General features: G+C 47.8%; 1 protein-coding gene across 2 annotated transcripts; it reads left to right on the top strand.

The window, feature by feature from the left end:
• Positions 1-17,720: 17,720 nt before the first annotated feature.
• LOC141058417 (neutral alpha-glucosidase AB-like) lies at positions 17,721-66,245 on the top strand. Of its 2 annotated transcripts, XM_073554665.1 has the most exons (24): positions 17,721-17,843; positions 19,006-19,114; positions 19,714-19,841; positions 19,921-20,100; positions 20,295-20,360; positions 36,507-36,594; positions 36,925-36,991; positions 40,398-40,494; positions 40,769-40,949; positions 41,031-41,184; positions 42,497-42,732; positions 43,536-43,662; positions 43,734-43,813; positions 43,883-44,026; positions 44,104-44,200; positions 44,284-44,385; positions 48,538-48,781; positions 49,100-49,164; positions 49,683-49,759; positions 49,840-49,914; positions 57,580-57,693; positions 57,814-57,923; positions 58,184-58,284; positions 65,391-66,245. In XM_073554665.1, the coding sequence occupies exons 3-24, from the start codon at positions 19,753-19,755 to the stop codon at positions 65,498-65,500; spliced, it is 2,604 nt and encodes an 867-aa protein (XP_073410766.1). In that variant the 5' UTR covers positions 17,721-17,843; positions 19,006-19,114; positions 19,714-19,752; the 3' UTR covers positions 65,501-66,245. The 2 variants fall into 2 exon arrangements, with proteins under 2 accessions (XP_073410766.1, XP_073410767.1); XM_073554666.1 differs by lacking the exon at positions 20,295-20,360.
• The last annotated feature ends 5,844 nt before the right edge of the window (positions 66,246-72,089 follow it).

Below are 72,089 nucleotides of genomic sequence, written 5' to 3'. Positions count from 1 at the left end.
GAGGATGTTCTTCCTGTGTCAGCTGAAAAGATATGGTTTGTCTAAGAATTTGCTGATCTTATTCTTTAATGCTGTCATCAGATCTGTGATTTGTTCCTCTCTGATAGTCTGGTATGGGGGAGCCACTGCGCATGACAAACTCCGCTTACAAAGGACTTTCAGAACAGCAGAGAGAATTATAGGTCCCCCCTGCCTAAAATCCAGGATCTTTATGATAAGAGTATTCGATCCCACGCATTGAAAATGTCATCCGATCCCTCTCACCCGGGACACTCCTCATTCCAACTACTCCCTTCAGGACGTCGCTTCAGAGTCCCCAAATGCAGCACCAACCGCCATATGAACAGCTTCTATCCACTCTCTGTTCAACAATTAAATCGTCATGTGTAGACTATATACTGTATCTGTCTTGTTAGATGTTACTTGTTGTATCTGTTGTTATATATTATGTTGCCTCTTTGCCACAAAGAATTCCTTGTATATATGTAATATGTACTTGGCGATAATAAATAAATTTGATTGAATTTGATTTGATTTGATTGTTTTGTGATGACAACTGTATGGACTTGTTTTTAATGATTTTATTTTTGAATTTATGCTTTTAAAAGAACTTAGAAAAAGTTTGCTTTGTGGTGTAATTTGCTGGACTCCATTTTTTTATATTTCTGCAGATACACCTACAATTGTACTCAAAAGTTTACATACCCCAGCAGAATTTTTGCTTTCTTGTCCTTTTTTCAGAGAATATGAATGTTAAGACCAAAACTTTTTCTCCACCCATGGTTAGTGGATAGGTGATGCCATTTATTGTCAAACTTCTGTGTTTTCTCTTTTAAAATCATAATGACAACCCAAGACATACAAATGACCCTGTTCAAAAGTTTACATACCCCATTCCTTAATACCGTGTATTGCCCCCTCTAACATCAATGACAGCTTGAAGTCTTTTGTGGTAGTTGTGGACAAGGTTCTTTATTTTCTCAGATGGTAAAGCTGTCCACTCTTCTTAGCAAAAAGCCTCCAGTTCCTGTAAATTCCTGGGCTGTCTAGCTTGAACTGCGTGCTTGAGATCTTCCCAGAGTGGCTCAATTGATACTTAGGTCAGGAAACTGAGAAGGCCACTCCAGAACCTTCTATCACGATCCATTTTTGGATCTGTGTCGGTTTGGGCTGCCCACATAAAAACTTTTTTCCTTTCAGGCCATTGGGGGTTAATATTATTTTTTCCCCCGGTGGCCACTGGTGTTACTACATGTTTAGTTAGTCTGTGTGTGCTGGTGGTGACCAATCCCACCTTCCTATATCTTCCTATATAAGGTCACCTGGTGCATCAGCTGACTGTTGGTTATGACAGGTCCTTTAGGGATACCAACCGTGGTGAAGACTGGAACTACCTGGTGCAGTGGTGGTTCAGCTTATCTGGAGCAGTGGTGATACTGCTGAAAGCTGAGTTCAGGAGCCTTACTCTGCTGCTTGGAGCATTGGCAGCAGAGAAAGCTAAATGTTTTTTTTAGCCCTGTCTGTATCTTCCCTTGGTGTTTATTAGTGCAGTGGTGGGACCAGTGTCTGCACTTACCAATTCCTTAGTGAGGGATAGGTGCAGGTTAAGTGAGGGACAAGGTATCCTGCTTGGCGACAGGTTAAAAGAACCTGTATAGGGATGCTAGTAAGAACAGGGCACATGCTCAGGAGATTGCAGGTGTCAATTTCCCCATTTCGTATCGCAGGGCCCACCATTGTAATTGTTTCCCCAGTGTCCCCTTGTTTGTCCAGTTGTTTTGGTGACTGACCGATCTTTGGGTCGCGTCACGCAGGGCCAGTCACATATCGTGACATTATATCCAAACGCCCATTTTTTCTGGTGAGCCATGGCCCAAATGCAGACCTTTGTCCAATTGCTTCAGACCCTCACTGAGGCTGATGCCCCCAGCATCCACCATGTACAGTGTGATAGTGATGGATCACTACCCCCAGCATCCACCATGTACTGTGTGATAGTGATGGATCACTGCCCCCAGCATCCACCATGTACTGTGTGATAGTGATGGATCACTGCCCCCAGCATCCACCATGTACAGTGTGATAGTGATGGATCATTACCCCCAGCATCCACCATGTACAGTGTGATAGCGATGGATCACTGCCCCCATCATCCACCATGTACTGTGTGATAGTGATGGATCACTACCCCCAGCATCCACCATGTACTGTGTGATAGTGATGGATCACTGCCCCCATCATCCACCATGTACAGTGTGATAGTGATGGATCACTACCCCCAGCATCCACCATGTACTGTGTGATAGTGAGGGATCACTACCCCCAGCATCCACCATGTACTTTGTGATAGTGATGGATCACTGCCCCCAGCATCCACCATGTACAGTGTGATAGTGATGGATCACTGCCCCCAGCATCCACCATGTACAGTGTGATAGTGATGGATCACTGCCCCCAGCATCCACCATGTACAGTGTGATAGTGATGGATCACTGCCCCCAGCATCCACCATGTACAGTGTGATAGTGATGGATCACTGCCCCCAGCATCCACCATGTACAGTGTGATAGTGATGGATCACTGTCCCCAGCATCCACCATGTACAGTGTGATAGTGATGGATCATTACCCCCAGCATCCACCATGTACAGTGTGATAGTGATGGATCACTGCCCCCAGCATCCAACATGTACAGTGTGATAGTGATGGATCACTACCCCCAGCATCCACCATGTACTGTGTGATAGTGATGGATCACTGCCCCCAGCATCCACCATGTACTGTGTGATAGTGAGGGATCACTGCCCCCAGCATCCACCATGTACAGTGATAGTGATGGATCACTGCCCCCAGCATCCACCATGCACAGTGTGATAGTGATGGATCACGGCACCCAGCATCCACCATGCACAGTGTGATAGTGATGGATCACGGCCCCCAGCATCCACCATGTACAGTGTGATAGTGATGGATCACTGCCCCCAGCATCCACCATGTACAGTGTGATAGTGATGGATCACTGCCCCCAGCATCCACCATGTACAGTGTGATAGTGATGGATCATTACCCCCAGCATCCACCATGTACAGTGTGATAGCGATGGATCACTGCCCCCATCATCCACCATGTACTGTGTGATAGTGATGGATCACTACCCCCAGCATCCACCATGTACTGTGTGATAGTGATGGATCACTGCCCCCATCATCCACCATGTACAGTGTGATAGTGATGGATCACTACCCCCAGCATCCACCATGTACTGTGTGATAGTGAGGGATCACTACCCCCAGCATCCACCATGTACTTTGTGATAGTGATGGATCACTGCCCCCAGCATCCACCATGTACAGTGTGATAGTGATGGATCACTGCCCCCAGCATCCACCATGTACAGTGTGATAGTGATGGATCACTGCCCCCAGCATCCACCATGTACAGTGTGATAGTGATGGATCACTGCCCCCAGCATCCACCATGTACAGTGTGATAGTGATGGATCACTGCCCCCAGCATCCACCATGTACAGTGTGATAGTGATGGATCACTGTCCCCAGCATCCACCATGTACAGTGTGATAGTGATGGATCATTACCCCCAGCATCCACCATGTACAGTGTGATAGTGATGGATCACTGCCCCCAGCATCCAACATGTACAGTGTGATAGTGATGGATCACTACCCCCAGCATCCACCATGTACTGTGTGATAGTGATGGATCACTGCCCCCAGCATCCACCATGTACTGTGTGATAGTGATGGATCACTGCCCCCAGCATCCACCATATACAGTGATAGTGATGGATCACTGCCCCCAGCATCCACCATGCACAGTGTGATAGTGATGGATCACGGCACCCAGCATCCACCATGCACAGTGTGATAGTGATGGATCACGGCCCCCAGCATCCACCATGCACAGTGTGATAGTGATGGATCACTGCCCCCAGCATCCACCATGTACAGTGTGATAGTGATGGATCACTGCCCCCAGCATCCACCATGTACAGTGTGATAGTGATGGATCACTGCCCCCAGCATCCACCATGTACAGTGTGATAGTGATGGATCACTGCCCCCAGCATCCACCATGTACAGTGTGATAGTGATGGATCACTGTCCCCAGCATCCACCATGTACAGTGTGATAGTGATGGATCACTGCCCCCAGCATCCACCATGTACAGTGTGATAGTGATGGATCACTGCCCCCAGCATCCACCATGTACAGTGTGATAGTGATGGATCACTGCCCCCAGCATCCACCATGTACAGTGTGATAGTGATGGATCATTACCCCCAGCATCCACCATGTACAGTGTGATAGTGATGGATCACTGCCCCCAGCATCCACCATGTACAGTGTGATAGTGATGGATCACTGCCCCCAGCATCCACCATGTACAGTGTGATAGTGATGGATCACTGCCCCCAGCATCCACCATGTACAGTGTGATAGTGATGGATCACTGCCCCCAGCATCCACCATGTACAGTGTGATAGTGATGGATCACTTCCCCCAGCATCCACCATGTACTGTGTGATAGTGATGGATCACTGCCCCCAGCATCCACCATGTACAGTGTGATAGCGATGGAACACTGCCCCCAGCATCCACCATGTACAGTGTGATAGTGATGGATCACTGCCCCCAGCATCCACCATGTACAGTGTGATAGTGATGGATCACTACCCCCAGCATCCACCATGTACTGTGTGATAGTGATGGATCACTGCCCCCAGCATCCACCATGTACTGTGTGATAGTGATGGATCACTGCCCCCAGCATCCACCATGTACAGTGTGATAGTGATGGATCATTACCCCCAGCATCCACCATGTACAGTGTGATAGCGATGGATCACTGACCCCAGCATCCACCATGTACTGTGTGATAGTGATGGATCACTACCCCCAGCATCCACCATGTACAGTGTGATAGTGATGGATCACTGCCCCCATCATCCACCATGTACAGTGTGATAGTGATGGATCACTACCCCCAGCATCCACCATGTACAGTGTGATAGTGATGGATCACTGCCCCCAGCATCCACCATGTACAGTGTGATAGTGATGGATCACTGCCCCCATCATCCACCATGTACAGTGTGATAGTGATGGATCACTGACCCCAGCATCCACCATGTACAGTGTGATAGTGATGGATCACTGACCCCAGCATCCACCATGTACAGTGTGACAGTGATGGATCACTGCCCCCATCATCCACCATGTACAGTGTGACAGTGATGGATCACTGCCCCCATCATCCACCATGTACAGTGTGATAGTGATGTATCACTGACCCCTGCATCCACCATGTACAGTGTGATAGTGAGGGATCACTACCCCCAGCATCCACCATGTACAGTGTGATAGTGATGGATCACTACCCCCAGCATCCACCATGTATAGTGTGATAGTGATGGATCACTGCCCCCAGCATCCACCATGTACAGTGTGATAGTGATGGATCACTGCCCCCAGCATCCACCATGTACAGTGTGATAGCGATGGATCACTGCCCCCAGCATCCACCATGTACTGTGTGATAGCGATGGATTACTGCCCCCAGCATCCACCATGTACTGTGTGATAGTGATGGATCATTACCCCCAGCATTCACCATGTACAGTGTGATAGTGATGGATTACTGCCCCCAGCATCCACCATGTACAGTGTGATAGTGATGGATCACTGCCCCCAGCATCCACCATGTACTGTGTGATAGTGATGGATCATTACCCCCAGCATCCACCATGTACTGTGTGATAGATCACTGCCCCCAGCATCCACCATGTACAGTGTGATAGTGATGGATCACTGCCCCCAGCATCCACCATGTACAGTGTGATAGTGATGGATCACTGCCCCCAGCATCCACCATGTACAGTGTGATAGTGATGGATCACTGTCCCCAGCATCCACCATGTACAGTGTGATAGTGATGGATCATTACCCCCAGCATCCACCATGTACAGTGTGATAGTGATGGATCACTGCCCCCAGCATCCAACCTGTACAGTGTGATAGTGATGGATCACTACCCCCAGCATCCACCATGTACTGTGTGATAGTGATGGATCACTGCCCCCAGCATCCACCATGTACTGTGTGATAGTGATGGATCACTGCCCCCAGCATCCACCATGTACAGTGTGATAGTGATGGATCACTGCCCCCAGCATCCACCATGCACAGTGTGATAGTGATGGATCACGGCCCGCAGCATCCACCATGTACAGTGTGATAGTGATGGATCACTGCCCCCAGCATCCACCATGTACAGTGTGATAGTGATGGATCACTGCCCCCAGCATCCACCATGTACAGTGTGATAGTGATGGATCACTGCCCCCAGCATCCACCATGTACAGTGTGATAGTGATAGATCACTGCCCCCAGCATCCACCATGTACAGTGTGATAGTGATGGATCACTGCCCCCAGCATCCACCATGTACAGTGTGATAGTGATGGATCACTGCCCCCAGCATCCACCATGTACAGTGTGATAGTGATGGATCACTGCCCCCAGCATCCACCATGTACAGTGTGATAGTGATGGATCACTGCCCCCAGCATCCACCATGTACAGTGTGATAGTGATGGATCACTGCCCCCAGCATCCACCATGTACAGTGTGATAGTGATGGATCACTGCCCCCAGCATCCACCATGTACAGTGTGATAGTGATGGATCACTGCCCCCAGCATCCACCATGTACAGTGTGATAGTGATGGATCACTGTCCCCAGCATCCACCATGTACAGTGTGATAGTGATGGATCATTACCCCCAGCATCCAACATGTACAGTGTGATAGTGATGGATCACTACCCCCAGCATCCACCATGTACAGTGTGATAGTGATGGATCACTGCCCCCAGCATCCACCATGTACAGTGTGATAGTGATGGATCACTGCCCCCAGCATCCACCATGTACAGTGTGATAGTGATGGATCACTGCCCCCAGCATCCACCATGTACAGTGTGATAGTGATGGATCACTGCCCCCAGCATCCACCATGTACAGTGTGATAGTGATGGATCACTGCCCCCAGCATCCACCATGTACAGTGTGATAGTGATGGATCACTGTCCCCAGCATCCACCATGTACAGTGTGATAGTGATGGATCATTACCCCCAGCATCCACCATGTACAGTGTGATAGTGATGGATCACTGCCCCCAGCATCCAACATGTACAGTGTGATAGTGATGGATCACTACCCCCAGCATCCACCATGTACTGTGTGATAGTGATGGATCACTGCCCCCAGCATCCACCATGTACTGTGTGATAGTGATGGATCACTGCCCCCAGCATCCACCATGTACAGTGTGATAGTGATGGATCACTGCCCCCAGCATCCACCATGCACAGTGTGATAGTGATGGATCACGGCCCCCAGCATCCACCATGTACAGTGTGATAGTGATGGATCACTGCCCCCAGCATCCACCATGTACAGTGTGATAGTGATGGATCACTGCCCCCAGCATCCACCATGTACAGTGTGATAGTGATGGATCACTGCCCCCAGCATCCACCATGTACAGTGTGATAGTGATAGATCACTGCCCCCAGCATCCACCATGTACAGTGTGATAGTGATGGATCACTGCCCCCAGCATCCACCATGTACAGTGTGATAGTGATGGATCACTGCCCCCAGCATCCACCATGTACAGTGTGATAGTGATGGATCACTGCCCCCAGCATCCACCATGTACAGTGTAATAGTGATGGATCACTGCCCCCAGCATCCACCATGTACAGTGTGATAGTGATGGATCACTGCCCCCAGCATCCACCATGTACAGTGTGATAGTGATGGATCACTGCCCCCAGCATCCACCATGTACAGTGTGATAGTGATGGATCACTGCCCCCAGCATCCACCATGTACAGTGTGATAGTGATGGATCACTGTCCCCAGCATCCACCATGTACAGTGTGATAGTGATGGATCATTACCCCCAGCATCCAACATGTACAGTGTGATAGTGATGGATCACTACCCCCAGCATCCACCATGTACAGTGTGATAGTGATGGATCACTGCCCCCAGCATCCACCATGTACAGTGTGATAGTGATGGATCACTGCCCCCAGCATCCACCATGTACAGTGTGATAGTGATGGATCACTGCCCCCAGCATCCACCATGTACAGTGTGATAGTGATGGATCACTGCCCCCAGCATCCACCATGTACAGTGTGATAGTGATGGATCACTGCCCCCAGCATCCACCATGTACAGTGTGATAGTGATGGATCACTGCCCCCAGCATCCACCATGTACAGTGTGATAGTGATGGATCACTTCCCCCAGCATCCACCATGTACAGTGTGATAGTGATGGATCACTGCCCCCAGCATCCACCATGTACAGTGTGATAGTGATGGATCACTGCCCCCAGCATCCACCATGTACAGTGTGATAGTGATGGATCACTGTCCCCAGCATCCACCATGTACAGTGTGATAGTGATGGATCATTACCCCCAGCATCCAACATGTACAGTGTGATAGTGATGGATCACTACCCCCAGCATCCACCATGTACAGTGTGATACTGATGGATCACTGCCCCCAGCATCCACCATGTACAGTGTGATAGTGATGGATCACTGCCCCCAGCATCCACCATGTACAGTGTGATAGTGATGGATCACTGCCCCCAGCATCCACCATGTACAGTGTGATAGTGATGGATCACTGCCCCCAGCATCCACCATGTACAGTGTGATAGTGATGGATCACTACCCCCAGCATCCACCATGTACAGTGTGATAGTGATGGATCACTACCCCCAGCATCCACCATGTACAGTGTGATAGTGATGGATCTCTACCCCCAGCATCCACCATGTACAGTGTGATAGTGATGGATCTCTGCCCCCAGCATCCACCATGTACAGTGTGATAGTGATGGATCACTGCCCCCAGCATCCACCATGTACAGTGTGATAGTGATGGATCTCTACCCCCAGCATCCACCATGTACAGTGTGATAGTGATGGATCTCTACCCCCAGCATCCACCATGTACAGTGTGATAGTAATGGATCTCTACCCCCAGCATCCACCATGTACTGTGTGATAGTGATGGATCTCTACCCCCAGCATCCACCATGTACAGTGTGATAGTGATGGATCACTGCCCCCAGCATCCACCATGTACAGTGTGATAGTGATGGATCACTGCCCCCAGCATCCACCATGTACAGTGTGATAGTGATGGATCACTGCCCCCAGCATCCACCATGTACAGTGTGATAGTGATGGAACACTGCCCCCAGCATCCACCATGTACAGTGTGATAGTGATGGATCACTGCCCCCAGCATCCACCATGTACAGTGTGATAGTGATGGATCACTGCCCCCAACATCCACCATGTACAGTGTGATAGTGATGGATCACTGCCCCCAGCATCCACCATGTACAGTGTGATAGTGATGGATCACTGCCCCCAGCATCCACCATGTACAGTGTGATAGTGATGGATCACTGCCCCCAGCATCCACCATGTACAGTGTGATAGTGATGGATCACTGCCGCCAGCATCCACCATGTACAGTGTGATAGTGATGGATCACTGCCCCCAGCATCCACCATGTACAGTGTGATAGTGATGGATCACTGCCCCCAGCATCCACCATGTACAGTGTGATAGTGATGGATCACTGTCCCCAGCATCCACCATGTACAGTGTGATAGTGATGGATCATTACCCCCAGCATCCAACATGTACAGTGTGATAGTGATGGATCACTACCCCCAGCATCCACCATGTACAGTGTGATAGTGATGGATCACTGCCCCCAGCATCCACCATGTACAGTGTGATAGTGATGGATCACTGCCCCCAGCATCCACCATGTACAGTGTGATAGTGATGGATCACTGCCCCCAGCATCCACCATGTACAGTGTGATAGTGATGGATCACTGCCCCCAGCATCCACCATGTACAGTGTGATAGTGATGGATCACTGCCCCCAGCATCCACCATGTACAGTGTGATAGTGATGGATCACTGCCCCCAGCATCCACCATGTACAGTGTGATAGTGATGGATCACTACCCCCAGCATCCACCATGTACAGTGTGATAGTGATGGATCACTACCCCCAGCATCCACCATGTACAGTGTGATAGTGATGGATCACTACCCCCAGCATCCACCATGTACAGTGTGATAGTGATGGATCTCTACCCCCAGCATCCACCATGTACAGTGTGATAGTGATGGATCTCTGCCCCCAGCATCCACCATGTACAGTGTGATAGTGATGGATCACTGCCCCCAGCATCCACCATGTACAGTGTGATAGTGATGGATCTCTACCCCCAGCATCCACCATGTACAGTGTGATAGTGATGGATCTCTACCCCCAGCATCCACCATGTACAGTGTGATAGTAATGGATCTCTACCACCAGCATCCACCATGTACTGTGTGATAGTGATGGATCTCTACCCCCAGCATCCACCATGTACAGTGTGATAGTGATGGATCTCTACCCCCAGCATCCACCATGTACAGTGTGATAGTAATGGATCTCTACCACCAGCATCCACCATGTACAGTGTGATAGTGATGGATCTCTACCCCCAGCAACCACCATGTACAGTGTGATAGTGATGGATCTCTACCCCCAGCAACCACCATGTACAGTGTGATAGTGATGGATCTCTACCCCCAGCATCCACCATGTACAGTGTGATAGTGATGGATCATTACCCCCAGCATCCACCATGTACAGTGTGATAGTGATGGATCTCTACCCCCAGCATCCACCATGTACAGTGTGATAGTGATGGATCTCTACCCCCAGCATCCACCATGTACAGTGTGATAGCGATGGATCAGTACCCCCAGCATCCACCATGTACAGTGTGATAGCGATGGATCATTACCCCCAGCATCTACCATGTACAGTGTGATAGCAATGGATCACTACCCCCAGCATCCACCATGTACTGTGTGATAGCGATGGATCACTACCCCCAGCATCCACCATGTACAGTGTGATAGCGATGGATCTCTACCCCCAGCATCCACCATGTACAGTGTGATAGCGATGGATCATTACCCCCAGCATCCACCATGTACAGTGTGATAGCGATGGATCATTACCCCCAGCATCCACCATGTACTGTGTGATAGCGATGGATCACTACCCCCAGCATCCACCATGTACTGTGTGATAGCGATGGATCACTACCCCCAGCATCCACCATGTACAGTGTGATAGCGATGGATCTCTACCCCCAGCATCCACCATGTACAGTGTGATAGCGATGGATCTCTACCCCCAGCATCCACCATGTACAGTGTGATAGTGATGGATCTCTACCCCCAGCATCCACCATGTACAGTGTGATAGTGATGGATCACTACCCCCAGCATCCACCATGTACAGTGTGATAGTGATGGATCTCTACCCCCAGCATCCACCATGTACAGTGTGATAGTGATGGATCACTACCCCCAGCATCCACCATGTACAGTGTGATAGTGATGGATCACTGCCCCCAGCATCCACCATGTACAGTGTGATGGATCACTGCCCCCAGCATCCACCATGTACAGTGTGATGGATCACTGCCCCCAGCATCCACCATGTACAGTGTGATGGATCACTACCCCCAGCATCCACCATGTACAGTGTGATGGATCACTACCCCCTGCATCCACCATGTAGTGTGATGGATCACTACCCCCAGCATCCACCATGTACAGTGTGATGGATCACTACCCCCAGCATCCACCATGTACAGTGTGATGGATCACTACCCCCAGCATCCACCATGTACAGTGTGATGGATCACTACCCCAAGCATCCACCATGTACAGTGTGATGGATCACTACCCCCAGCATCCACCATGTACAGTGTGATAGTGGTAGATCACTGCCCCCAGCATCCACCATGTACTGTGTGATAGTGATGGATCACTGCCCCCAGCATCCACCATGTACAGTGTGATAGTGATGGATCACTGCCCCCAGCATCCACCATGTACAGTGTGATAGTGATGGATCACTGCCCCCAGCATCCACCATGTACAGTGTGATAGTGATGGATCACTGCCCCCAACATCCACCATGTACAGTGTGATAGTGATGGATCACTGCCCCCAGCATCCACCATGTACAGTGTGATAGTGATGGATCACTGCCCCCAGCATCCACCATGTACAGTGTGATAGTGATGGATCACTGCCCCCAGCATCCACCATGTACAGTGTGATAGTGATGGATCACTGCCGCCAGCATCCACCATGTACAGTGTGATAGTGATGGATCACTGCCCCCAGCATCCACCATGTACAGTGTGATAGTGATGGATCACTGCCCCCAGCATCCACCATGTACAGTGTGATAGTGATGGATCACTGTCCCCAGCATCCACCATGTACAGTGTGATAGTGATGGATCATTACCCCCAGCATCCAACATGTACAGTGTGATAGTGATGGATCACTACCCCCAGCATCCACCATGTACAGTGTGATAGTGATGGATCACTGCCCCCAGCATCCACCATGTACAGTGTGATAGTGATGGATCACTGCCCCCAGCATCCACCATGTACAGTGTGATAGTGATGGATCACTGCCCCCAGCATCCACCATGTACAGTGTGATAGTGATGGATCACTGCCCCCAGCATCCACCATGTACAGTGTGATAGTGATGGATCACTGCCCCCAGCATCCACCATGTACAGTGTGATAGTGATGGATCACTGCCCCCAGCATCCACCATGTACAGTGTGATAGTGATGGATCACTACCCCCAGCATCCACCATGTACAGTGTGATAGTGATGGATCACTACCCCCAGCATCCACCATGTACAGTGTGATAGTGATGGATCACTACCCCCAGCATCCACCATGTACAGTGTGATAGTGATGGATCTCTACCCCCAGCATCCACCATGTACAGTGTGATAGTGATGGATCTCTGCCCCCAGCATCCACCATGTACAGTGTGATAGTGATGGATCACTGCCCCCAGCATCCACCATGTACAGTGTGATAGTGATGGATCTCTACCCCCAGCATCCACCATGTACAGTGTGATAGTGATGGATCTCTGCCCCCAGCATCCACCATGTACAGTGTGATAGTGATGGATCACTGCCCCCAGCATCCACCATGTACAGTGTGATAGTGATGGATCTCTACCCCCAGCATCCACCATGTACAGTGTGATAGTGATGGATCTCTACCCCCAGCATCCACCATGTACAGTGTGATAGTAATGGATCTCTACCACCAGCATCCACCATGTACTGTGTGATAGTGATGGATCTCTACCCCCAGCATCCACCATGTACAGTGTGATAGTGATGGATCTCTACCCCCAGCATCCACCATGTACAGTGTGATAGTAATGGATCTCTACCACCAGCATCCACCATGTACTGTGTGATAGTGATGGATCTCTACCCCCAGCAACCACCATGTACAGTGTGATAGTGATGGATCTCTACCCCCAGCAACCACCATGTACAGTGTGATAGTGATGGATCTCTACCCCCAGCATCCACCATGTACAGTGTGATAGTGATGGATCATTACCCCCAGCATCCACCATGTACAGTGTGATAGTGATGGATCTCTACCCCCAGCATCCACCATGTACAGTGTGATAGTGATGGATCTCTACCCCCAGCATCCACCATGTACAGTGTGATAGCGATGGATCAGTACCCCCAGCATCCACCATGTACAGTGTGATAGCGATGGATCATTACCCCCAGCATCTACCATGTACAGTGTGATAGCGATGGATCACTACCCCCAGCATCCACCATGTACTGTGTGATAGCGATGGATCACTACCCCCAGCATCCACCATGTACAGTGTGATAGCGATGGATCTCTACCCCCAGCATCCACAATGTACAGTGTGATAGCGATGGATCATTACCCCCAGCATCCACCATGTACAGTGTGATAGCGATGGATCATTACCCCCAGCATCCACCATGTACTGTGTGATAGCGATGGATCACTACCCCCAGCATCCACCATGTACTGTGTGATAGCGATGGATCACTACCCCCAGCATCCACCATGTACAGTGTGATAGCGATGGATCTCTACCCCCAGCATCCACCATGTACAGTGTGATAGCGATGGATCTCTACCCCCAGCATCCACCATGTACAGTGTGATAGTGATGGATCTCTACCCCCAGCATCCACCATGTACAGTGTGATAGTGATGGATCACTACCCCCAGCATCCACCATGTACAGTGTGATAGTGATGGATCACTGCCCCCAGCATCCACCATGTACAGTGTGATAGTGATGGATCTCTACCCCCAGCATCCACCATGTACAGTGTGATAGTGATGGATCACTACCCCCAGCATCCACCATGTACAGTGTGATAGTGATGGATCACTGCCCCCAGCATCCACCATGTACAGTGTGATGGATCACTGCCCCCAGCATCCACCATGTACAGTGTGATGGATCACTGCCCCCAGCATCCACCATGTACAGTGTGATGGATCACTACCCCCAGCATCCACCATGTACAGTGTGATGGATCACTACCCCCAGCATCCACCATGTAGTGTGATGGATCACTACCCCCAGCATCCACCATGTACAGTGTGATGGATCACTACCCCCAGCATCCACCATGTACAGTGTGATGGATCACTACCCCCAGCATCCACCATGTACAGTGTGATGGATCACTACCCCAAGCATCCACCATGTACAGTGTGATGGATCACTACCCCCAGCATCCACCATGTACAGTGTGATAGTGGTAGATCACTGCCCCCAGCATCCACCATGTACTGTGTGATAGTGATGGATCACTGCCCCCAGCATCCACCATGTACAGTGTGATAGTGATGGATCACTGCCCCCAGCATCCACCATGCACAGTGTGATAGTGATGGATCACTGACCCCAGCATCCACCATGTACAGTGTGATAGTGATGGATCACTGACCCCAGCATCCACCATGTACAGTGTGATAGTGATGGATCACTACCCCCAGCATCCACCATGTACAGTGTGATAGTGATGGATCACTACCCCCAGCATCCACCATGTACTGTGTGATAGTGATGGATCATTACCCCCAGCATCCACCATGTACAGTGTGATAGTGATGGATCACTGCCCCCAGCATCCACCATGTACAGTGTGATAGCGATGGAACACTGCCCCCAGCATCCACCATGTACAGTGTGATAGCGATGGAACACTGCCCTCAGCATCCACCATGTACAGTGTGATAGTGAGCGATCACTACCCCCAGCATCCACCATGTACAGTGTGATAGCGATGGATCACTGCCCCCAGCATCCACCATGTACAGTGTGATAGTGATGGATCACTACCCCCAGCATTCACCATGTACTGTGTGATAGTGATGGATCACTACCCCCAGCATCCACCATGTACTGTGTGATAGTGATGGATCATTACCCCCAGCATCCACCATGTACAGTGTGATAGTGATGGATCACTGCCCCCAGCATCCACCATGTACAGTGTGATAGCGATGGAACACTGCCCCCAGCATCCACCATGTACAGTGTGATAGCGATGGAACACTGCCCTCAGCATCCACCATGTACAGTGTGATAGTGAGCGATCACTACCCCCAGCATCCACCATGTACAGTGTGATAGCGATGGAACACTGCCCTCAGCATCCACCATGTACAGTGTGATAGTGAGCGATCACTACCCCCAGCATCCACCATGTACAGTGTGATAGCGATGGAACACTGCCCTCAGCATCCACCATGTACAGTGTGATAGTGAGCGATCACTACCCCCAGCATCCACCATGTACAGTGTGATAGCGATGGAACACTGCCCTCAGCATCCACCATGTACAGTGTGATAGTGAGCGATCACTACCCCCAGCATCCACCATGTACAGTGTGATAGCGATGGAACACTGCCCCCAGCATCCACCATGTACAGTGTGATAGTGAGGGATCACTACCCCCAGCATTCACCATGTACTGTGTGATAGTAATGGATCACTACCCCCCAGCATCCACCATGTACAGTGTGATAGTGATGGATCACTGACCCCAGCATCCACCATGTACAGTGTGATAGTGAGGGATCACTACCCCCAGCATTCACCATGTACTGTGTGATAGTGAGGGATCACTACCCCCAGCATTCACCATGTACAGTGTGATAGTGAGGGATCACTACCCCCAGCATCCACCATGTACAGTGTGATAGTGAGGGATCACTACCCCCAGCATTCACCATGTACTGTGTGATAGTGATGGATCATTACCCCCAGCATCCACCATGTACTGTGTGATAGTGATGGATCATTACCCCCAGCATCCACCATGTACTGTGTGATAGGGATTGATCACTACCCCCAGCTTCCACCATGTACTGTAGGATATTACTGTATCAGGGTGGGCAGAGCTCTTTAGCAGTCGTGCCTCAGTTCTAGGCCTCCCCTCTCCCGTGGCATGTCACCATAGTACATAACGTGCCGGCAGTTCTTTGTTCATGACTTTTCCAGTTACAGATCAGCGATTCCCTTCTGTGTTTCTCATTTTTCTTTTATTTATTAAACGTTTTTGGTTTAGTGACTTATTGTGGCGGAATCGTGAGCTCCAGTGCATCGAATTATGAGGAAAGTGAAGCGAGCGCAAAATTTCCACTGGTTGGGTCCACAGCTCCTTTGCTGACCCATGCGTTTCCATGGTAACAAATGGCACACAAGCCCCGTGTTCTCTCATTCTGAGAGCGCACTACTTATGTCTAACCTGCCCAATATACAGGGGACGGAGGGAAGTTTGCAGAGATGTTCGGCTTTTCCAACATTCTTACTCCATTGGCTTGTATATGCTCGGAGTTGATCTTTGTGGGGGCTCAAATGGTTAACTTAACGTTATATTATCAGAACTATGCTGTTTGGTCCCCTTTTTAAAGGGATTGTCCCGTACTCTACAGGTTGTGCCTAATCGTCCCTGGGTGGTCCCAGACCACAACGCCCCCTCTGCTACTGATTCTCACCCACCAGCCTACTATCTTCTCGGGGGGCTTAAACCTCCGCTTTGGGATGACAGTTTTAGTGATCAGTGGAGGTCTCTGCAATGGGGCGAGCCCATGAATTGTACACTGGATGGTTAATAATTGATCTCCCAGGATTTGGCAGTTTTACTCAATGATTGTCTTCCCCATTCCTTTCTTAGAACCGAGATCGATCTCCTTTTCCTCTGTTATCCCTCCTTGAAGTTTCAGCTGGCCGTCACTATTTAGGGGCGCCTCCATTTCCAGGGGGAATAACGGGGGACCCACCTTCTGCAGATTTATAAGAGCTATTAATAAGATATTTGTTTACAGACGTCAGGAGTGATGACAGATCCTCTTTCCATACCCGGAAGGTGTCTGCATGTTGTCCCTCTGTGTGTCTTGGCAGCACATTACATTTATTTTCTTACTTTTGTGAAGGTTTATAAGGGAAGATCTGTTTGTGATGTTGTCAGAAAAACTCCTCCTGGCCACGGGAAATACTGGTCAACCATATTGGATATGATTGGCTGCACCTTGCCATATTTCAGGACTGAGATAGTCTTGGGGGGGTGATAAACGTGAACCCCTCACCGATCCCCCGTTCTGATCCTTCCAGTTTCTTTCTTTGTATAATTTCCCCCTTTGTCACCGTCTCCTGTCTGATCTCGTCCTGCTCTCTTCTAGGCTCCTTGGGCTCGCTCTCGTGTTTTCGGTCTGTCTTACTCCCGGCCTGAGTGTCGATAGGAGCAACTTCAAGACATGTGAACAGAGCTCGTTCTGCAAGTAAGTGACCCGAATATTTCATAGGTCTGTGCACCTTCTCCTACAAAATCACAATGACTGCACCCACTGGAGGACGCGTGGCGCTGGCAGTGCCCGGAGTGCTGTTGCATTGTGCAAGACTCGCTCTGCCACGCGGCTGCTTAGATCTTTCTATGGAAAGTACAGGGGGGTCGCCGGACCCCTTTTCCACAGAGAGCATAAGAAATCTCGTCTCTGGATTCCGGGGAATCTGCTGTTTTAAGTGACGAGTTACCTAATCCCAAAACCACAGGATGGAGCCGCAGGGCTGGTGAGCGGCAGACTGCAGTTATGGCCTCCATTGGTAGCCGCCGCTGACTGATGAGGTCGGGAGTGCAGCCATTCTCGAAGCGGGCGTATTAATAATTGCTCTAATACAGATCTCACGCTGCAGGCTTTCCCTCAGCGGTCACACACAGTCCACACGACTGCACTTAAGTAAAAGGTCCGCTAATAATTAGTTGGTGTTAGAAATTAAAAAGGGCCGTTTGCCTTTCATTAATCTATTTCTTGCAAGGCTACGCCATCAATTTATGATGTCTGGGATTCCTCTCTCTGATTCTGAGTGAGATGCAAATTGAAGTTCAGACGTTCCTAGAAATCCCTATAGACGCTGAATAAGCAGGGGAGGCCAACTCCAGTGTCAGTATCGAGGAGTTAGAGACACTGGGGGGTAAATTGATTTTTTTTTCTTTTTTTTTTTTTTTTAACTCCTCTGATCCCCACACCTTCTATACTCCAGCTCAATAGGTAGAAGGAAATAAGCCCAAAATGGGGTTCTGCACAGCACCTTGTTGAAGAGAGCTCACGTTTAACCTCCATTCATTGTCTGTGAAAGTCCAGCACTCGGCTATTTCCGGCAGTCCCATAGACATTGAATAGAGCGGAGCCTTAATGTGACCACCTCCCAAATCTTTCCAGAAGGTCTCTGCAGAATTTGGTTCTAGGGGTTGCAGTCCCTGGTCTCAATTATTAAGGAAGGGATCCTGTGATCAGCAAGATCTCCTATAATCTTTTATAGTTGAGGAGACCTGTTATAGCCAGGATGGAAAGCAGAGCAGATTTTTATTTACAGCCCCCCATAGTCTGTTCTTTGCTTTCAGTTGGGATAAATATTTGTCTTTTATCACCGATGTTCTTGTAGACGTCAGCGCAAGCTGGAGCCGGGACCCTCTCAATACCGGGCTTTGCTGGGAAGCGCAAAACTGACTGCGGATAAACTTGAAATCCAGCTGATTAACGACAAGACCCAGGTAAGATTTCGGCAGGATCGATTATCCTTTCCCCAGTGTATGCACTGCAAGTCCTCACAGCCCCTGGGTAATTTTTAGGTCTGTATTAAGCCTCATTCACACATCTGTTTTTCATGGATAGAAGGCTTAAGGCTGGGATCACACTACCGTGTGTGATGAAACTCGCACGAGTCTCTTGCATCAGGACCAGAGTTGCGGCTACATGTATCTTTATGAGTGCCGCCGGGTGTTGATACGAGTTTCTCACATCAGACACGGTAGTGTGATCCCGGCCTAACCAGTAAAGTCTACGGGGCTTTTCACATGTCTATATGTCTGGCAGACCCTCCCCCCCCCCCAAAAAAAAAAAAAAACATTTTTTTTTTTTCTATCGAAGATGCAGATCAATCTCCCCCATTCAAACTTATAGGTCCGCGAAGGTCTCTCACAGCCTACTGATGTCTTCTGAGTTGCATCCTTGTGCTATAACTTTTCAATCTTTTATTTTTTATAATACTGATGGAAATGGATCCATTTTTGGGATGCAATAAAAATGACGTCCGAGTGAGGCCTACGTCTTAGTTTATTTCCTGAGCGGTTCTTGATTTAATCCCTCCTAGGTTTCCCTCCTTCTGGAAGTCTTTGGGCTCCATGGGAACATGACCCGTATTAAGATCAATGAGATCAAGCCTTTAAGACCCCGTTATGAGGTTCCCGATGTGCTGCTCGGGACACCCACCCCTGATAAGTAAGTGAACCCACGTTGGTGTACGTTACGTCCTTACAGCTCTCTTCGCGTACATGTGTACTCACGAATGTTCCGACAGTCTGCAGGTAACCGGACAGGACGATAATACCCTGGAGCTGTCCCTGGGGAGCGAGGAGCACAAGCTTCTGGTGACCGGATCACCTTTCCGCCTGGACATCCTGGCCGGGCGAGATCTGGTCCTGAGCGTCAACTCTCGTGGCTTGCTTTACTTTGAGGAGTACAGAGAAAGGAAAGACACGTAAGTAATGGAGGGCGCTCACGAGTGATTGGGACGTAATTTTGGGAATAAATCGTTGAATTATTGGGGTTATGGGTTGGGCTTATTTTGACCTGGGAATTGAAACTGAAATGTGTTTTTCTTTCTTTTTTGCTCTATGCCCCATCCCTTTTTTTTCTTTCTGCCCTCTCCTCTCGTGCCCCATCACCTCCCAGTCTCTCGGCTAAAGTTAGTAGCGCTGTCGGTAACATGTGGCATAAAGTGAAGAATCTTTTCTCTAGGTAATCATTGATCCCGCTTGCAAACTTGACTTGACATACATGACTGACATACTCGAGCTTTGACGTAAGAATAACGCAGGTGAGGCTTAACGGGGAACTAAAGGCGGCAGGTAGAACTCTAGTAGAGGACCAACTGCTACTTTTTCTATGGTGCTTTCCATTTTCAAGTGAGACACTGGTTAGAAAGGGTATTCTGATTTCAAAAGACCTATTTTCCCCCAGTGACATGCTTTACTCACCCTCCCCAGGTCCACATCAGAGTTTCCATTGCTGCTCCCAGTATCTGTTGTCTGCAGCGCTGACGTTACTTTGAACTCAGTTGTGAGCTTGGGCACAAGTCGCTGAGATTTACTGATGGGACGTCAGTGCATGGAGAGACTGGTGGACCTGGGGAGGATGAGTAGAGCGGATTTTTTTGCAGCAGTTGCCTTAAGTTAAGGTGCCCATACACTGCAGGCTTGGATTGCCAGCTTTGTAATGTGTTTTGGGGTCTCCCATTTCTCCTCTTATCCATTCCCCAGTGAAGATGAGCCTCATCCAGAAGGGTCTAGCCATTATGGAGCAGAGATTTGTCCTACAGCAATCCACTGCTAGGTGTATGGCCACTGTTGTGAAGGGACACGTATAACATGCAGGGAAAAAAATCATTTACATATGTCTAGGATTTCATTGCAGTAGAGAAGCGGAGAATATTACAAATTATTTTCTGCATTTCATGTACATTTTCTGTTTGGCGGCTCGGTAGGAGAGTGCTGGAGAGGTGCCGGCTCCAGTCCTACTGAATGTAATATGGTGGTTGATCACCGGAGACGGCAGTCGGTCCGTGCCGCTAATGAAAGCAGATTAGAGACATGGTTACTCCAGTAGTATCAGTCATTTTCCCCAGAACAGGAGATACTTTAACTTGTTCCTTGGCTGCCATTTTTGTACATTTTCCTGGGATGACAGCAGTACGGGCCATGTCCGGGTTTCCAGTCTAAGACTACCGATAGAGACCACCCCCGGGTTAGCCCCCCCTTAGTGAGAATTTGGGTAAAAAATGACTACATTCGTTAGATCTTTGTTAGATCCGGTTTGATCAACCAAAACTAACGTTAGATCACCCCTACAAAATGAGATATTTACGATCTTTTCCAGGGGGGGCTAACCCGTAGCTAGCCCCCCCAACTATGAAATTTGCCGTTTTTTGGATGGATTCTGATAGATATTCGTTAGATCCGGTTTGATCAGCAAAAATTAGCGTTAGATCTCCTTTCGTTTCCGAGATATTGGGGGTGTCAGGTGGGGGTTAGCCCCCCTAATTTGAAATTTGCCATTTTTTGGATGGATTCTGATAGATATTCGTTAGATCCGGTTTGATCAGCAAAAATTAACGTTAGATCTCCTTTCGTTCCCGAGATATTGGGGGTGTCAGGTGGGGGGTTAGGTACGGGTTAGCCCCCCCTAATTTGAAATTTGCCATTTTTTGGATGGATTCTGATAGATATTCGTTAGATCCGGTTTGATCAGCAAAAATTAACGTTAGATCTCCTTTCGTTCCCGAAATATTGGGGGTGTCAGGTGGGGGGTTAGGTACGGGTTAGCCCCCCCTAATTTGAAATTTGCCGTTTTTTGGATGGATTCTGATAGATATTCGTTAGATCTGGTTTGATCAGCAAAAATTAACGTTAGATCTCCTTTCGTTCCCGAGATATTGGGGGTGTCAGGTGGGGGGTTAGGTACGGGTTAGCCCCCCCCTAATTTGAAATTTGCCGTTTTTTGGATGGATTCTGATAGATATTCGTTAGATCCGGTTTGATCAGCAAAAATTAACGTTAGATCTCCTTTCGTTCCCGAGATATTGGGGGTGTCAGGTGGGGGGTTAGGTACGGGTTAGCCCCCCCTAATTTGAAATTTACCGTTTTTTTGATGGATTCTGATAGATATTCGTTAGATCCGGTTTGATCAGCAAAAATTAACGTTAGATCTCCTTTCGTTCCCGAGATATTGGGGGTGTCAGGTGGGGGGTTAGGTACGGGTTAGCCCCCCCTAATTTGAAATTTGCCGTTTTTTGGATGGATTCTGATAGATATTCGTTAGATCCGGTTTGATCAGCAAAAATTAACGTTAGATCTCCTTTCGTTCCCGAGATATTGGGGGTGTCAGGTGGGGGGTTAGGTACGGGTTAGCCCCCCCTAATTTGAAATTTGCCGTTTTTTGGATGGATTCTGATAGATATTCGTTAGATCCGGTTTGATCAGCAAAAATTAACGTTAGATCTCCTTTCGTTCCCGAGATATTGGGGGTGTCAGGTGGGGGGTTAGGTACGGGTTAGCCCCCCCTAATTTGAAATTTGCCGTTTTTTGGATGGATTCTGATAGATATTCGTTAGATCCGGTTTGATCAGCAAAAATTAACGTTAGATCTCCTTTCGTTCCCGAGATATTGGGGGTGTCAGGTGGGGGTTAGGTACGGGTTAGCCCCCCCTAATTTGAAATTTGCCGTTTTTTGGATGGATTCTGATAGATATTCGTTAGATCCGTTTTAGCAGCGGTCCTGAGGTGTAGATGGAGAAGAGGAGGGGTCCAATTGGGGGAGACCAACAGAGAGAGAGTGAAGTGAGGAGGTGGTGAGTGAGTGGGACAATCTGAAAGTTCGGTCAGCGAGTCAGTCATTCTCGTCCCCCATGATGCCTACAGGCTCGCCTCTTCGCAATCATCGCAGCACACTGTCCCCCTTCCTCGCCATGACACATCGCCAGTGAAGTCCTGATGCTGCCCACAACTGGCCCCCGTCGAAGTCGCCGCTGCTCAAACGGATCTAACGAATATCTATCAGAATCCATTTAAAAATCGGCAAATTTCAAAGTACAGGTGGCTTGTTTTTTGCATAGCTAGCAAGTTGTATTTTTCCTTGGCACCACTTCGGAGTGCATATAATGTTTTGTATAACTTTTATTTATTTTTTAGGAGAGGCAAAATTTTAAAAAAAATTAATTACGCTAATGTTTTTTGAGTTTTATTTTTAGTTAGTTTCCAGTGCGGTAAAAATAGCAGAATATCTTTATTCTCCGTGTCAGGTCGGACACACCGAAACCAAATTTATGTAATTTTTTTTCTTTTTACTACTTTTAAAAAGTAAAATGTTTTTTTTTAAATAATTGGAGAGGATTTGGTCTCGCCGCATGCGCAGCCCCGTGGCGCTTTTATTTGTCTGACTACGGAGCTGTGGGATGCCTCATTTTTTGCGGGAAGAGTTGTAGTTCTTATTCGGACCATTTTGGAGTATATCCGATTTTTTAATCGCGTTTTATGCCTTTTTTTGTGACTCAAACAGTGAAAAAAATAGAAATTAAGGCTTTTTTTATTTTTTATGGTGTTTACCGTGTGGAATAAATATTAAAATATTTAATTTTTGGGGGTTGGGATCCCAGCTGACAGTAGGACAGCTGGGATCCCGCGATTGCCGATGGGGCTAGCTGGGGCTGCCATTCCCCGCCCGACGTGAAAACTCTATGGCGGATGAATAAGGCCCGGCTAGCCCCGTTGGCAAAAGTCAATGGGCGGTCGTCAAGGGGTTAAAAAAGCCTGTACATAGACTAAACAAAAACTCCTCATGTGGTCTCATTTTTAATCAATTTAATTATCAAAAAAATAAATCTTATTAGTACAAAAACACAAGTAAAAGTAATACCTTACAGAAATAGATATTTAAACAGTGAAAACCTGAAAGTTTAGGACTGTAAATCCCTGTAATATAAATATAACATGTACATTTTAACATCTAGACGAAGTTCCTGAGTTATCGGTGTTTGAATTATACAAAAAACAAAGAAAATTACTAATGTGACTCGATATAAATTTATTCAAATGTTTAATCTCATAGAATACCAATAATAATTTACAATAAATATTCACGAAAGATGTAGGCTGTATCTAAAGAAGAGAAGGACTGAAAATTCCCATGAGTGCAAAGTAACTCAAACAAAAGAAAGAACACTATCACCCCAACACCGGGGCGTTACTGTTCTTCTTCTTCTTTCCTTTGTTTGAGTTATTTGGCACTCATGGGAATTTTCAGTCCTTCTATTCTTTAGATACAGCCTACATCTTTCGTGAATATGTATTGTAAATTATTATTGGTATCCTATGATTAAACATATTTGAATAAATTTATCTCCATTTCCCTTATAGTTTTTCTCCACTCATACAAAAACCCTACTTAGGAATGGAGGAACAGTCTTTGGATAGAAAGAAGTGTGTGGCGGTCGGGACGCTCCTCCGAGGCCGGCTTAGCTCCTAGTAGAGGCTGTAGCTGTGCTCAGCCTGTGAGGAGCTTGGCAAGCGCTGCTGTGTCACTGCCTCCTAAGCGTCCGGACCCAGACTGCAGATGTCGGATCAGCTCAGACAGCAGCAGCCCTCCTGTAGGTGATGAGCTCCATGCAGCCACTCGCTCCTGCTGCCATGTAAGCCATATTGCTGTGCAGCAGGTGGTGAGGAGTGGGACTCGGGACACACAGGAGAGCAAAACGAAGGCAACATTACTGACTTTGGGGGCATTATTGCTTAACATGGGGGTATGTGAGGGTTATTACTTGTATTACATGTATTGTCTGTAGAAATCCATGCAAATTTACATTTTTTTTGTTTCTTCTTGGTTGGTACAGTGTGGCAGTGAAAGCCACTGAGATTTGCATACTAACCTGTACTGTATTTATATGCAGAGTCTAAAGACTCTTGTAAGTGCCTTCAAATTTCCCCTTACAATTTCCACAGCTGTCCACTAGATTTCCTTTTCTTCCATGATCTGCATGATATCACGGACATGGCTAGCACTGTGGCCAAACTCCTGATTGGCTGGCTGCTAGCTCTAACAGCAACCAGCCAATTAGGACCACGGTCACATTGCTCTCCCCTTTTCTCCCTTTTGTCAGTCAGGCTGATTAAGCCAGTCGGCTGAAGAAATAAAAATCCGGAGGATGGTTGGCGGTGTAACTTGGGGGCACTTTCAGAATCTGTAGACCCTGCATCTATATAGAAGTAAATATATATGCCCCCTCCCTGCCCACTTATGAAATAGAAAAGTTTAGTTACTCTTTGAGAATTAAAAGATAGTCCTCTTTTTTTTTTTTTTTACTTGTTGCTTTTGACATATAACTAATTTTGAAATCTAGTTTGGTTTCAGTTACAGTATATGAAAATGGTCTGTAAATGCACTTAGCGTAGGCTGAGTTCACAAGGACAACGTATAGTTATATTCAGCTTCTCTGTCCAAAGGAGAGGCTGGACAGAACCAAATATAATAGTTTGCTTCCCTGTTTGCTGGAACGGGGACAGTAACTTACTGAACTGCTAGTGCTCAAAATATTAGCACTTTTTTTTCTTCCTACATGCAGGCCTTTTTTTTACCCCCCTATTTTAAAGCAGCCTTAACATTTCTAGTACGAGCAGTTCAGAAGGCTTGTATCCTTATTCAAGTTATCGGGGAAGCAAAAGTCTTTGTTTTGTTGTATTCAGCCTCTTATTTTTGACAGAGGAGCTGAATGAAACCCCCCTGACCCCCAGCCTTAGCTTTACAAGAAGTGTTTTAAAGAATAGCTAAACTTTCAAACCAGTTTAAATCAATTGGCTTCCCCACCCTCATTCTAACTTACCTTAGTCCTGCCAGTTTTGTGTTCCTACACTGTGGTATCAGCCATGGTTCTTGCCATTCACACCTGCTCTGTCTCCCCGACATCCACCCAATATTTTCTCTGGCAAGTGTCTACATGTGTAGTCACCCAAGATGGCATCAGCCCCAATCGGAGGCTTCCTTTTCCTGTGAAATCTGATTCGCAATAAGGAAAGGAAGGCTCTGATCAGTTCTGGTGCAATCTTGGGTGACTCCATATGTAGTCACCAGCAAGAGGAAATATCTGGTGGACATTGGGGAGACAGAGTGCGATGCAGCGGTCAGGAGCGCTGTACTGCTGCAGGACTAAGTAATGTCATAACAACAAGGCCCGAGGAGACAATAGAGGTAAACTTGCTTAAAAGTTTAGCTACTCTTTAAAGAGCGATTGTCTTTACTCATTTGTTATACCTGTAAACAGGAAAAGCTACATTTTAACATATATTACAACTTCTGCATTTCCACATAGTTTATGTGGGTCTACCGTTTTTACAGAGTAGCTCATGTCGTCGTAAACTTCCCAACAACTGTCCTTTCTTCTACGATATGAAATGTAGTGGTTTCCTTGAACATGCATTATAATGGCTCCTAATGTATAACGTATATCTGATATGATCACTTGAGTGGGGAATTCAGAGATTCGTTGCTTTCTCGGTAAACCAACACGTGGCTCTATTATAAGATGTGGTCCTGGTTTGTAGATAATCGTAGTACGTTGGCTGCAGTTGGGTGTACATGGTTTATTAATGACCTTAGATGAAATTTGCATAGCACGCTCAAAACCATGTTTTACATCATTAGTGTTGATTGGCCAAAAGATATTGCATCGTTCTTTGTTGTTTTTACATGTGACATTTTGACATGTAGATATTTCTGTTGAACTGGGGATGTCTTTTAAAAACAATTCTACTGTATGGCCAATGTAATCTTCTGCATCCAAACTCGTAATTCCACCTAGAAGTGTGTGGCTTGTGTAATTTTCCTGTATCAACTGAGCTCTCTTTCTGTACATGTTTTGATTTGCCCCAAATTCCACAAAATACTTAACAACACCCAAAAATGGGTTTTCTGAGTTAGTTATGAAGTTTCTGTATGAGTCATAATCAACAAACATGGTTGACAAACTATGAAGCAAAGAGTCAAATGGGCAAGTATTATTGACCTTATACACGTTATTATTTATATTAATGGTGTTCAAGAGATTCCCATTGCGCAGGATACCTAAAAGTTTTCGTGAACAAGGATCATCAATTATTTGACATATATTTGGATACGGCGTTAAATATGTTGGTCTCTTCTTGAAAGGTATGTTCAGTGGGGAAAGTAAATCCTTGGACTTCAACGATTTGTTATCACCTTCATTTTGTGCTATGGGAGTATGTACAATTTTCAATTGAGAGTTGGTTTTACCCCGCCAACATTCTTCTTCCCTAAGCTCTACCACACTCTGTTCCGTGTTCCTACTTTCTAAAACACTTGTTTCTTTCATAAATTGTTGAAGAGGCAGGAGAGTGTCTGTCAGTTTCTTTATGTGTTCACTAACAACTTCTTTTTCATTACTTTTTTCCTGCTGCCCATGTTTGTCTATGGCAGATTCATCGATGACCTCTTCCTTTTGCAATGTTACTAAACTGTTACTTTCTGTGACATGTACAGCAGCTGCCATTTTTGAGCGCCCACACAGAGCACTTAAATGCAATGCAACAAATTTGTCAACTCGCATTGGAGTTTGAATATGCTGAAGAATGGAGTTCTTCAAAAGGCCAAAATCTCCCTCAACTGATGCAGAAGAGGCTGTTTTATTTGGTGATTTAAAAACTGGTTGCATCACAGATGTCCAAATAGGAAAATACTTCAGAAGGTGAACTAGAAAAATCTGGACAGAAGTAAGGGTTTGGCTGTTCCCCTTGTTCTAGACTTGCAGTTTCTGCTTCTTGCACAATGTCATTTAGCCATCCTGACAGTGGCTCACTATAGTTCTTTTCATTTTCATCACTGAGTATTTCAGTCTCCTGACAATTCTCCAGATACTCATCAATAATTCTCAAATTCCCAGTCTCAATGCAATGGCAAAGGTATGCCTTTGATGTTTTATATTTTGATGTTTCACGATCACTGATGTTACCTGTTGTCTCAGATACACAAAGAATAAAGGTACTGAGAACAAGCTGTTTAAGAATGTCAAATGATTCACACTTGACCAGAAGTCCAACACATCGTATATAGAACTTCCTCACAAGTTTTGCATTTTTTGGAAAGCACTTCCACCGACATACAGTTTTAATCAGGTGGGCAACATCTCCTCGTACATAGCATTTCGGTTTTTCACTTTTATTGCCAAGTAGGAGGAACAAGCAAGTCCTCAAGTATGTGTTAAGGCTACAGTCATTTAGAGCTCGTGACAATGCACCAAGTAATGCATGAGAAAAGTCACAGACACATTCTTTAGGCAATTTCTGCACATCCTTTATCCATTTTTCCAGCCAAAAAGTTATAGTTGGAGTATCTTGAATTTCACTCAACATTTGAGATACACTCATTTGTGTATTCTCAAAGTTAATAACAATCTCATATAAAAAAATATGAGCAGACAATTTATTTTCTCTTTTTATTTTTAATACCAAACTCCCTGTGGCATCTACTTGAATGCGAGGGAAGCAATGCTTTGAACAATACTTCTTAAAAATATATATTTGTTCCTTTGACCAATAATGAACAAAAAAACCATCATATGAGATAGTATGAATATCTCCTGCATACTTATGAGTACTCTTCATCTGAGACAGTGATAAAACTGGATCTTTCAACTTTGGTGTACCAAACATCCTATCCATAGCTTCTTGCCTAGCATCTTGACAAATTCTTAGTGATGGTATGGTTGGTGGTTCCTTTTCTCCAAATGCTATTTCGGAATCAATTGTTTCTCGTCTCCAATTGGAGGGTAAAGTTTTTAACATTTCTTCTCCAAGTTTCCTTCTCTTCTCACCTGTCAACTGATTTTTTTTGGAGTGTGGTATGGGTCTTGTGTCAGGGGCTCGAACATGAAGAATTAAAGGGTTTCCCAGATTAGGTTCCTCTTCTGCAGAAATATACACTGCTGCTTTGCACTCTGTGCAATGCCCATTTGCAGTTAAGAACTTTCTTGCTTTGTCTTCACCCATACGAACTTTGATCCTCCTAAAGGAGAAGGCACATGGGAGTCCATGCTGTTTATAAAGAACCTCTGTTATAATAGAAGTCCATGCGTGTTTTTTGAGCACCCTGCGCCTCTTTTTGCTGTCACCCTCATTATAGAACACTGTTTTGGGCTTGATCTCTAAGTATTGGTCATAAGGGATTAATACATGCCATAGAAGTGTTGGTTCTCGTCCCTGTGTGCGCACAAAGCCACCCTCTGAAGAGTGTTCCTCTGAAGAGTTTTCATCAGATGTGCTTGTGTCAGGCCACAACTCCTTAATTTCTGTATCTTTTGATTGAGGCAAGATGTTATGTTCCATACGTAAGAACGTCTGCAGATCATACCTATTTTGAAATACATAGTCATGTATCTGTTTGGGTTTAAATATAGCCTGGGAAGTTTCTGATTCTTCCATCAAGGAGCTATATTTCTGCAAGGAGGGGTGAGAACATACTTCCCTCCAGATAGGATCAGAGGCTGACTTTAACTCTCCATTAGCATTGAAAATGCCAGGATAAGATTTTAATGTGTTTTTTAATGTCTGACTATCAATAGAGGGTTTTCGTGGCATCTAAAAACAAAAATAGGAAAACAATTAAATGGATAAGCTAGTATGTTTTTTTCTTGTCACTAATAAGATATTAAAAGGTATATGTCTAGTTAGTGTTATGCCACCCTCACATCAGCCATAGACTCAGTCGCTCCTCTCATGCATGTTAAAGTGCGACAAACCAATAGGCAACCCTGGCACAACAACCTCACCAAAAAACTTCGACAAGCATCCAGGGTCGCAGAGTGGCGTTGGAAGAAAACACGCCTGCCAGACGACTTCACTGCTTTCAAACAAGCTACACTTGCCTTTAAATCAGCCATCACCTCTGCTAAACAGACCTATTTAACAAGCCTTGTATCTTCACTATCCCACAACCCAAAACAACTGTTCAGCACATTCGACTCTCTCCTCCGCACACCACTGCCACCTCCAACTCCCCATATCTCTGCTGAGGACTTTGCCACCTACTTCAAAAACAAGATTGACCAAATAAGGCAAACCTTCACAGTTCCACCACCCCAACCGCTCCACATACCAGACCTCTGCCCCTCCCTAATAACCTCCCTCTCCAACATCACTGAAGGAGAGCTTACTCATCTCCTTTCCAAATCACGCCTCACCACCTGTGCACTTGACCCCATCCCTTCCCATCTGCTCCCCAACCTCACTAACATGATCATTCCAGCCCTAACCCATCTCTTCAACCTATCCCTAACTTCTGGTACCTTCCCCTCTGCCTTCAAACATGCCACCGTAACACCCATCCTCAAAAAATCAAACCTTGACCCAACTGCTATGCACAGCTATCGCCCCATATCACTGCTCCCATTTGCTTCCAAACTCCTTGAATAGCATGTCCATGCTCAACTTTCCTCCCACCTCTCATCTAACTCCCACCTTGACATCATGCAATCTGGCTTCCACCCCCCACCACTCCACTGAAACTGCCCTGACCAAAATTACTAATGACTTACTAACAGCCAAAGCTAACGGACAATTCTCCATCCTCCTCCTTCTTGACCTGTCCTCTGCCTTTGACACAGTTGACCACTGCCTCCTGCTATAGATTCTTTCTTCCTTTGGCATCAAAGACCTCGCCCTATCCTGGATTTTCTCATACCTTTCTGACCGCACATTCAACGTCTCCCACTCCCACAATACCTACTCATCCCGCCCCCTCTCTGTTGGAGTCCCCCAAGGCTCTGTCCTGGGGCCCCTACTTTTTTCTATCTATACTCTTGGCCTAGGATAACTCATAAAGTCCCATGGCTTCCAGTACCACCTGTATGCAGATGACATTCAGATCTACCTCTCTGACCCAGATGTCACCTTCCTGCTGTCCAGAATCCCAGAGTGTCTATCAGCCATATCCTCATTTTTCACCTCTCGCTTCCTAAAACTCAACGTAGACAAAACTGAACTCATTATCTTTCCTCCACCTCATGTATCTTCCCTACCCGATCTATCTATTATGGTAACAGCATCACGCTCTCTCCCACATCTGAAATCTGCTGCCTTGGAGTAACTCTCGACTCTGCCCTGTCCTTCAAACCGCACGTCCAATCTCTTGCCACCTCCTGTCGCCTGCAACTCAAAAATATTTCCAGAATCCACCACCCTCGGATCCTTCAAACAGAACCTGAAAACCCATCTTTTCAGGAAAGCTTACAGCCTGCAATAACCATTCTGCCGCCTCACCACCGCTGCCGCCTCACCACCACCAGAGCTGCTGCACCCCTGACCTTCTGTCTCTTCCCCACTATCCCGTAGAATGTAAGTCCGCAAGGACAGGGTCCTCTCCCCTCTGTACCAGTCTGTCATTGTAAATCTGTTTACTGTTAACGATATCTATAACTTTGTATGTAACCCCCCTTCTCATGTACAGCACCATGGAATTAATGGCGCTATAGAAATAAATAATAATAGTTTCAAATAAACATTACTGCATGTAACATGGAAAGTGATCCTACTTAATTGCCAATACACCATGGACATCTCAGTGTTTTGGTTGGAATTTCATTGTAAAGTTGAACTGTCATCAAAAAATAGATTTTGTTTAAAGGGTACCGGCACCTTTTTTTTATTTATTTTTTTAATTCTGTCATGCTGTGGCTGCGGGCCACAGCATGACAGTAAGGTATGTGCGGCAGTGCGGCGGGACATGTCCACCAATGCCGCTGCACCGGCCGGGGGCCCCCTACCCCTGCCGAATCTGGTGAGTGGAAACCTTCAATGATCTGGTGATGAACCAGGTCTTTAGGCATAACGCCACTGCCGCTGAAGCCCACCCACCCACAGCCATTGAATGGGCCAAGAGCCAACGTCACGTGACGCAGCAGTCTGCTGCATCATGTGATGTTGCAGGGGGCGTGGCCTTCATTCCAGGAAGTGACCGCATCGCAGCCACTCCTGGCCTGCCCCCGGCGCAAGGACCTTGACTCATTTAGCATTTTGCCAGATCAGTCAAGCGATTCCTGGCTCTGGTGGCGGTAGGAGGGGGGACGTTGCATTTGCAGCAGCACTGCGGGCTGCAGGAGGCCTCGGGCACAGCTGCAGCTGCACACCGTTTTCTGTCATGCTGTGGGCATCAGCCACAGCATGACAGAATGCAGAGTAAAGGTTCAGGTACTCTTTAAGGCTTTGTCCATGCTCACAATTTTTCCCCATCAATGACTGCCATCATGGCAGGAAAGAAAAAAAGGTGAGGTGACGGTCCCATTCACTTTGAATCGGACTATCATTACAATTTTTTGTTTCCCCACTACTTCACCGTCCCGTCATGTCATCGTAAGACTGGGTGGGAAAGTAGTGGGGAGAAAATGCTGCTAGCAGCCTTATTCTTGTCGTCATTCACTGATGGTCAGAGCACGGCCTGTCGTCTGCCCCTCAGAGAATTAATAATTTTCAATGCAGTTTCATTTCTCTGGCCCCTTCTCCTCTGGTTCATGAGCTGGAGGTGGTTGGATCGCTGACATCTGGCACACTCTCGTGTACTTGCAATCTGCACATGAGCCTGCATGGAAGAGAACAGTGCCACAGCAGGGGAGTTCCTCAAGTATACTGGATGATGTCCGCCATCTAAACACAGAAGCTGGAGGAGGAGACAGATAAGATAATTAGCTGCCTCAGACGGCATGCCTCTGCACACCCATCAGTCTGGGAATGCCTCTTTAGTGGTCTGTGAGTGCCTCTTTAATGGGCATCATGCTTTTCTTTTGGATTTATATATGTTGGTGTGCTTAAAGGGAATCTTCCACCTAATGCTACCCTATGCAGCTGTCAGCAGGCCTGTATTGTCCTGCAGACACACAGAATAATGACACCAGTGGCGCTCCACTCCGAGGTGCCGTCTGGGTGCTGCAGCGCCCAGAACTAGGCGCATGCCAGCTATCTAATAGCACGACTAGGCTGGTCATGTGGTCACTAGCCCAGCTCTGCTGCCAGTTCTCAGCATTTCAGTGAAGCATTCAACACTCGTGTGAATGACTAATATCCTATATATGAATAAATTGGCCAACACAAATAACGTAATGGGGAGGCTTGAAGTAAAGGACTGGTGGCAGCTACTTGGCACATTTTCCTATTGTGCACTTATGTGCTTAAAGTGGGATTAAATTTCGCAACACACAGCTCTGTACATCCATTCTCCTGCCGCCATCCATATCTGCACACAATGACCAGCAGATCCATACACACACTCATGCACAGATTACACACAGCAGATCAGACCTTCCTGCATAGAAATATGCCATACGTAGGAAATCAATACCGACCTTCACATTTAGTGATCACACTTGTACGAGGATGTGTTTCGCTGCCTGCTCTTATGACTGAAGTGAAGCTGAACATCCAAAGGGTCACACACAGGGTCAAACAGAGGGTGGGATCAAAATCACTCAAAAGTTGATACATTGTGTTGATAAAACTACATGCAAATGTAAAAGGAGCTAAGTGGGTTTTCAAGCCATTGCCCCACCTGGTTTTTCCACATGTGGTTTTCAGTGGCATCATGCAGTGCTTAGGGAGCTGATGAGTATGTGATCGGCTCCATCATGCTGCGTTCCTCTGTTCCGCCGCTATGCCACCTGTTGCTTTTCCTGCCCTGTATTTAGCTTTCAGGTAACTTTTGATAAGTCATAGACGCATATCAATGTTTATCTGCTGACGTAGGCTAAGTTCACACTGCTTAAATATGACACCTGTTTTCTCTGAGCCGGAATTAAACTCTGAATGTGGTACTGCAGGGGTTCCTTGGTGTCTCCTGCTGGCGGGGTGACGTCGCCCCTCCAGTTTCCTATGCTGGGGAAACGCCAGGGAACCACAGACAAGCCCTGCAGTACAAGACCCACAGGTAGCCGACAGCAAGGGAGGCCATGAGTACCGGTGCCACTGCAGCGAAGCGGGAGGACGATGTGCAGGGGAGCACTGCTCACCGGCATCCCTCTGTTGTGGCACTGTAAGGATTCCCTGAGCTTTCCCGCTGGCAGGGTGACGTCACCCCACCAGCGTTCTGCAGCCTGGGGAAATCCCGGGGAACCCCTTCAGCACCATACATCACATGCTCACATTGGATTACAGATCAGCTACTACCAGGGGTTAAGTTCTGGGAAAAAACTGTGGGAACGCACCAAGATTTCCTACTTGCCCCCACTCTGATGAGAGTTACACAAACGTAGTAATGAAACAATACTGCCATACTGTGACTGAATAAAACACCATGCAAAGACCAATATTACTCCTATACAGTGACCATAGATAGGCAGAAACTAGCTACACAGGCGCTCTGCAGACCGCACTAGTGGTTATGTTACCTTTAGGCCTCTGTCACATGATCATATGCGTATTGCGTGCGTTAAAAATGCAGCGTTGTCACTGCGCATTTCCCATCATATTTCACGCAGCCCAGTGATTTGTATTAATGGGCTAATCGTGTAATATGCTACAGAATAGAACATCCTGTAATTGTTATTTTTTTTTTACACGCATTTGCGTATGCATGAAAATAACGCATATGAGAATAAACGCATCGGTTTCAATGGGTACATTTCATCGTGAAATACACATGCGTGAAAAACAGCTTATTACACGACAAAACTAAGATCATGTGAAAGAGGCCTTATATCCAGTGGTCACATGCGACGTTTGCTGTTACTGGGGTCATTTGCTTTTCCTATTTCTAGTCTAGACCGCCACAATGAATTTTCCAAGCCGCTACTTGTCTCTGTAGGATTTTGCATTCAGACAGCTACGGGTTAGCCCTCCCCAGAAAATGATCGGAAATATCTCGGGAACGAAAGGAGATCTAACGTTAATTTTTGCTGATCAAACCGGATCTAACGAATATCTATCAGAATCCATCCAAAAAACGGCAAATTTCAAATTAGGGGGGCTAACCCGTACCTAACCCCCCCACCTGACACCCCCAATATTTCGGGAACGAAAGGAGATCTAACGTTAATTTTTGCTGATCAAACCGGATCTAACGAATATCTATCAGAATCCATCCAAAAAATGGTAAATTTCAAATTAGGGGGGGCTAACCCGTACCTAACCCCCCACCTGACACCCCCAATATCTCGGGAACGAAAGGAGATCTAACGTTAATTTTTGCTGATCAAACCGGATCTAACGAATATCTATCAGAATCCATCCAAAAAACGGCAAATTTCAAATTAGGGGGGGCTAACCCGTACCTAACCCCCCACCTGACACCCCCAATATCTCGGGAACGAAAGGAGATCTAACGTTAATTTTTGCTGATCAAACCGGATCTAACGAATATCTATCAGAATCCATCCAAAAAACGGCAAATTTCAAATTAGGGGGGGCTAACCCGTACCTAACCTCCCACCTGACACCCCCAATATCTCGGGAACAAAAGGAGATCTAATGTTAATTTTTGCTGATCAAACCGGATCTAACGAATATCTATCAGAATCCATCCAAAAAACGGCAAATTTCAAATTAGGGGGGCTAACCCGTACCTAACCCCCCACCTGACACCCCCAATATCTCGGGAACGAAAGGAGATCTAACGTTAATTTTTGCTGATCAAACCGGATCTAACGAATATCTATCAGAATCCATCCAAAAAACGGCAAATTTCAAATTAGGGGGGGCTAACCCGTACCTAACCCCCCACCTGACACCCCCAATATCTCGGGAACGAAAGGAGATCTAACGTTAATTTTTGCTGATCAAACCGGATCTAACGAATATCTATCAGAATCCATCCAAAAAATGGCAAATTTCAAATTAGGGGGGGCTAACCCCCCACCTGACACCCCCAATATCTCGGAAACGAAAGGAGATCTAACGCTAATTTTTGCTGATCAAACCGGATCTAACGAATATCTATCAGAATCCATCCAAAAAACGGCAAATTTCATAGTTGGGGGGGCTAGCTACGGGTTAGCCCCCCCTGGAAAAGATCGTAAATATCTCATTTTGTAGGGGTGATCTAACGTTAGTTTTGGTTGATCAAACCGGATCTAACAAAGATCTAACGAATGTAGTCATTTTTTACCCAAATTCTCACTAAGGGGGGGCTAACCCGGGGGTGGTCCGATAGAGAGCTTCACGACCGAGCGGCAGAGGATGACGGCAGTAACCCATTACACATAGCCTTAGACGTCACGCCCCTTCATCATCACGTGCCCTCTTCATCTTCTAACCCTCTCCCTCCTCTCTACCTTGCCTCTGTTTCTCTATGTCCCATCCTCCTGGAAGCGTCACTCCTCACCCCTCGTCTTTGTTCGGCTTGTAGTGATTCTGAGAAGACGGATGAACCCACTGGAAGTGATGATGAAAACCAAGGAGAGGAGGAAGTGGCAAAGGAAGAGGAGAGCAAGAAGGTGAGAAAGGGGGATGACTGATATTTTTATGGGATAATGTACAAGGGAGGGGAATAATAGACAGAATGCTAATGTGCGTCTGATATTCGGGCACAGTGATTCTAAGGAGGATTGTGCAAGTGGCGTTCATTTTCCTGTCTTACGCCGGCCAAGATGGCCAACATTTAGATGCCTGGCGGGTACCATACGCATCTCAGATTGGCGCGATACCTGCCGTGCCGGGCATCAGACAGTTGCCTTGCAGTGATAGACGTGTTGCAGGACCCCTTTTGGGCAGTGATCTGGTTAGTCCATGTAATAACACTTCCTATATTTTTTATTTTTGGCCAGGAAGAGGAGGATGAGCCAGGAACATGGGAAGAAACCTTTAAAACTCACACGGACAGTAAACCAAATGGTAAGGACTGTGGTGACTGCAAATGGAGATCCCAGCTCAATAATGGAGGGCAAATCCATGAAGTTTCCTCTCGACATTACAGTTCACATGTGCCCATAAAATGTCCTCAGACGAGTCAAGAACCAGTTTCTAAGCCATCCCCAAAATCGGAGGTTCTGGCGAGCTTAGTAGGAGATGCCCTGGTTGCTCTAAGAAATCACAAACCATCCTCTGTATAATAATATATTGAGCTGGTGCGGTCTGATCACATTAAGAGACGGGGAGGTTGGCGTATAAGCCGACCACAGTGGTAAATGGAGAATGCTGCTCCTGGGTGCAGCTATCTCTCCTGTCACTGCGGCCGAGGCACCAATTATAGGAGGTGGGTGCTTAGCTCCGTGTTGGGCATCTTTTCGTTAACGGCATACCCTGTGAATACGCCAATGCTGTCTGCCATGAGACAGCTTCCCGCCACAAGAGTTATCAGGTCCCCTGATTGTTTCCATCCACCACTGTAGTGACTATACTTTCTTATGTTGCAGACAAACTTTGCTTCTTTCATTCTGCACAACGCCATATGAGATGTGGCAGGACTAGGTTGGAGGGTTATCTCTTACCCCAAACTAGTCTGGCATGACACATGATAGGACTGCTGGACATCTCAGCATGTGGGCATTGTGCAGGCATTCCTACCTTCAGGGTTCCCTTGAAGGCCAAGACTCCAAGGCATGTCCCATTAAAGATTTAAAAAAAAAAAAAAAAATCAAGACCTCTGTGTATGTTACTTTTTTTTTTTCTCCCACCATATTTTTCTTTTAAAATGCTAGGGACCTGGAAAACCCCAATAAATAATGCACCTCTTGGAGTGAATTTCGTATGTCTCGTTCGACTTATTGGGGTACACAGGATAGTCTGGTGCCACCTGGAGGCTGACGATATTTTTTCATGTAGATAAACTCTCCTCCCCAGCAGACTATACCTCACCTGCTGGAGTCAGGCTTCCTCAGTTTTTGTAGTGTCCCTTTTAGGCACGGTCTGTCTTAGGTTAGGCAGGCGCTAACCATTTTGCTTGGGTGTTTCAGATGGATGTCTCAGGGTAGAAAAGTGTAATTGTGCACTGTTTCACCCATGTAGCGACAGAGCGTACAGGCTGTAATTGTTCAGTACGTGTCTACTTGCATCGGTGGGGCCAGACCAACGTACCGTGAGACAGTATGGTAGTCAGGTACTGGGATGGAGGTCCGTAAGCCAACTACCTCTTGCCTACCACCCCAAATAGTGCGGAACTGAAATTAAAGGGATACGGATCTTCTGGACAGGTAAATATAACCCTCTCGTTCCCCCTGTTCCCCACTCTCTATTCCTGTCCTTGGGGTGGTGCTTACTAGAGGCTTTACGGCTTAGGAGGAATGAAGGGACGGTCCTGTTGCAGAGGCCAGGTGCTGCTGCTGGCTGTCCTACTTGCTTTTCTCAGCGCTCCTTGTCTGGTCAGGGTTAAAAAGGTCAGTGGTCTGAAGTGGGACCTTGCTTTTGCTGCGCGACTGCCTGTGTATTCCTTCAGGCGTCGTTCTCTATGGATCCACACCAACAGGGTCTGGCCTGCTACCGGCAGAGAGAGAAGAGCAGCTATGCGGCAAGGCCCCACTCCAGCCCAGCAACCTGTTTAACCCCGACCAGATAAAACCAAGGGGCGCTCCGATGGGCAAGTAAAACAGCCAGCAGCAGCACTTGGCCCCTGCAACAGGACTGTCTACCACCCCAAGCAAAGAAATAGAAGCGTATAAGAGTGCGGAACCAGGGAGGAGAAGGTAAGAAAAGGCTCACAACAGCGTTACGCCTGTCCTGAAGATTTGGATCCTTAATCTTCTCCATCCAAACAGGTGATATGTGGGGCAGCAGACAAGAGCTAGTTAGCATATGGACTTCCATCCCAGTACCTTACTACCGACTGTCTCAAGGTACATTAGTCTGACCACACGACGTCAGAGAATACGGACTGAACAATTGCAGCCTGTACTCTCCGTCGTTAAGTGGGTGAAACCATCTATGATCGCTGTTACCCAGAGACATCCATCTGAAACACACAAGCAAAATGATTAGCGCCTAAAGGTACTGTCACACTTAGCGATGCACCAGCGATATGACGCGGTCAGGATCGCTGGTGCATCGCTAAGTGGTCGCTAATGAGCTGCCACACAGGCAGATCTCGCCAGCGACATAGCAGCGGTCGGGGGTCGTTACTTACCTGTTAGACGAGGCGATCCTGACGTCCTCCCGCCCGCGTCCATGCGTCGCTCGTCGGCGCCACAGGAAGCCCAGCACAAAGCTGACGATGAGAAACGGTGCAGGACGTTCTCGCGCGATCAGCGATAACCAGCGGGGAGCGGTCGGAGGTAAGTATCACACATAGCGATATCGCTGCTAAGTCACAAAAACCAGGGACGTTATAGTGATATTGCTAGCGATATCGCTTAGTGTAACAGGCCCTTAACCGAAGACAGGTCTGAGACAGACTTTGCCTTCAACTGAGACTGCAAAGATTGTGGAAGCCTGAGTCCAGCAGGTGAGGTATAGTCTGCTGGGGAGGAGCAAGTTTTATTTAAATGCAATGATAGTGTCAGCCTCTAGGTGGCAGCAGACTATCCCATGGTTCTGTGTACCCCAATGAGATTAACAAAATGGATTTTACGATTACTGGGTCCTGGAGCGGTGTTGTTATCTTCACATTACTTTCACAGATATGGATGTTTCATACAATTGTGAAGTACAGTATTCAGATGTACGGGACATCTTGTTCTCCGGGATCCATTTTTGTGCTTGCGACGCCATTTTGTTTACGAGTTAAATTTTGTAACTTAACTAGATGAAAGTTCACGGTTGTTATGAAACCAGACTGTTCCAGCTTGTACAAGATATGAGACCCTAAAAGAATGTGCTATTGTTCTGTTTTCTACGTCACGCAGCTAGGGACATATTCCGATTTTCTTGCAATACTATTGGCTTAAATGTATTACGATTCTATTGGTAGCTGTATTCTTTGCATAATTAAGCAGAATGCTATGTAATGTGAGATTCAATAAACGGGATTAGTGGTCTGCTTTGATCCTCCCATACAGAGACACATCTCCGTGTGGTCATTCTCAGTTGCTAGCAACATCCTGTGAATTAATTTGGAAATCACCTGGTCAGCCGTGAAGGGTTAATTTAGCCCTCCCTCAACACAACATTTGTGGTCCGAGTACTGCGACGTCTGTACCGGTCACAGCTCATCTGACCCAAACTCATCAGCCTCATGTGAAACTATTAAGTCAGAGTCAGGAGTCCAGCTGAGGGTCCGGACCTCATAGGCCGTGCTCGGACCGTCAGTGTTGGACACTTTGAAACCAGCCAAAATGTGACTCGGGTGTAACGTGTTCATTTGTTGCAGGTCCTTCTTCTGTGGGTCTTGATTTCTCTTTACCGGGATTTGAACATGTTTACGGGATTCCAGAACACGCGGACAACCTCCGACTACGGACAACAGAGTGAGGAGATCTTGTGCACTTCTTTCTGATTCTCATTACATTAATTCCGTCGTCACCTCGCTTACTGATGTCCCATAATTGTGGACCCTCAATATCTTCTGTTCTCAATATATCATGCCCATCCTCACCTTAAAAACCCCACACTGAGGTCATGGAAGCATACTATAGGGGCTGTCTCTTAAAATCATGGTGGTGGTCTTTCTCTCTGTTGCCCTCTTGCCCCTTTTCTCTGCGTCTGTGATCACATTAGAAATGACTGTTTTTGTCCTTGTAGGAGCACAGATCCTTATCGGCTCTATAACCTGGACGTCTTTCAGTATGAGCTGTACAACACCATGGCTTTGTATGGCGCCGTGCCCCTCTTGCTAGCTCACAATGTTCAGCGCACATTAGGTATATTTTGGCTCAATGCTGCTGAGACCTGGGTTGACATCAGCTCCAACACAGCTGGCAAGGTGAGGGCAACGTGGGTCTGAAAGCGATGAATGACACATCGGGGGGATGGCTGGTTGTTAATATGCTTGTATTCCCGGCAGACTCTTCTGGGGAAGATGTTGCAGTACATGCAAGGAGGTGATGAGACACCACAGACGGATGTGCGCTGGATGTCGGAGAGTGGGATCATCGATGTGTTCATTTTACTTGGGCCTTCACCGAGCGATATCTTTAAGCAGTATGCCAGTCTGACAGGTATCTAGCAATTCTTCTTTGTGATACATCGTGCTCCCCACGTTGATTGGCATATGTGCAGAGCGAGCTGTCAATGTGCCGGGTTGTGCAAACCTGTGCCGCTCAGTATACTAAGCGATGACTGTAGCTGCTCCGTGCATGACAAAGCCGGTGGCTCCTGGGAGGAAATAAGTTCCTTTTCTCCCTATAGCTGCACTTTCTATAAGGTGGACGGGCAACATTGTAATGCTAATTACCTGCAGATTAACCCTATGTCTGCAGGGATATGGCAATTTCCAAGGTGATAGGTCTGTTGTGTTTTTTTTTGTTTTATCAAAAGGAGTGCGGGGCTGATGCCAAAGAGCTTCCAATACACAAGAAAATAGAGATGACACAAAGTACTTGTGGTGTGCGGTCCAGGTATTCATGCACAGCTGCACGAACCGATCATCAGCTGGTATCTGTATATGTCCAGATATCATATGCCTCTGAATGCACGGAGGATGCTGGAATAGGTGATTGAATTCTGAGCAAGAATGTAGGACGGAAGTGCAGAACCAGTTAGATTCATAAGATGCTTGCCTAAAAATGTGTTTTCAGGTCACGACTAAAACTGTGGACACAGAAATAATCTGACTGTCTTGGGTAGTGCATTCCAGAGAAATGGTGCAGCACGAGAAACGTCTTGGAGATTAGAGTGAGAACAGATTTTGGAGATGTTAGTCTTGTATCATTAGAAAAGGAGAACACAAGGAGGGCTAAGATGTGGGATGGTGCAGCACTGAGGAGAGCTTTGTTTGGGAGATGGATAAGCTTATATTGTATGCTGTGGTGCATGGGCAACTAGTGCATTGACTGGCACAGCATGGAGGCTTCTGGGTATCATTTGAAAAGGGCTAAGTGCAAACATGCAGGAGGCAGTGATATTTATATAAAAGGTAACAAGACTGCTCACTGCTTTTGTCCCCTTAGAGCAGCAGCTTCTTGTCTTAATAGACCAACTTTTACTGCTCTTAGTAAAACTTACAAATCCCTGATCACAGCTGATGTTCTGCAGTTCTAGTAGCGTCCTGCTGACATTACACCAGTTAATCCATACTATATTTCAGCAGCACACCCCGGTACCAGGCAGCTGTATCATCTGCTGACCATGGGCAACTATCATTATTGTACACCCTGGTGATTACAGGAGGAGCAACGCAACCTCGAATATTCCTCATCTTACCAACCACTTTAGCATCCCAGATTGCATATGTTGATTTCAGGAACATCACCAGGAAACTGAAAAATGATCATCTTTGCTAAATGTTTCTTTCTCTCCACCCTTTTACAGGCACCCAGGCTCTGCCCCCATACTTCTCCTTGGGCTACCACCAGTGCCGATGGAATTACAACGACGAGGAGGATGTGCGTAATGTGGATGCCGGCTTTGACGAGCACGATATGCCTTACGATGTCATCTGGTTAGATATTGAGCATGCTGATGGAAAGAGATATTTCACCTGGGACCCTCACAAGTTCCCCACTCCCAAAAATATGCTGACTGGATTGAAAGCGAAGCGCAGGAAGGTAAGATGGTCAGCTTGCATCAAGACTGCATAAGGCTCCGCTGACGTCTGCATTGGCGGGACAGCCTTCATATTTATCCAAAGAGATGGCACAGTGTCGACACCTCCAGTAATGACTGACCCCCGCTAACACCATTATTTACTTGTCTGGTGCCGTTTGTATTTGTCATTTGATAGAAATTTTTGTTTTTCTGTTCCTGTAGCAGAGCAGGAGTTCAGAATTCTTTTAAAAGAAGGGGTTGTCCACTTTCGGAAACTCTCTGGGCCCCGGGATGCAGTTTTGCCTTTAAAAAAAGAAAAAACTTAAAAAAAAAAAAAAAACTATTTTACTAGCCCTCCGTGAGTTCACGGAGTCTCTTCCGCTGCTATTGGTTTCTTATTGTCTGCAGCGCTGACATCACGTCGACAGCACTGCAGACAATAATTGAGCTCAGCTGCTGCTTTGCTCAAGTTGACAGCAGGTCGGTGCTGCTGACTATAACTCACTCGGTGCATAGGCTTTCTTGGACCCGAGGAGGGTGAGTAAAGCGCACCTTTTTGTTTTGTTTTTTTGAAAGAAGAAAAAAAAATCTGCAACTTGGGACAGGTTTTTCAAAATGGAAAATCGCTTTATAAAGTAGTTTTGTGTTTTTCTTGTATCAAACTTTAGCCTAGTGACGGGTTTTCCGCGTTACAAAGGAAAAAACTCAAACTTTAAAAAAAAAAAAAAGCACCCTCTCTTCAGTCCTTTCTTCTATAGTAGAGGATCAGTTTTTTGACTTGGTGTAGCATTTGTTTTTATATTGCTCTTTTCCTGTATTGCAGATGGTGGCGATTGTTGATCCTCACATAAAAATAGACAGCGCTTATCGGATTCATAGCGAGATCCGGTCTCGAAATTTCTATATTAAATCCAAAGACGGGAGTGACTACGAGGGATGGTGCTGGCCAGGTAGGTCTGATCCATCGCAGACTGCGGTCACGTCTCGGGCTGCCGTGTTTTCTTACGCTCTTCCTTTGCAGGTTCTGCCGCCTATCCCGACTTCACCAATCCAGACATGCGAGCCTGGTGGTCCAGTATGTTCTCCTATGACCAGTATGAGGTGAAGTGCTGCCAATTGTTCTTCGGTCTTTATTTTGTGCCATTGCTTATGTTCTTGTTTCCTCGTCAGGGATCTATGGATAACCTTTTTGTTTGGAACGATATGAACGAACCGTCTGTATTCAACGGCCCTGAAGTGACTATGCACAAAGATGCCGTACATTGGGGTGGCTGGGAGCACCGAGAGGTTCACAACCTTTATGGGCTGTATGTGGTGAGTACTGCATCGTATGTGTATATGGTGTATGGTATGTGGTCTAGATCCAACCTTCTGCTATTCTATACGTATAGCACAAAGCCACCGCCGAGGGTTTGATCCATCGTTCCGGTGGGAAGGAGAGACCGTTCGTCTTGACCCGAGCCTTCTTTGCAGGGTCACAGCGTTATGGTAAGAGTAACGGTAAAAACCGGGGCTGCTCTGGTACACTGGACATCTGATGGTTACAGGAGAACTTTCCTGTCGTTACCCAGGTGCGGTGTGGACAGGTGATAATGCTGCAGAGTGGGAGCACTTGAAGATCTCTCTCCCCATGTGCCTGAGTCTGGCTCTTGTTGGGATCTCATTCTGTGGAGGTTTGAGCCATTTAATTTTATTTATTTTATTTATTTTTAATTATGGTTTGCAGGGACAGTGCCACTAATTCTTGATTTTGGCCAGGGTCTGACTTCTGTGACCCTCTTTAACCCCTTCACGACCTTTGACGCCACGTAGGCGTCATGAAAAGTCGTGTCAGAACGACCCATGACACCTATGTGGCGTCATGACTTTAAAGCCCCCCTGCGGGTCGGGTGACCTAGGTCACTGAAAGGTCACCCGACCCGCAGATACAGGGGGCTTTGTTCTTCGCCACAGGGGGCGTGGCTTCGCCCCCACGTGGCTACGATCGCTCTGATTGGCTGTTTCACTTTTAACAGCCAATCAGAGCGATAGTAATATTTCATCAATGAAAATTGATGAAATATTACAATCCAGCCATGGCCGATGCTGCTGTAGCATCGGACATGGCTGGAGACACCGATTCCACACCCCCCACCGGCGATCGCCCCCCCCCCGCAACTGAATGACAGCGGCGATCTGCCGCCGCTGTCATCATCTGCCCCCCTCCCATTCCCTCCGCTCCCCGCCAGCTTCCGATCCCCCCCTCACCCACTCTCACCTCCCCCGGCACCTTCTAAGTCCCCCTGTCGCTCCCGGTGTCCGGCGGGTCCGGTTCATGGGCGCCGCCATCTTAGAAAATGGCGGGCGCATGCGCAGTGCGCCCGCCCGAATCTGCCGGCTGCAGATTCCATTCTTTCATTTTGATCACTCTCACAGTGATCAAAATGAAAGAAAAAGTAAATAAACCCCCCGATTATCACCCCCATAGGTAGGCAGAACTAATAAAATAAAGAAAATATTTTTATTTTTATTTTTCCATTAGGGTTAGGGTTGAAAAGAGGGTTAGGGTTGAAAAGAGGGTTAGGGTTAGGGTTGAAAAGAGGGTTAGGGTTGGAAAGAGGGTTAGGGTTGGAAAGAGGGTTAGGGTTGGAAAGAGGGTTAGGGTTGGAAAGAGGGTTAGGGTTAGAGTTGGAAAGAGGGTTAGGGTTAGGATTGGAAAGAGGGTTAGGGTTGGAATTAGGGTTAGCGTTGGAATTAGGGTTAGGCTTGTGGTTAGGGATGTGTTAGGGTTAGGGCTGTGGTTAGGGGTGTGTTGCGGTTAGGGTTGGAGTTAGAATTGAGGGGTTTCCACTGTTTAGGCACATCAGGGGGTCGCCAAACGCGACATGGTGCAACCATTGATTCCAGCCAATTTTGCGTTCAAAAAGTCAAACGGTGCTCCCTCCCTTCCAAGCCCTGACGTGTGCCCAAACAGTGGTTTACCCCAACATATGAGGTATCAGCGTACTCAGGAAAAATTGCACAACAACTTTTGGGGACTAATTTCTCGTGTTACCCTTGGGAAAATAAAAAATTGGGGGCTAAAAAATTATTTTTGTGGAAAAAAAATGATTTTTTCATTTTCACGTCTCTGAATTACAAACTTCTGTGAAGCACTTGGGGGGTTCAAAGTGCTCACAACACATCTTACATACGTTCCTTGGAAGGTCTAGTTTCCAAAATGGGGTCACTTGTGGGGGGTTTCCACTGTTTAGGCACATCAGAGGCTCTGCAAACGTAACATGATGCCCGCAGACCATTCGATCAAGTCGGTATTTCAAAACGTCACTACTTCCCTTCCGAGCCCCGACGTGTGCCCAAACAATGGTCCCTCCCCACATATGGGGTATCAGCATACTCAGGACAAACTGGACAACAACTTTTGGGGTCCAATTTCTCCTGTTACCCTTGTGAAAATAAAAAATTGCGGGCTAAAAATTCATTTTTTGAGGAAAAAAAATGATTTTTTATTTTCATGGCTCTGCGTTACAATCTTCTGTGAAGCACTTCGGGGTTCAAGGTGCTCACCACACATCTAGATAAGTTCCTTGGAGGGTCTAGTTTCCAAAATGGGGTCACTTGTGGGGGTTTCTACTGTTTAGGCACACAGGGGCTCAGCAAATGTAACATGACGCCCGAGACCATTCCATCAAAGTCAGCATTTCAAAATGTCACTACTTCCCTGCTGAGCCCCAACGTGTGCCCAAACAGTGTTTCCCCCCACATATGGGGTACCAGCATACTCAGGACAAACTGGACAACAACTTTTGGGGTCCAATTTATCCTGGTACCCTTGTGAAAATAAAAAATTGCCAACTAAAAAATTTTTTTTTAGGGAAAAAAAAGATTTTTTTATTTTCACTGCTCTGCATTATAAACTTCTGTGAATCACCTGGGGGTTCAAAGTGCTCACTATGCATCTAGATAAGTTCCTTAGGGGGTCTAGTTTCCAAAATTGGGTCATTTGTGGGGGAGCTCCAAAGTTTAGGCACACAGGGGCTCTCCAAACACGACATGGTGTCCGCTAACGATTGGAGCTAATTTTCATTTCAAAAAGTCAAATGGCGCTCCTTCCCTTCTGCGCCCTGCCGTGCACCCAAACAGTGCCCCCCCCCCCCACATATGGGGTACCAGCATACTCAGGACAAACTGGACAACAACTTTTGGGGTCCAATTTCTCCTGTTACCCTTGTGAAAATAAAAAAATAGCGTGCTAAAAAATCATTTTTGAGGAAAAAAAATGATTTTTTATTTTCACTGCTCTATGTTATAAACTTTTGTGAAGCACTTGGGGGTTCAAAGTGCTCACTACACATCTAGATAAGTTCCTTAAGGGGTCTAGTTTCCAAAATGGTGTCACTTGTGGGGGAGCTCCAATGTTTAGGCACACAGGGGCTCTCCAAACGCGACATGGTGTCCGATAACGATTGGAGCGAATTTTCCATTCAAAAAGTCAAATGGCGCTCCTTCCCTTCCGGGCCCTGCCGTTCACCCAAACAGTGGTTTATGACCACATATGAGGTATCGGTGTACTCAGGAGAAATTGCCCAACAAATTTTAGGATCCATTTTATCCTGTTGCCCATGTGAAAATGAAAAAACTGAGGCTAAAAGATAATTTTTGTGAAAAAAAGTACTTTTTTTTTTTTTTTTTTACGGATCAATTTGAGAAGCACCTGGGGGTTCAAAGTGATCACTATGCATCTAGATAAGTTCCTTGGGGGGTCTAGTTTCCAAAATGGGGTCACTTGTGGGGGAGCTCCAGTGTTTAGGCACACAGCGACTCTCCAAACGCGACATGGCAAGCGCTAAATATTCCAGCATATTTTCCATTCAAAAAGTCAAATGGCACTCCTTCCCTTCTGAGCCCTGCCGTGCGCCCAAACAGTGGTTTTTGACCACATATGAGGTATCGGTGTACTCAGGGGAAATTGCCCAACAAATTTTAGGATCCATTTTATCCTGTTGCCCATGTGAAAATGAAGAAATTGATGCTGAAAGAAAATTTTGGTTGGAAAAATTAAAATGTCCTTTTTTTCCTTCCATGTTGCTTTAGTTCCTGTGAAACACCTAAAGGGTTAATAATCTTCTTGAATGTAGCTTGAGGGGTGCAGTTTTTAGAATGGTGTCACTTTTGGGTATTTTCTGCCATATAGACCCCTCAAAGTGACTTCAAATGTGAGGTGGTCCCTAAAAAAAATGGTTTTGTAAATTTTGTTGTAAAAATGAGAAATCACTGGTCAACTTTTAACCCTTATAACTTCCGAACAAAAAAATATTTTGCTTCCAAAATTGTGCTGATGTAAAGTAGACATGTGGGAAATGTTATTTAGTAACTATTTTGTGTCACATAACTCTCTAGTTTAACAGAATAAAAATTCAAAATTTGAAAATTGCGAAATTTTCGCCAAATTTCTGATTTTTTTCACAAATAAACGCAAAAATTATCGATCTAAATTTACCACTAACATGAAGCCCAATATGTCACGAAAAAACAATCTCAGAATCGCTAGGATGCGTTGAAGCGTTCCAGAGTTATTACCTCATAAAGGGACACTGGTCAGAATTGCAAAAAATGGCCAGGTCATTAAGGTCAAAATAGGCTGGGTCATGAAGGGGTTAATCAATAGAACAAATCTGCTTCATGCCACAGTGTAGTCCATGTGGCTGCACGGTTAAAGACAAGTGGAACCTACAAGTAACATCATTACTAGGTCATCCGTATTGCAATCAGTTGCGCCCTGGATTATATTAGCGATATATGAATAGTAAGTGATTATAAACTATAGTCTGCTTCAACTTTTACAGCGGATGTTGGCGGTTTTTTCAAGAACCCCGAAACTGAACTGCTTGTCCGCTGGTACCAGGCCGGGGCATATCAGCCTTTCTTCCGTGCTCACGCGCATTTGGACACACCTCGACGTGAGCCCTGGTTACACGGAGAAACCAATGCAGATATTATACGTGAAGCCCTACAGGAAAGATACGCGCTCCTTCCATACTGGTATACACTGTTCTACTCCGCACATCGTGATGGCGAGCCCGTAATGAGGTGAGGGGATTGTTCAATGCTGGGAAACTGGGGGGGGATAGAAATGTGGGGTTTAGAGGGTTTGTCCCCCCCTTTAGTCCTTGGTCCTCTACCAGTACCGACGCGCTCTGTTTCACCTGGAACAGTTCTGTCTCATTTTAAGGATTAAGATTGTGAACTGATCACCTAACTGCCGGGAGACACAGCCGACATCGCTGAGCTCAGTGCTTGGCTGCAGCGCTGCGATGTCGCTGGCGATGTCAGCGTCCTTTTAACATTAGAAATCATGGAAAGCAGATGTCAGTAGTGATCTAAATATGGAGGCTTTGTATATTTTAGGGCTCTCTGGATCGACTTTCCATCAGACGTCTCCACATTTGCGATGGACGACCAGTATTTATTGGGTGAGCCGATTATCCACGTCTGTGCATATGTACCTCTCTTATCAACTCTAGGAGTCTTTATTTTGACACTTAAAGTGGTTTTTCACTTTCACAAAAGTGGTGCCCAATCAATTGCTTGGTTGGCAGCCAGCAATCACAGTATTCGCCCCTCTCCAGGTCCCATCACTGGTTTTTCACCGCTTCTTTGGGCTGCAACGGTGACGTCACAACTGAAGCGCGCAGCACAGCTGCGGCCAATCACCGAGCTAAGTGACTCATGTCGTGTGTTTCAGCACAGCAGCTGAGCCACGTGAGTGGATGCAGCCGTGATGTTCGCTTTTGTCAAGACGTCACCGATGGACCCGGAGACGTTCTATTTGTGTCTTGCCACCATGTTGTCACCCCTTCTTTGTATGTGGAAAACCCCTATAATTACTTTGTTTTTTTGAAAAGCGAAATATACGCCATTATTATTTGTAGATATTATGGTATTTTGGTAGCGCCTGTAATTTTTGGTTCTGCTTATGAACATTGTGCAGGCTCTGGACTTCTGGTGCACCCTGTAACAGAGAGCAATGCTCGCGGAGTGCAGATCTATCTTCCTGGGACCGGAGAAGTGAGTGCACCAGTCCATCATTGTGATTGTAGCCTCCAAGGATCACACACATGTTGCTGACCCCTGGTAACTCTTCACAGGTCTGGTATGATGTCCACACATATCAGCAGTACAAGTCTCCTCATAAGTTCTACCAGTCGGTCACCATGAGTTCAGTGAGTATCATTACCGTGATAGATGAGCTGATGCGCGTTCTTAAGCACTTAACAACATCTTCTGTATATAGGTAGCTCTGATCACAACAGGTCAACATCTTAAATGCCACAGTCAGTAGAGATGACGGCATTTAAAAGCTACCAAATATGGCAGCTCTCCGATCTATCTGCCAGTGTGCTATGCGATCGGAGGGTGTTGATGGGTTACCGTGGCCCCATTTCTGCCACGTTACTATACACATAGATCATCACTTAGGCTGGTTTCACACGTGTTTTTTAGCGCAGAGCATCGGGCGCGTCTATGCACCCCTTTGTTTAACATGGCGGGCGCATGGTCTAGCGTTTGCATGCGTTCGTATGGGTTTTCGTGCGCATGCGGTTTTTTGTAGTGTGCGCCTAGGCGCGCCGGATGCAACCTGTTGCATTTTTGGGTCCGTCCAACTGTGTAAAAAAAAACAAAAAAAAAACGCATGCGCACGGAATGCGACAAAATAACGCATTACAGTCTATGGGAACGCAGGCGTGTGCATGCGCACGTCTGCGTTTAAAATCGCATGCGTTTTAAGAGTTAACATGGTTAGAAACTGGTTAAAACGCATTCGCCTAAAAAACACAAACGCATGCAAAACGCATGATGCGTTTTTTTTTTTGCATGCGTTTCTATTGCGAACGAAGCGCAGCGCTAAAAAACACTGTGAAAGTAGCCTTAGACTGCATGTAGCGCTTTCAAAGGCAAGTCCAGCAATACCTTTTACATGCCCAGTCCATTGATCCATTCCTGTGAAATCAGCGCTTATTATGAGTTTCACTGGAAAGCCGGTGTTTACCCGCGTCCAGGAGGACCAGGCTGCGCTTACACTGCCATTCATTAAGATTATTCTGCATTACAGCAGCACTCTTGATTTTCTCCTTCGCCTCATTGGGGGACACAGGTACTGTGGGTGTATGCTACTGCCGCCTGGAGGCTGACACTAAGTGAAAAAAAGAGGTTAGCTCCTCCTCCGCCGTATACACCCTCGCCCTAATTGCGAGCGGAAATCAGTTCATGCTTAGTGTCCGTTGGAGGCACACGTCTGTCTGTTTCCCAGGCTGATTTTCTTTTTTCCCATGAAGATAAGACAGGGGCGACGGACCCTATTGAAAGGGTCCGATCTCCCCAAACCAACAACGGGCGAGCACTTGCGAGTATCCCTCCACGTATCCTCTCCCGCAACCAGGGTTTTTTGTCCTTTTTTTCGCATAAAGATGAGCTAGGGGCGACGGATCCTATTGAAGGGGTCCGATCTCCCCATACCAACAACGGGCGAGCACATGCGAGTATCCCTCCACGTATCCTCTCCCGCAGCGTGGGATATTGTCAAACCACGGAGGTGAGATACGGGCGACGGACCCTAATGAAAGGGGCCGATCTCCCCCAACCTACAACGGGCGAGCACGTGTGAGTGTACCTCCATGCATCCTCTCCCGCACCATGGGACATGATGCCGGACTTATCCCTGTCCACCCTGGCGTATTGAAACCCTAGGCTGCACAGAGGCTCAGGTGTAGTCCGTGCGGCCCCCACTGTCCCACCAATGCTAAGACTGCGGTGCGGCAAGGCGGCGGACGGTCACTCTCCTCACCCTTGCAAAGGGTTAGATGGAGTTAGGGTGCCTGCACCGTCCTTTTTTTCATATGGCCTCCCCTCCCCTCTACCTGAGCTGGATGGAGGAGGATGGCCGGGGAGGGCTCCTGCAGCGGCGCTTAACTTCTGGGTGAGCAGAGATGGGTGCTTCTGGAAGGAACGGATCAGTTCCCGGCCTTGGTTCTGGCCCCCGGGCAGATAGTGAAATCAAGGCCGCGGCTTCAGCCGTTGCTAGGCCGCGGCCGGAAATCCCCGCCCCCGGCGTTGCAGCTGCCCTGTGGCCTGGGCGGACGCCGAAGAAATTTAGGCCCCGGCTTCAGGCCGAAGCTAGGCCGCACTTGGAAGTACCGCCCCCAGGATCCCTTTCTTCTTCCGGGGGCCCGCCCGCAGTGTCTTGCACGCCAGGACACGGGACACAGGACTGGAGTAAGTGCTGCCCCCTAGCCCCACAGAGTGCCGCTAAGAGAAACGAAGAGCACCCTCCCCCGGCGGTGTTTTCAGCACGGAGGTCTGATGGGTACAGCATGTCAGGAAAACCTAAGACGCATACGTTTTTATACGCTGCTTTCATCTCCTGTCGGTCCGCTTTTCCGCAGGCGTAGACCAAGCGAGTATGCGAAGCCTGCGAGTCCGATTGCACCCAGGAGCCCTCCCCTGCGACCGAGCCCAGGGTACCAGGTCCCCCGGAATGGGCGTTATCACTGTCGCAATCCATGGCGTCACGAGATCAATTGAGTCCCTTCAGGCCTCAGATAGGGGCAGGGACAGTGGCTCGCCTGTCTTAGAGGGGTCCCCTACCTCACAGGAGCCTCCGGCCTGCAGGGGCCACTCTCACTCCAGGCCGACCCAGGGAAACGAACCCACACGGCGTCTCCCGTTTCATCCGGTGCCTCGGCATCCATGAGCTCGCAGGGCTCGGACTACCACTCGGACGAACCCCTTGACCTTGATACGCCGGGGGGTGAGGAAACTGTTGACAGTCTCATAGAAGCAGTCAACCAGACGCTGGGGATTGAGGATGATTCCACTCTGGCTTTGAGCCATAAGGTGTCATTTAAGCGAGTCAAGCGTCCCCCTAGAGTATTTTGCACTCACCCTGAATTTGAGGACATAGCGCAACGACACAGAGGCGAGGTATCCTTTGGCCCCGGATCTCCGTAAAAAGTGGACAGAATCTCCAACGGTGGATCCACCTGTGTCACGTTTGGAAAGCTCTACTATCAGTACCTAGTGGTTCTTCTATTAAGGATCCCACGGATCGTCTCATAGAGAACTTGGCTCGCTCAGTGTTTTGAGGCATCGGGATCAGCACTCTCTCCCTCGTTTGCAGCAACGTGGGTAGTCAAGGCCATGATTTCTTGGTCAGAATCGTTGAATAGAGCCTTGCAAGACATAGACCTACCAGCTGAAGTATCAGAAATCATAAATCAAATAGCCATGGCGGGGGACTACTTGATCAATGCATCTTTAGATGCGGCCAACTGCGCGGCACTTGCGGCCGAAGATGCAATCTCCATTAGGAGAGCTCTATGGTTTAGGGCATGGCGGGCCTATTCGGCCTCAAAGAAGTCAGTGACAGCGCTATCATACCAGTGTGGCCATCTGTTTGGAGAGAGGTTAGATCAGCTTATCTCCGACTCCACAGGAGGCAAGAGCGTTGTTTCTTCCTCAACAAAAGGTCAAACCGCTGTTTCGTCACCAGTTTCAGGCGCATTTTTCGGGCCTGTCGCAACCCCGGGTGGGCAACAGCGGCTAATTACGCCGCGTCAGGGCGCCCCAACCAGAATAGGGACCGACAGGTCTCATATAGAGCCAACCCATTGGGCAGAATGCGGGCTAACCAATCCAGGTCAAGAGGATCCATTTCCCAAAGATCTGCAGCCAAATGGCTCAGGGCATCTGCCAGGCGACACCAACAAGGTTGGCGGTCGCCTACTCTGGTTCCACCACGCCTAGCTCAATGTCGCGCTCGACACATGGGTGAGAGAGCTGGTGTCCACGGGGTACAAGATAGCATTTGTCAGGTACCCCCAAGACTATTTTTTTTTTTTTTTTCTTTCCCGTCTTACCAAGGTGGATAGCCGGACAAAGGCGCTACTAGGAGCCATCAATTTGCTCAGCCACAATGGAGTCTTCTTTCCAGTACCGGAAAACTCGGGGCTTCTATTCCAACCTGTTTGCAGTCCCCAAAAAGGACAGGTCGGTCAGGCCCGTTTTGGAACTAAAGCTCCTGAACAAATTTATCAGGATCAGACAGTTCCAGAGGGAGTCTATCCGTTCAGTTATGTCGGCGATGGGGCAGGAAGAGTACTTGGCCTCTATCGATAGCCAGGACGCCTGTCTGCATATCCTCAGTTTCCCTCTGCATCAAGGTTTCTATGCTTCGTCATCAACGGTCTACACTTTCAATTTGCTGCCCGTCGGGCTAGTCACTGCCCCCAGAGAGTTCACAAGGGTCATGGCAGTCCCCATGGCCATCCTGCACTCCCGGGGCATAGTCGTATTGCCTTAATTAGACGACCTCTTGGTCAAGAGCCCTTCAAGGCGGGCATGCGAGGAAAGTGTCAGCATCACGCTAGATACTCTTGCCCGTTTAGGGTGGTTGGTCAACGTATAGAAGTCATCCCTTGTCCCAACCCAGAGGATTTCCTTCTTAGGGATGGTCTTTGACACGTTCCGAGGGTTGATAATTCTCCCTCGAGACAAGGCCCTAGCCGGCAGGGGGTGCTAGTATTGCGCCAACCAGTCCCTCACACCATCCGTTTCCTGCATGAGGATTATAGGAAAAAATGGCGGCGGCGATGGAAGCGACCCCCGTTCGCCCAGTTTCACCTTCGCCCCCTGCAGCTCGCCCTCTTGTTATCCTGGGACAAGAACCTGTCCACACTCGATCACCGATGCCGGTTGTCCTCTCAGGTCAGACAATCACTAGAGTGGTGGACAACCAGTTCCTCCCTTCTTCAGGGGTACCCTTTCCCCCAGATCAGTGGCTGGTGGTCACAACCGACGCCAGCCTCTTCGGCTGGGGAGCGGTTTTTCGCCACCACACGACCCAGGGACGGTGGTCGCCGCAGGAGGCACGCCTCCCGATCAACTTGTTGCAGATACGGGCAATCCGGTTTACTCTGCAACGTTTTCATCACCATCTATCAGGCCGTCCAGTCCGAATCCAGTCGGACAACGCCACGACGGTGGCTTACATAAATCACCAAGGAGGCACCCGCAGCAGGGCAACCATGCACAGGGTAGGGCACGTTCTTCACTGGGCCGAGAGGAGCCGCTCAGTGATATCGGCGGTCCACATCCCGAGTGTAGAAAACTGGGTGGCAGACTTCCTCAGCCGACAGGGACTTGCGTCCGGGGAATGGTCATTGCACTCCGAGGTCTTTCAGCAGATTTGCCAACGGTGGGGAACACCGGATGTGTATCTGATGGTTTCCAGGGTCAACGCCAAGGTGTCCGTATTGGTCGCCCGGTCCCGGGACCCGCAGGCAATCGCCGTGGATGCGCTGGTTCTGCCATGGAACCTGTTTTGCCTCACATACCTATTTTTCCTGCTGCCACTACTTCTGAGGGTCATCAAGAAGATCAAGGCAGAGGGGGTGCCAGCAATTCTGCTGGCCCCAGACTGGCCTTGTCGGGCGTGGTATGCAAATCTAATGCAGCTGCTCGCCACCGTGTCATGGCGACTAACAGAACGCCCAGATCTACTTTCTCAGGGGCCGATCTGCCCCGAACTTGGGGGCCCTGGGTTTGACTGTTTGTCCGTTGAATCTTAAATTCGGACTCAGGCGGGGTTTGGGCACGAAGTGGTTGCTACAATGGTTAGCACCCGGAAGCCTACCTCGCCACGAAGTTACCACCACACCTGGAAAGTTTTTCTTTGCATGGTGCCGACGCCACGGTTATTCTCAACTGAGATTCTCTGTCCCTAACATCTTAGTTTTTCGCCAGTCTGGCACAGACTCAGGCTTGGCCCCCAGTTCTCTCAGGAGACAGTTATCGGCTTTATCCATCCTTTTTCAGCGCAGGATTGCGACCAACCTGCAAGTAAGGACTTTCATCCAGTGGGTCTCCCACTTGGTACCTCCCTATAAGGCACCTATGGACGCCTGAGACCTTAACCTGGTCCTAAGTGTTCTGCAGGAAGCTCCATTTGAGCCGATTCAGGATGTCTTTGTCAGACCTTTCCTGGGAGGTGGTGTTCCTGGTAGCTATAACATCAATCAGGCGGGTCTCTGAGCTGGCAGCACTAGCTTGTCGAGCCCCGTTTCTGACCTTTCACAAGGACAAGGTGGTTCTTAGACCAGCTCCTCCTTTTTTTGAGAAAAGTCGTTTCCTCGTTTCACATTAATGAGGATATTGTCTTGCCCTCTTTTTGTCCATCACCGGTACACCGTGTGGAAAAGGCCTTTCATACTTTGGACCTGGTGAGAGCACTCAGGGGGTACATGTCGTGGACAGCACCCTTTCGTCAGTCAGACGCGCTGTTCGTGCTCCCTGAAGGTCACAGGAAGGGACTTGCTGCCTCAAAATCGACCATAGCCTGATGGATTTGTTTGGCTATTCAGGAGTCCTACCGCATAGGAAGCGCGCCGATTCCAGCAGGGATCAGAGCACACTCTACTCGGGCAGGGGGCGCCTCTTGGGCGCTTCAGCACCAGGCTTCGGCGGAACAGGTTTGCAAGGCAGCAACCTGGTCCAGCCTGCACGCGTTTACTAAACATTACAATATCCATACTCAGGCTTCAGTGGATGCGAGCCTGAGTAGAAGGATTCTCCAAGCAGCGGTGGCGCATCTTTAGACAGGAGGTGCATGTAGCTTGGATCGGTGAGTCAACTTCCCACCCAGGGACTGCTTTAGGACGTCCCACAGTACCTGTGTCCCCCAATGAGGCGAAGGAGAAACATGGATTTTTGTGATAACTCACCGTAAAATCCTTTTCTCCGAGACGCTCATTGGGGGACACAGCACCCACCCTGATGGCCAAGTTGGCTTCTGTTTATTTAATATGCTCTCTGTATGAGATTAGGGTGATTATTTCTAGACAGGTTGTTGCCTGCATTAAGGTTGATGTTGTCTAATTTTTGTTTGATCTCCTACTGCTTTTGCACCAAGCTGGTTTCCGCCCGCAGTCAGGGCCGAGGGTGTATATGGCGGAGGAGGAGCTAACCTCTTTTTTTCACTTAGTATCAGCCTCCAGGCGGCAGTAGCATACACCCACAGTACCTGTGTCCCCCAATGAGCGTCTCGGAGAAAAGGATTTTACGGTGAGTTATCACAAAAATCCATGTTTTCGGCTTTCCAGTGAAACTCGTAATAAGCGCCCTCCTTTAAACTATACTCAGTCATACTAGCACGTAACTGATGAAGGTCAATATCGACCGAAACGTTTTCTGGTGCTACAATAAATCGACTCACTAAGCATTAAGTTGAGTGCCAGGTTTTCATTTTATCACAGTAAAGCAGGAGGAAGCAGCACTGGGCAGGGAATAGAGCTGGAGTGACAGAGGCTTTCAGATCTACCATAGCTCCTCAGTCTTATTTACATATCAATTCAAACACTGATTTCTCAGTAACAGAGGAATGAACTGGCCATGTGAAGATATTGCTGGACTTGTTTTTGAAACGGCTACATATGCATATATGAATAGTCTGGAGGCGTGAAGTCCCGCTGACAGATTCCCTTTTATATGCTCCCTTTCCCTAAATATTAATAGAAAAATGTAGAGGAGAAAAAAAAAATGATATGCTATCACTGCATACATATTTTCCTGAAATTATAAAATATTAGAATAGTTATCGCATACAGTGAACATCAAAATGGGAAACAAAAAATGGCAGAATCTGTGGTCACATCAGATTTCCTCCAAAAAAGAAATGGAATAAAAAGACTGAAAAATGATCTCAGAATATGGCGACTGTAAGAAAAATATTTTTGTGGATTATTTCTTTATTATTAACTAGTAAAACATGTACTTCTGCTTTCTTGGCATTCAGAGCTCCTGATAATTTGTGTTTGTCCTTGTGACTTTTCCAGATCCCGGTGTTTCAGCGCGGTGGGTCTATAATCCCTCGGATGGATCGAGCCAGACGTTCCTCAGATTGTGTGCAAGATGATCCGTTTACTCTGCACGTGGCCCTGAATCTGCAGGTGAGTGAACTGGACATTTCTGGGTGGTCGTTCTACGGCTGATGCCATCATCTAACGGAACCTCTTAGGCACTTTGTCTATGACTTTCCTATAAGCAGCAGATCTTTCCCCTTGTTTTAGGGGGAAGCCCAAGGTGAACTGTACTTGGATGATGGTCACAGCTTCAGTTACCAACAAAATGAGTTCTTATACAGAAAATTCAGCTATAGCCATGGAAAACTGACATCAAGGTGAGGCTGAGTAACGTCAGTATGATGGAGACGTGATCAGAAGAAATGGCGGGATCTGAGTAAGGCCACGTTCACACTGCCTGTATTTGTAAGCCAAATCCAGGAGAGGGTGATAAAGACAGAAGTGGTGACGTGTTTCTATTATATTTTTCCTCTGATTGTTCCTCTCCTTATTCTGGCTTACAAATACTGATGGAAAATACTGAATGTGTGAACATGGCCTAATTGGTACTTGTGTAACATAATCTGTCTTTTACCAGCTCCCTGGATCTTAATGGAAAGTTTGAGACCCCCAGTTGGTTGGAGCGTGTCGTGATAATTGGAGCAACAAAGCCAAAGAACATAACCTTACATCAGCCAGGTGAGCGCTCATCTGTAGGAAACTATTCCTTAGAGTTATATATAATTTTTCTGTTCTCTCTGTATAGACAGTACAGCATGGTGTGTACGGTGCTTTGATAGCTGCATTACATAGGAAGAAATGGATTGAAAAATGTATTTAGAATTAGAGGTTATGACCCCATTTGGCTGCATACAGCAGATGGGCACTGCGGCATGGTGAATGAGATTTAAAGGGTTATTACTCTGTCGCCTCATTGGGGGACACAGAACCGTGTGTTATGCTGCTGTCCACTAGGAGGCGACACTATGCATAATCTGAAAAAGATTAACTATGGCTCCTCCTCTGCAGTATACACCCCTGGACGGCGTCAGCCATCTCCAGTTTTTGCTTAGTGTCGCAAGGAGGCACACCTTTTTTTCTTCCGTTTTTTCCTTTTTTCGTCCGGAAATACAGATGAAGAAAAGTGGGTCTCCAGCGAGACTCCCGGCATGGCTCCTTCCTTGGCCCCCTTTTTAGGGGTGCCCAGTTGAAGTGGAGACGGCTATTCCCCATGTCGCTCCTTCCCCAGTCCCTCGGGTACTGGTGCGAAGTTGAGACCCCCCTCCTTCCCCAACCCCTTTGGGGTCTGGGTTGAGGTTGAGGCGAGGATGAAGACCCCCTGACGGTGACAGACGCACCCTCCCTAATCCCCCGCAGGGGGCATTAGGTGAAGATGCCACAGGTAGGGTCGGAGAATAGGCACTGCAGCATCCAGGGACCCCAGACCAGCTGTGGGATCCTGTGAAGGCCGGGGGATGGTGCAGGCAGACGTGGCACAGCAGAGACAGGGCTTTCTGCTCCCCTGTCTCTGCAGCAGCAGTGGCTCCAGGGACCCCACACACAGGAACCGCTACCCCTGCTGCCCCCACCGCTAGGTAGTCGCCCATTCCGGGGGGGTCTGGTACAAATCCGACCCCCTCCCAGACTACCGCGCCGCTCTGGAGCCCTCCTGGGCATCAGGCCTCTACTTGAGACCGCGGCTTTGGCCTAGCTGAAGCCGTCGCCTTCTCCCGGCCCCCCGGCCCGCACCCCGGATGACTAAAATGACACACTAGAGTGTCATAGAGGGGGCGGATCGAGGCAGAAAGGGCGCGTTTCTACATAGCCCAGCGCGCCCTTTTCAACTCTCCGCCCCCTCCTTCCTCTCCTCAGCGTCCCGGTGGCCATTTTTCTGGCTGCAGACACCCTGATAACGGACGCCTTCAGCAGAGGAGAACCACAATAGTCTCCGGGGGGCACAGAACGGGGATCTGTCGGCGCTGGACCTAGAGGCACACTGGTGGGGTAAGATCACAGCTGGGTTCTCTTTACTCAGCTGTGAATCCATACTTCCTATAAGGCTCTCTGTGGGTTCCCTCTGCGTAGCCACCCCTGTAGGATCCCTGATAGCCAGCCTCTGTGCACTATGCCGGGCTCAAGAAAGAGAACCAGGCAGGAATGTTTCTATGCATTCTGCACAGCCTGCAAAGCCACGCTCCCCAGTGGCAGCACATATCCGCACTGCCGGGATTGCATCCAGAGCTCTGGGTCAGAACCCCAGGCAGTACCTACCAACGCTCCAGTGTCAGATACCACGCCGGAATGGACTACTCAGATGTCACAGTCTATGACTCAGTCCATAGATAACTTAACCACCACATTGCTGCAAGCTCTGCAGGGTCGGGTCCCGGCTATGAACGTTACCCAGCAAACGGACAGCTTGTCTCAGGGACATGCTGCTTCCTACTCACAGACGTAAGCGGACCCACAGGTCACGATCGCCTGAGTTGTCCTATAGCACAAGGTCATCCCATCCCAGGGAGAGATACCGTCATTCCAGGTCTCCTAGGCAGTCCCCTGTCAGAGACAGACAATGCAGTTCACCACAGAGATCCCCCACCACAGAAGACCCCCGCCCCAGGTCGCCCACCAGGGATCACCTTAGCGATACACAGGATTCGGAAGGCATCTGTGACTCCGATTCGGACAACGAAACGGAGAGGTCCGTGGTACCTCCCCCCCCCCCCCTAGCAATACAGCGCTAGTTGAGGACATAGTCTCTGCCATTCATCGGGTGCTGGAAATTTCAGAGCCAGTCTCGGAAGCCCCAGAACATAAGATTTGTTTTGAAAGTGTTCAGAAACCACCTAAGGTGTTCCTTAATCACCATGAGTTCCAGAAGATACTTACTAAACAGTTTTCGCAGCCTGAGAAAAAATTTGCCAATCGCAAATATTTGGAAGCGAAATACCCCTTCTCACAGACACCAAACAGTGGACAGATACGCCCGAGGTGGACCCCCGGTATCTAGACTAGCAGCGCAGACCTTACTCTCTCTGCCAGACAGCTCAACCCTCAGGGACGCAGCAGACCGGCAAGTAGAACGCATGGCTCGTTCCATTTTCGAAGCAGCAGGGGCCTCCCTGGCCCCTGCGTTTGCTTCAGTTTGGGCAGCCAAAGCCATCCTGGCTTGGGCCAACAAACTACAGGAGAGTCTTCAAGTTCCAAATGCCGGGCTCTTGGACCAAGCGGTCCAGATAGCAGTGGTAGCAGACTACATGCGTCACGCAGCCCTAGACTCAGCAAGAGATCTGGCGGGGATAGCGGCGAAGGCCATTACGATTCGGCGTATCCTCTGGTTGCGAGAATGGAAAGCGGATGCGGCCTCAAAGAAGTCCCTCACGCATCTTCCGTACCTTACTGGAAGGCTTTTCGACGAAAAGTTGGACACAATGATAGCCAATGCCACTTGGGGTAAGAGTACCTTTCTCCCTCAACTAAAACCGAAGCGCACGTTTAAACGAAGAAACCAGACACGATTCCGATCCTTTCGGAATTCCTCGGGCTGGTCCGTCTCGCACCCAGCGCTAAACCGGAACCACTATCCACGCAGGGACAACCCAAGGACGGCGCAGAGACCGGACAGGACTTGGCAGTCGAAAGCAGGCCAAGCGAAACCCAAGGGAGGAAAACCTCAGAACTTCGCTTCATCATGACTCACGAACTCCGGACGACACCCCACCAGTAGGCGGGCGACTTTTGTTCTTTCAACAAGTCTGGCTGCCTATTACAGAAGACAGGTGGGTCAGGGAAATAGTGTCTTCCGGATACAAGATAGAGTTCACTTCCACTCCACCGAATCGGTTCTTCCTCTCTACCCCTCCAACACCATCAGACAAGGCTCGTGCCTTCCACCAAGCGGTCTCCTCTCTCCTTCAAGCAGGAGTCGTGGTGTCGGTTCCCGCGAACGAAAGATTCCGAGGGTTCTACTCCAATCTGTTCGTAGTTCCCAAGAAAGGAGGCAGCGTTCGGCCCATACTAGACCTAAAACGGCTCAACAAATATGTACGGGTCCGTCATTTCCGCATGGAGTCCCTCCGGTCCATCATTGCGTCCATGGAGCAGGGAGAATACCTTGCTTCCATAGACATACAAGATGCATATCTGCACATACCAATTGCTCCCGCCCATCAAAGGTTTCTCAGGTTCGCGGTAAACCAAAACCACTACCAGTTTGTCGCCCTTCCGTTCGGACTCGCCACGGCTCCAAGAACGTTTACCAAAGTCATGGCAGCCACCATGGACGTTCTGCACTCAAGAGGCATTCTAGTCGTCCCGTACCTGGACGACCTCCTCATCAAGTCTTCCATCTTCAAGGACTGCGAGGTCAGTGTCTCAATCACAATAGACACACTGAGTCGTCTGGGATGGTTAGTCAACCTACAAAAATCGTCGACTACCCCGTGTCAGATTCTACCCTTCCTGGGAATGCTATTTGACACCTCCAGGGGCCTGGTGCGCCTTCCCAAGGACAAGACACTGGCCATCCGTCTGGGAGTTCGTACACTCCTCCACAGTCCTCCCCGATCTCTCCGGTTTGCCATGAGAGTCCTCGGCAGGATGGCAGCAGCAATAGAGGCAGTGCCATTTGCCCAGTTTCACCTCAGGCCTCTTCAACTAGCCATACTCAGATCTTGGGACAGGAATCCCTTCTCCCTCGACAGGGACTTCCGGTTGACGTCGTCAACCAGGAGGTCCCTGCATTGGTGGCTCAAGCCAACCTCGCTTGCACGGGGAAAACTCTTTCTCTCAGGTCAATGGAAGATCCTGACTACAGATGCAAGCCTGACAGGCTGGGCGGCGGTGCACCTACATCACAGGGCACAAGGCAAGTGGTCACCAAGGGAAGCGACCTTGCCCATCAATGTCCTGGAAATCCGGGCCCTCTTCCTGGCACTGAGAGCCTTTCATCACCTGCTTGCAGCCTCGAACATACGGATACAGTCGGACAATGCCACGGCTGTGGCATACGTGAATCACCAAGGCGGGATCCGCAGCGCCCAGGCGATGAGAGAAGTGGCACATATCCTCCACTGGGCGGAAGACACGAGGTCTGTACTCTCTGCGGTCCACATTCCGGGTGTAGAAAACTGGGAAGCCGACTTCCTCAGCAGGCAAGGAATGGACTCGAGGGAGTGGTCTCTCCATCCCGAGATTTTTTACCAGATCTGTCAACGCTGGGGAACCCCGGATGTGGACCTAATGGCATCCCATCTCAATACCAAGGTCCCCAATTTCATGGCCAGGACACACGACCCGCGGTCGCTCGGAGCAGATGCCCTGGTCCAGGACTGGTCCCAGTTCCAACTCCTGTACATTTTTCCACCCCTCCCCGATCCCCAGGGTCGTGAGGAAGATCAAACAAGAGGGAGTTCCAACCATCCTCATCGCGCCAGATTGGCCCAGACGTACATGGTACGCAGACATCGTTCAACTTACGGCAGATACCCCCTGGCGTTTACCCGACCGTCACGACCTTCTGTCTCAAGGTCCGTTCTACAATCAGAATTCAGGGGCTCTCAGTTTGACGGCATGGCCCTTGAAACCTGGATTCTAACCCAGGCAGGGTTTTCACCGGAAGTCATTGCGACCATGATCAGGGCACGGAAGCCAGCCTCCGCCAAGATTTATTATCGATCCTGGAGAGCTTTCTTTTCCTGTTGCGAATCTCATGGACAAGTCCCACTCCCTTGTTCTCTCCCGAAGGTCCTAAGTTTTCTTCAATCGGGCCTAGACGCCAAGCTATCCATAGGCTCGCTTAAGAGTCAGGTGTCAGCGCTTTCAGTCCTTTTTCAAAGGCGCATTGCTACCAAACCGCAAGTAAGGACTTTCCTCCAGGGAGTTTCCCGATTGGTTCCTCCCTACAAAAGTCCGCTGGACACGTGGGACCTCAATCTCGTCCTGACAGCATTGCAGGCACCACCCTTCGAACCCCTTAAAGAAGTTCCACTCTGCATTCTGTCACAGAAAGTGGTTTTTCTAGTGGCAATCACCTCGTTACGCAGAGTGTCTGAATTGTCAGCACTTTCCTGCAGACGGCCTTTCCTAGCCTTTCACCAGGACAAGGTGGTTCTCCGTACAGTACCATCCTTCCTTCCGAAGGTTGTGTCCAACTTCCACCTCAATGAGGAAATTTCACTGCCATCCCTTTGCCCGGTCCCGGTTCATAGAGTGGAGAAGGCTCTGCATACGCTTGACCTCGTCAGAGCATTGCGGATTTACGTGTCCAGGACTGCTCCCTTCCGGAAGTCTGATTCTCTCTTCATTCTTCCGGAAGGCGGTCGCAAGGGACTGCCGGCTTCCAAGGCTACCCTTGCCAGGTGGATCAAGTCCACCATACATGAGGCCTACCGACTTAACAGTTCCCCTCTTCTGGCCGGTATCACGGCACACTCTACACGGGCAGTAGGGGCCTCCTGGGCCATTCGGCACCAAGCTTTGGCACAACAAGTGTGTAAGGCGGCCACTTGAACTAGTCTGCACACGTTTACGAAGCACTACAGTGTTCATACCCAGTCCTCAGCGGATGCGAGCCTGGGTAGACGGGTTTTGCAGGCGGCAGTGCCCCAAGTTTAGGGACCTGCTAGCACAATATTCGTCCATTGCTTCCCACCCAGGGACTGCTTTAGAACGTCCCACGGTTCTGTGTCCCCTAATGAGGCGACAGAGTAAAGGAGATTTTTGTGTACTCACCGTAAAATCTCTTTCTCTTAGCCTCTAATTGGGGGACACAGCTCCCACCCTGTTGCCCTTACGGGCCGTTGTTATGGTTAAGTTCTCATATTGTTCTTTGAGCTCGTACATAGTAGCCCTATTACAGGCATGGTTATGTTGTTATTGTTCTGTTCCTCCTAATGCTTTTGTACAAAACTGGAGATGGCTGACGCCGTCCAGGGGTGTATACTGCAGAGGAGGAGCCAAAGTTAATCTTTTTCAGATTATGCATAGTGTCGCCTCCTAGTGAACAGCAGCATAACACACGGTTCTGTGTCCCCAAATTAGAGGCTAAGAGAGATTTTACGGTGAGTACACAAAAATCTCCTTTTCTCTATCGCTTCATTGGGGGGACACATGTAACTGTGGGGCTCCCAAAGATCAGCAGGATAGGAATCAAGGGAGCAGGAATGAATTAAAGAAGAGGAATCTTTTTATTAACGAGAGCTTGTTATTGATTAGAGAGGAATCCTATTATAAAGGGAAGGTTTTGTTTTTTTATTAATAACCTCTCCGACTCGCATGTCATCAATAAAAAGCACTCCTTAGTGCTAAAGATTCCTCTTTAATTCATTCCTGTTCCCCTATGATTCCTGTCCTGCTGATCTTGAGTAGCCCCATGGTTACCAGTGTCCCCCAATGAAGCGATAGAGAGATTTTACGGTGTGTACCCCAAATCCTCGTATACACTACAGGAGATGACAGCCACAGATCTTCTCCTAATCGCATCTCCCTTGACATGATTGATATCTTTCATAGATTCCCCATGCAGGGTACTGCACATTTACCTTTTTTAGTCAAATCAATAGGCAAATGTACAGTACCCTGAGGCTGCCACGATCAGGAGACGGTGCAGCTCTACGGGTTGCTCAGCGGGGGTGCCGGGTCTCAGACCCTGACCGATCCTATGGATAAGCGATCAATGCTAAAGTAGTGGACAACCTATTGCCGGTTATATGCCTAAGCCGCCATTGTGGAGTACGCACCCCCACGGGTCTGCGACCGGAACACTTGCTCATTTATTAACCTTTCTTTCTTTCTTTCTTTTGTAGGTGGCTCAGAAGTGCAGCTGGAATTTGACTACGATGCACAAACTTCTGTGATAACTGTACGAAAACCAGGCGTTAACATCGCTTCAGATTTTACAATTTCTCTTCGATAACACCACTGATTTACCAAGTCTTCAGGGAAATGGTGGGGGAAGACCGAAGAGGCAGGTGATCTCCCCCCTAACTAACGAGTGTTGTAAGGTGGATTTTTTTTTTTTTTTCCATGTGGACCAAATGTGAGAATTAAGAGATCAGAGAGTGTCAGAGCGCTGAATGTGTGTGTGAATGTCCGACCATGATTCTGGGCACTGCCCTGCTGCACTTATGGTGTGTATGTGTTTGTGTATATACGGATAGTGTACTGTCACAATTAACAGTAAGACACTGGATCACTTCTTCTCAGATTTGAGATCTTTTTTTCTGTTCCTTTGATCTGCCTTACAACACTCCCCAATGTCCAAATTTTAGGGTGGTAGGAGGGGTGATCAGATTTTTCACGTGATACATAAATGACTAGTAAATAATTCTCAGGACTGCAGCCGTTGTTAGAAATGTTCGGATTATTAGTTAATAAAAAGTAAAATTTGTCGACAGATAACTGCCCTTTTTCCCCTGACCCCCCACCCGAGCTCGTACCTGAGGAGGTGCAAAGATTAGCCCACTAATGTGACACCCTGTGTAGCTATGATTGGGGAGGCTTCTGTCTACATCCCTCCATCTTTTTCGGTCTGCTAGTGAACACATAAGAAAGATAACAACCTGTCAAGGATTTTTTTTTTTTTTTTTTGTGGAAGTGGATCCATATCTCAGTCGGAGAATGTTTTGATAAAATGAGAAATAAAAATATAAAGAAACTTGTTTAATGTTTTTTAATAAAAGATGTAGGATGAATATCATATACAGATTTTTCACCTTTTTGGAAATACAAAATAAGCCAAACAAACCTTCCAATAATACATCATCCAGAACACATTAAAGGGGTTGTCCACTACTCGGCCAATCATGATAGTTCCTCCATGTAAAATAATAGCAGCTGTGCTCTCCTCCGCTGCTGGTGCCATTCCAGCGCCTCCTCTCTCGGGGCTCATGACATGGTTTGGCTGCAAGGTTCACATAGCACAATATCATCCCAGGAGTGCAGGCACCCGTACCCGAGGGGAGTATAACTTTTACCGGGGGGGCTGTGATGGTTAAGAAGGGGTTGTCTGAGTAATGAACAACAAATTTAAACCATCTGCTTGATAATATAGACATGAGTGAAAGCCTTCATAAGTTGGAAGGTGGCACCTTCAGTCCAGTTCTGATTCTCAAATGCCCATTGTAGGGGATTTCATGGGTGGATGAGGGGTCAGCAGGAGCAATCAGACTGGTCTATGGCTACAAAGTAAGCTGCAATGCACTGTGACCTCTTTTTTCCACAGCAGGCATTCACTTTTTCAGCAATTTGTGCTTCTGAGGGATCAGACCAGATAAGAGCCATGCAAGATCAGTGACGCTTGGGCACTAGGGAATCTATAAGGGTTTGTGCACAGGAATCTCCTTCAGGTGGAGTCTGCCTGAAATCTACCTTTTTAAAAGGGGAAAAAAAGCTGCAATAATTGCACAGCAATGTATAAAACAACCATGCTGTGCACATCTCGAGTTTTTTTTTTTTTGTTTTTTTTTTTATTGCTACTTTTAACCTCTTCAGGGTTCTGAAGCAGTCTTTAACATGCTCATTCTGGGGCGGCTTTGTTTTGAAACTGTAGCAGAAAGTATAGGGAAAAGATTCTCCTGTATTTAAAAAAAAAAAAAAAAAGCAGGCACAAGCGCCAACTAAGCTGCTTTAGGAAAAAAGTCAGATTAGTTACTTTTTTTTTTGTTAGGCAAAGGCTTAAAAAAACCTTGGCAGCTCCACTTGCGCCGCCACTCCATTTATTCTCTATAGCAGGGTTCCGCAACTCCAGTCCTCAAGGACCACCAACAGATCATGTTTTCAGGTGATCACCTGAGCGATACTAGGGAAATCCTGAAAACATGATCTGTTGGTGGGCCTTGAGGACTGGAGTTGCGGAACCCTGTTCTATAGGACTGCATGGACAACTTGAGTACTTAACTTTTTTGTGTGACCTCATAGGGAATGAATGGAGCAGAGGTGTTTGTGCTTGTCCACAGGTCCATTCAGATGCGGCTTTGCAAAGCCCCATTGTGTTGATCTGTAGGGTCACGTAGGTGATCACTTCTACAGAATGGAATAACTCTTTAATTACGACTATATACCCAAACAGAATGAAAACTGGGGATATGGCATGTCAGAAGGATAAGAAAAAAGTAGCTTGCATGGAGGCTGGCACCTGTCCATCACACTGCTGCTTGTAGCTTTCAGTAATAGTGACTTACCAATTGTGGTGTTCTCTGGATTCCAGTGCCATTCTTTGCTGGCTCACACAAGGATCTTGTATTAGGCAGTGCCTTGTCCTCCAATATAAGCCCAAGGAGGCTCCATAGCATTTCACTGAGAAAGTAGCCCCGATCCACACATGAACCCCTGTGTGATCTAGGTTAGTTTATTTGCACATCATGTGGGCCAGAAGAGTAACGGAGTGGCGCTGGTAAGCGGAGAATGCACTAATCAGTATACACTCACTGGCCACTTTATTAGGTACACCTGTCCAACTGTGTGTTAAGACTTAATTTCTAATCAGCCAATCACATGGCGGCAACTCAGTGCATTTAGGCATGTAGACATGGTCAAGACAATCTCCTGCAGTTCAAACCGAGCATCAGTATGGGGAAGAAAGGTAATTTGAGTGCCTTTGAACGTGGCATGATTGTTGGTGCCAGAAGGGCTGGTCTGAGTATTTCAGAAACTGCTGATCTACTGGGATTTTCACGCACAACCATCTCTAGGGTTTACAGAGAATGGTCCGAAAAAGAAAAAAAATCCAGTGAGCGGCAGTTCTGTGGCCGGAAATGCCTTGTTGATGCCAGAGGTCAGAGGAGAATGGGCATACTGGTTCGAGCTGATAGAAAGGCAACAGTGACTCAAATTGCCACCCGTTACAACCAAGGTAGGCAGAAGAGCATCTCTGAACGCACAGTGCGTCGAACTTTGAGGCAGATGGGCTACAGCAGCAGAAGACCACACTGGGTACCACTCCTCTCAGCTAAGAACAGGAAACTGAGGCTACAGTTTGCACAAGCTCATCGAAATTGGACAGTAGAAGATTGGAAAAACGTTGCCTGGTCTGATGAGTCTCGATTTCTGCTGCGACATTCGGATGGTAGGGTCAGAATTTGGCGTAAACAACATGAAAGCATGGATCCATCCAGCCTTGTATCAACGGTTCAGGCTGGTGGTGGTGGTGTCATGGTGTGGGGAATTTTTTCTTGGCACTCTTTGGGCCCCTTGGTACCAATTGAGCATCGTTGCAACGCCACAGCCTACCTGAGTATTGTTGCTGACCATGTCCATCCCTTTATGACCACAATGTACCCAACATCTGATGGCTACTTTCAGCAGGATAATGCGCCATGTCATAAAGCTCGAATCATCTCAGATTGGTTTCTTGACCATGACAATGAGTTCACTGTACTCAAATGGCCTCCTCAGTCACCAGATCTCAATCCAATAGAGCATCTTTGGGATGTGGTGGAACGGGAGATTCGCATCAGGGATGTGCAGCCGACAAATCTGCGCCAACTGTGTGATGCCATCATGTCAATATGGTCCAAAATCTCTGAGGAATGCTTCCAGCACCTTGTTGAATCTCTGCCACGAAGAATTGAGGCAGTTCTGAAGGCAAAAGGGGGTCCAACCCGTTACTAGCATGGTGTACCTAATAAAGTGGCCAGTGAGTGTATATTACACTGTATAAGTAAACCTGCTGTCTGTTTTGCTGGATTCACAAACCTCTTATTTTGCAGGCAAGAAATAGTGATGTGACCCTACTGTAGAGTACATTTGACTGTTTTTTCCAGTGGCTTTAATGCCTCAAATGTTTCGTCCTTTCCTTGGTGGGATAAGGGGTCCTGATGATCAAACTTTTAATAGGAAACCCTAGAGAGCTGCCGAAAAGAATCGCTCTCCCTCTGGAGTACAAGACTCCCTATAAGAGTTTATGCAGATGTTAGTGATTTTTCTGATGCAAGAAAATCCTTCCAAGTTTTAACAGTGTTTGTTTTTTTTTTATCGGAGGTTTTGTCAGCATCCATGTTAACAATCATAGTTTGGGCTGAGTTTCATCAGTTTTCCTTGGATGGGGAAACAAAAGGAAGATAGAGAAACTTGGAAGAATATCGGGCAGCCTATGCGGCTTTGTGCAGATCACTTAGTTTGTGAAAATCATGGACTTATGAACGGCTCCATTGACGGTCATAGCTACAAGTGCGATCAGTGAGAAAACCTGATGTCTGAATGAGCCCTGATTTTAGGGATGCATGGCAACATGTCACGTTACATCACAATGATTTTTTTTTTATGGAGTTGCATTGAGCTACAGTCGCTGCAATAGTCGTAAATGTTTCTAAAACTGGGGGCTACACGTCTACGTGTGTGACCACTGGGAGAAAATGAATAGTGATGAGCTAACTTGCTGAGATAAGGAGTTGTCCGCCATGCTCGGGTGCTAACCAAGGGTCTTCAATAATTGTATGCACTAAAAGGTTGAGACAAGAGCGCAATAGGGTCTTATCCGAGAAAAATGTATAAATGATAGCGGTATTTATACTCACCTTCTCCAAGAGAAAGTAAAGCCTGTTGTAATGATGTATAGTAGGTTTCTATGAAGACAGTGGCTAGATGATAGAGTCACAGACACAGGTATACGTGAAAGTAGTTTGTATTAAACAAGCAGCACAGAACAGCACAGGTGCTGGCGGAGCCAGACAATGACAGCAGTGGTAACAGCAGCAGAACTCAGTCCAGTAGATAGCAAGTTGTACACCAGCACTATGTAGATGTAAGCAGACACAGTCTTAAGAATGCAGGGCAAGGACAGTCACTTAGCCCTCTCCCTTGCGGAAGGGGAATCTTCGGGCACAGTGCAGTGGCAGAGAAAGTCACTAGGTAATTGATACTGAGTGAGTAAAGGTAGCAGGGATAAGTCTCTCAGGTGAAACGCACACAGCAGTCAAGATCTTTAGCGCATACCGTGAGTGCTGTAGGAGCGGTGAGCGGTGGAGGCAGGGCTGGAAGGAGCCTTCAGGCAGACACCGTCAGAAGGTCCAGGCGGCGGCGGTTAGGCAGCAGGTAATCCAGGTGGATTCAGAAGGAAGGAAGGAGGTAGCACAGCGTGCAACTCCCAGCTAGCAGATCAGGTACAGGACGAGATATACAAGCAAGGTAGTCACGTCCAGGAAAGCTATTTAAACCCGGCGGGCGGGACCAACAGGCGGTGATGTCACAGGAACCAGTATGGCCGAATGAAGCCAGGCTTAAGGGCAACAGTAAGGGCAAAGTCCGGAACACAGCAGAATAGGAACGATGCTTACATTATTCCCCCCTTAAAGAATGTCCTCCGGACAATCTTCGACCAGGCTTGTCCGGGTACCTTAGATGAAACTGCTCCAGCAGCCGCGGAGCACAGATATTCTCCACCGGTTCCCAGGAATTCTCCTCGACAGAGTATCCTTGCCACTTGACCAGGTATTGCAGCTTCCTTCTGAAGATCCGTGAATCCAGAATCTTCTCCACGACATATTGTTCATGTCCATCAACGAGCACTGGAGCTGGAGGAGAGGAAGTACGCCCTGGGAAGGAATTTGGTACAACTGGCTTTAGTAGGGAAACATGGAACACCGGGTGAACCTTCCAGGCAGGGGGCAATTTCAGACGCACCGCTACCGAATTCACTAGAGCCACGATCTTGTATGGCCCTACAAACTTCTGTCCAAGCTTGACAGTCGGTGCCCTCACCCTCAGATTCTTGGTAGACAACCAGACCGTATCTCCCACCCTATACACCGGAGCCGGCCTCCTGGTACGATCTGCTGCTCTCTTATACCTCTCCTGCTCTGTCGTCAAGGTGGTCTTTAGAGCTTCCAAATTCTGCTGTAAGAAGGAAAGATGGTCAGACACAGCAGGTACTGCAGCCTCCTTGGGGAACTGCGGCAAGATGCTTGGGTGGTAACCCTGATTAGCAAAGAACGGTGACTGCTTAGTCGAGGAGTGCTGCGAGTTGTTATATGTGAACTCTGCCAGGGGAAGCAGATCTACCCAATCGTCCTGCAGATGACTTAAGTAGCAACGGAGGTACTGCTCCAGGGTCTGATTCGTACGTTCCGTCTGTCCATTGGTCTGTGGATGGTAAGCCGAAGACAGACTTACTCTAATATCCAGAGCCGCGCAGAAACACCTCCAGAACCTAGACGTGAACTGCACCCCACGATCCGAGATCACCTCATCCGGGACCCCGTGCAGACGGACCACCTCTTGAATCAACAAGTCTGCAGTCTGTTTTGCTGTGGGTAATCCAGCGCAAGGGATAAAGTGTGCTGCCTTAGTGAGGCAGTCTACGACCACTAGAATGGTGTTCTTACCCTTGGAGACCGGTAGTTCAACAATAAAGTCCATTGAGATGGATCTCCAGGGACGAGATGGTATAGGCAAGGGTTGTAACAACCCGGAAGGCGACGCACGAGGCGTCTTGAACCGAGCACATACCTCGCAGGATGACACGTATCCCTCCACGTCCTTCCGGTACGAAGGCCACCAGAAGTACC

The sequence above is a fragment of the Dendrobates tinctorius genome, unplaced genomic scaffold, assembly GCF_039654945.1.
Source record: "Dendrobates tinctorius isolate UK_male_01 unplaced genomic scaffold, ASM3965494v1 ptg000211l, whole genome shotgun sequence".
In the NCBI taxonomy this organism is placed as follows: Eukaryota; Metazoa; Chordata; class Amphibia; order Anura; family Dendrobatidae; genus Dendrobates; species Dendrobates tinctorius.
Note: the sequence above shows the minus strand (reverse complement) of the source record. Positions and strands in the feature narration are given on the sequence as shown.

Bases quoted from the DNA above. Each gene is read 5' to 3' on its own strand.
- LOC141058417 (XM_073554665.1), top strand. From the start codon at position 19,753: ATGACCCGTATTAAGATCAATGAGATCAAGCCTTTAAGACCCCGTTAT. The intron at 20,101-20,294 runs GTAAGTAATGGA...ATCACCTCCCAG, and splicing joins TACAGAGAAAGGAAAGACAC to TCTCTCGGCTAAAGTTAGTA. The intron at 40,495-40,768 runs GTGAGGAGATCT...TTGTCCTTGTAG, and splicing joins CTCCGACTACGGACAACAGA to GAGCACAGATCCTTATCGGC.